This window comes from Nicotiana tabacum, chromosome 17 (genome assembly GCF_000715075.1).
Source record: "Nicotiana tabacum cultivar K326 chromosome 17, ASM71507v2, whole genome shotgun sequence".
Classification (NCBI taxonomy): domain Eukaryota; kingdom Viridiplantae; phylum Streptophyta; class Magnoliopsida; order Solanales; family Solanaceae; genus Nicotiana; species Nicotiana tabacum.
This window is the reverse complement of record NC_134096.1, coordinates 117,800,701-117,872,789: the sequence shown is the minus strand read 5'-3', so window position 1 is coordinate 117,872,789 and position 72,089 is coordinate 117,800,701. Positions and strand designations below refer to the sequence as shown.

At 36.4% G+C, this 72,089-nt stretch overlaps 1 protein-coding gene across 2 annotated transcripts; it reads left to right on the top strand.

Annotated features, from left to right (window-relative positions):
• The first annotated feature begins 47,375 nt into the window (after nt 1-47,375).
• LOC107803745 (auxin response factor 3) lies at nt 47,376-54,064 on the top strand. 2 transcript variants are annotated; one of them, XM_075234939.1, is made up of 12 exons: nt 47,376-47,762; nt 47,902-48,228; nt 48,396-48,452; nt 48,849-49,028; nt 49,136-49,220; nt 49,303-49,393; nt 49,467-49,631; nt 50,367-50,486; nt 50,601-50,676; nt 51,787-51,949; nt 52,117-53,291; nt 53,711-54,064. In XM_075234939.1, exons 2-11 carry the CDS (start codon nt 47,911-47,913, stop codon nt 53,079-53,081), a joined length of 2,220 nt encoding a protein of 739 aa, XP_075091040.1. In that variant the 5' UTR covers nt 47,376-47,762; nt 47,902-47,910; the 3' UTR covers nt 53,082-53,291; nt 53,711-54,064. The 2 variants fall into 2 exon arrangements, with proteins under 2 accessions (XP_075091040.1, XP_075091039.1); XM_075234938.1 differs by having other exon boundaries at nt 48,846-49,028.
• The last annotated feature ends 18,025 nt before the right edge of the window (nt 54,065-72,089 follow it).

Sequence of the window (72,089 nt, the reverse complement as noted above, 5' to 3'; positions counted from 1 at the left end):
GAAGCTCGTGCACTTGTGACTCCAGTTCTAGGATGGTATTTAGACATCACGATTATTATGGATTATTCACTTTATTTTAGACTTTATTTCTGCATTTTTTGCTTTGTTATTAATTAATTTAAAATTTTGTTAAAATGACAAATTATATTCTAACGTTGGCTTGCCTAGCTTGTGAAATGTTAGGCGTCATCACGGTCCCGAAGGTGGGAATTTCGAGTCGTGACAGCTACGCACGTTGAGACAAACTTTGTGGTGGAGATTTAGAGATGCGGTATGTTGAAGATTACGTGATAAAGGTGGATCAAGTTTATTTTGTTAGAAAATTCAGGCCGGGGGAAGGGGGAAATTGTTGGGTGTTTGTCCTTATTTTATCACCATATTTGGCTTTCCTGAAACAACAACATATTTACCACAATTAGATTTTTCTTCTATTAGAAGAAAATTATAAATCTCTCATATTTGGCTAGTCCCTTTTCTTGGATGAAAAGTTTTGTACCTCTATAAATTGAGGATCTGTCTTTTTATTCAGCAACATCAACTATGTAGCCATATGGGGTTTGAGAGTTTTGTTTAGAGGGAGAACTTTTCGGGACAAGTGTTAGTGGATTGCTCATTTACACCCGTAGATGTAGGTCAATTGACTGAACCATGTTAAATATTCGTGTCCCTTTTGGTATATTTTTCTTTTATTGTCTAATTTATCATTGTTAAAAGTTTGTTTTACTAGCTTTCAAATGACACGTGATTATTTCGATCCTAACAAAAAAGGGATAGAATAGACCTAAAATCACATGCACGAAGTTGTCTTGAAATACCTATAAATTCTTGGAAACGAATCTTATTTGAAATGGGAAGATCTAGGATATACGTAGTTGTCTATCTAGGGCTCTTAAGCATGGTGCACATCCGGTCTGACTATTCTGTCTTTGTATAGTACATAACCTCTACCTCTTGGTTTGGGAAAAAGGAATACACTTGATTTTAACACTTTTTTGGTGACAAGTATATTTACATTATTAACTATTAGGTGTGCCTATTGTTATACGTGCGAGGCACGTATATAGAAACTAACACTATATTAAAAGCATGAAGGCCTTAACGAAATGTTGTTCGTCTTTTTTATCCTTTAAAAATATATTTTACATTGGATAAAATTATAAACTTCAAAAAAAATTTCCACTATTTAGGAGTTCGAAATCAAATAAGTTTTGTTCAAATAAAATTTTTGATATCTTTTCCTAATAAGAAACAAAATATCAAGATAATAAAAAGAATACAAAAAGTAGGAGAAAAGTTTCCTTTTCCAACCAGGGAAGTCTACGATTTGTGAATTTTTTTTTATTCTTTGTCCTTTAATCATACAACACCAATTTTGCCTTTTTATTTTCCTTTCTTATAAATTATTTGCTGTTTTTAAAATTTAAATCATATATATTTCTTTAGCATCTTTGTTGTTGAATCCGTTATTTTCTATTCTCATTAAAATACTAAGGCAAGTATTGATATGAACTAATATCTACCATTAGATTTTGAAATAGTAATTATTTTTAGAATAATAATAATCAGTGTTTTAAAAGGCGAGGTCATGAGGCGAGGCGTTTTACGTAATACTAAATTACCGTAATGCACAATAGCGTTAAATAGATGGACAAATGTTTTGGCAAAAAAGAAACTAATATTATTACTAAGATAGTTTATTACATAATTTGACTAAAACAAATAAGAATTATCTATGAAATTCATCTTATAGCTAATAGGATTTTTTAAACTATTTGTCTCGAATGGATTAGCAATAAATTTTTATTAACTACATAATTTGTCTGTTGCTATTTTTTTTAAAACAAAATTTATAGTTGACATGTCTCTAAGACTGTAATACATGGTGCGTAGTTGATCATTTTGATACGAAATTAAATCCAAAGAAGGGGACACATAAAAATTCACCGAGCCTTTAAAATTATCTTGATTGTTTTCATGCTTAGCTAGGCCATCCGCTACTTTATCAACTGAATATGATAAATATTCGTCATTTTCAAGAATTTTATTTTCAAGAGCTTATATTTTTTAAAAAATTATACACATTGTATATGTGTGTGTGTGTGTATATATATATATATATATATATATATATACAATCATGACAGAAAGGGAAACCTCTCTCTGCTATTAACTATATAATAAGTTCATATTCTTGTTAAATTTAAACGTATGTTTTGTTTTAAGATTTCAACATTTCCCTATTTATGTTATCCTGTATTTCTTAAAACTTTCTAATTATGTAACTATATATTTGTTAAAACCTGAACATATCACTCTAAGTACATGGTTAGCTTTTTAATTTATTAATAACTACAATGGATTAACCTGTAAATTTTAAAAAAAAAATCAGTCGTAATTGTAACCTTTTAAATTATTGAAAATTTATTGTATTGTGGCCAGGTCAAAGAAGCAAGTGCTATGAGTTATATTGAAAAGAAGAAGCGAAAGGAGTAATATAACAAAAACAATTTAAAATAACTCCCTCACTTGAATAATCTAAACTCTCGGTACAACCATGACTGAGAGTTTAATAATTTAATCATGTAAGAAGTAATAATTATTTTTTACTTTCACTTTGTATTTATGATGATTATATGAGTTGAGTTTAAAGAAAAATATATATATATATATATATAATAAAAGGAGCCAAGTGGCATAGCCATAAGATGACAAATGTAGATTTTTTGGACAAAACTCCAAAAAATTTGTAGTTTTAAAATTATTCTATAATTAAAAAAATAATCAGGTCTAAATATACCCCTGTACTTTCGAAAATAGTTGAAGAATACTCCTCGTTATACTATTGGGTTATCTATACCCCTGCAGTCATACTTTGGGTTCAAATATACCCCTCATTTAAACGGAGGGACACGTGTCATCGCCTTGTTGGCCAATTCTAAATATCTCCTAATTAATTAAAAAGACACATTATTTGGTACCCGAAAAGTAATTTTCTAAAGCAATTCTTTTTTGTAAAAACTGCAAAAAAAAATGAATTTTTTTAAATAAAAACTGAAAAAAAAGAAAATATATTTTTTCCAATTTTTACAAAAAAACTGCTTTAAAACAAACTCAAAAAATATTTTCAAAAATAATATTTTTCTAAAAACTGAAAAAGAAATGAAAAGCAAATTTCTAAAGCAATTAAAAACTAGAAAAAACTAAAAAACATTAACTAAAACTAAAGAAAAAAAAAAGAAAATATTTATTTTTTCAGTTTTTACAAAAATATTGCTTTTCAGTTTTTTTTTAGTTTTTACAAAAATAATTGCTTTAGAAATTATTTTTCAGTTTTTTTAAAGCAATATTTTTCTAAAAACTGGAAATAAATATTTTTGATTTTTTCAGTTTTTAGTAAAAGAATATTCAGTTTTTTCAGTTTTTAATTACTTTAGAAAATTACTTTTTATTTTTTACAAAAATATTATTTTAGAAAATATTTTTCAGTTTTTTTAAAGCGTTTTTTTGTAAAAACTGAAGAAAAAAAAATATTTTCGTTTTTCTCAGTTTTTAGTAAAAAGAAATCAGTTTTTTTCTAGTTTTTACAAAAAATAATTGCTTTAGAAAATTACTTTTCGGGTACCAAATAATGGGTCTTTTTAATTAATTAGGAGATATATAAAATTGGCCAACAGGACGATGACACGTGTCCCTCTGTTTAAATTAGGGGTATATTTGAACTCAAAGTATGACTGCAGGGGTATAGATAACCCAATAATATAACAAGGGGTATTCTTAGACTATTTTCGAAAGTACAGGGGTATATTTGGACATTTGCCGTATAAGCATTGTCTTGAGCAATGCCAAGTGGCTTACTATTAGCTAACACGTGGCTACTATGGATACGTTTTGAAATAATTTTTTAAAAATAAAATAAAATAAGTAAATATTATTTATAAATTTACGCAATTGAAAATTGAGACAATAGAATAAAATTTAAAATTAAATTTTGTAAGAGTAACAAAATATATATCTTTTATTTTGTATAAAATGAGAGTAGCGGAAAGAATATTAAACAAAATAATACGCTTTTATAAATTTATATTAACAATGTAATAATACTAAATATTATATAATATAATAAAAAATAATAAAAAGTTATTCGATTACTATATAAGTCTTCTTTTTTAATTTAATATATAATTTGATGTTGTTATATTGTATTGACAAATGATATGACAATTGAAATATATTAATGCAATACGGTCTAATATGTTCACACAATTTCGATCACATTTAATATTGACCATGTATTGTGCGGGTACGGCTACTAGTAAGGATTTATATCATCGATCCCAACTTATTTGAGATCGAAGCATAATTATTATTATCGATTTAAAATTACTAAGCATCATTTAGAAGAAATAAGCTCCTAGTTGCATAAAATTATCATATTTTGGTTTCTTTGTTTTTTGCTTGAGTGAGCCTTTGAAGATCAAGACATCTATCAACCAGAGAATCCAACATACCTTGGCTCAGTGGCTGTTGATTTTGTCCGGTCTCTGCTTAATTATATTTATGACTCTTTATTTTCGCTAGTTTTGACCCAATTTTTCTATCACATAAGTATTGATATAAATATAAGGAATTTTCATAAACCAATATTGTTTAGAGTCTAGTTACTATAGTTTGCCTATTACTATTCGTAACTACTATTTAACTGTTATTAACTTGTATCACTTGTATTCAAACGCGCAACGAATATAGCATGTGTTAACTGTAATACGTATCAACTTATATACAGGGGTGTATACAAACGATACATGATTGTATTTGTTCGTGCTACGAATACAACTAAGGCGAAATACATAAATACAAGAAAATAAAATATTCATATTGAGAGACGAACTCAAAACCTCCGCTAACTAAACGAACTCTAACCAACTGAGCTACGAAAGCTTGTTGCTCTCTTGTTTCAGTTCAAAAACATTATCTATTATTTTATGGATTAACTATAAAATTTAAATATAACTACAAATGGTAAACATAGTGTAAATATTTGATGTGTAGTATAATTTACCTTATAAATATTGGGCAAAGATAAATTTTACCCGCCAAGAGGACTGCCCTATTCCGTACTCAGCAGAGCAGCGATGTGATCGAGTCAGTAGCTCACACCCACTGGTTCAGACAAGGACCGGTCTAGTTCCTTTTGGCAAACCGTACTACGGTTTATTATTAACCAATCATCTGTTGCCACCTTATTCTGACGCCTAGGGATAAGAGTTGCAATGTATCATCTCTTCTTCTTCAACTTTGTTTTTTCCTTTTCCCCCTCAAAATAATAAATTCATTTCCTATACATTTTTCTACGGCTCGTCTTTTTTTTCTTCTCAAAAACTCACTTTATTTATGTGTATTAAACTTCTTAAGTTTGATCGTCAATTCGAATATGAAATATTCATATTTTACAAAATATAATTTATATTTAAAAAATATATAAAAATGTATCATAAATAACAATAATTGAAAATTTAAGATATTCAAAAGACATAAACAAATACAAAAGAATTCATTAAACTCTAAAAATTCGAACAACAAGAATCTTTGTTAAAAAATTCGTTAAACTCTAAAAATTCAAAGAAGTTCGCTGGCGAAAAACAACTAGTGGCGTTTAGTTGAAAAATAATACTATATTTTTTAACCAAAATATAAAAAATAAGAAAGACTTATTTAGGACCTATTTTTATTTCTATTTCATACAGACCAATTTTTGTCCCAAGAAAGAGAATATTTTTACCGCTTAAGCCAGAGCTCTTTTGCTCTCGTACGATCCTATTTTTGTTCATCCAAAAAGAATCTTGTGTCCATTTATGATTTGAATATAAAAATATGAACCCGAAATATCTCGTATGTTATAAAATAAAAACTGTAAAGTAAAGATAAGTATAGAGAGAAACTGATATATTATTTAATTTCAAACTAATATACATAAAGAACTGAAGTTTCCTTTATTTATAGAAGAAAGGAAGTTGCTTGTAAGGTGCTAATGCAAGATGTTGTGTAAGCTGTTACTGCAAGTTGTTGTGTAAGCTGCTTGTAAGTTGCTACTACAAGCTACTTGTTAGTTGCTATTGTATCAAATATAGATAATCTTCTACCGGGGGTAATATTAATCCATAACGGAGTACCAAAATAATAAGCTTATTGTACCAGATATAGATAATCTTCTACCGAAGGTAATATTTATCCATAACAAAGTACCGAAAGGATAAGCTTCTTCAGGAGACTTATTTCCAATAGAGTACTAAATAGATAAATATATTTACGCCGGAGTCCCATATGTATAAGCTTTTTCAGGAAGCTTATTTACAACGGAGTACTAAATGAACATTCATAATATAATATATTTATAACACTCTCCCTTAGATGTTCATTAAAAGATAATGTGCCTCATTAAAACTTTACTAGGAAAAACTCCGTGGGAAAAAAATCCTAGTGAAGGAAAAAGAGTATACATATTTAGTAATACGCATAACTAGTTGTATCGTTAAAAACCTTATAAGGAAAACCATGTGGGAAAAACCTTAGTAAGGAAAAAAGAATATAGCGCGTAGTTTACTCCCCCTGATAAAAATTTTGTTTCAAATATTTGAGTCTCTGCATTTCAATCTTGTATACCATCTTCTCAAAAGTTGAAGTTGGCAAAGATTTAGTGAATAAATCTGTCAAATTGTCACTTGAACGGATTTGTTGCACATCAATGTCACCATTTTTCTGAAGATCATATGTGTAGAATAATTTTGGTGAAATGTGCTTTGAATTATATGCTTCAAGCATTTTAAATCCTTCAGGGATCTTCATATAAATTTGATCAAATGAGTCATATATGATCGAGTACATTTCTCATCACTTTCTTTATTTCCAGGTACCTAAACTTATTCTGGAATTTCATGAAATGTTATGTCGTGGGTTCTTCTAGAGCTCATTTCTTCATCATTATGATCATTTCGATCATTTGCTCCTATAATATTTCAAGAATTGTTACCTTTGGAATTGATCGGTTTACTACTCTTCATGCGTACAGTAAACTTTATCCTTTAGAGACTTTAATTTTAATAGGAGCATTTGCACCTGAAATATGATATTTAATTTGAATCATCAAATATTTCTCGCATTTGACTTGAATTATATTCTAATTTAGTAGAAACTTCTAGTTTATCATGGTATGTGCTATCTCCTAGTAAGCTTCTGATTTACTATGACATAAACTTTTGCATTTGTAAACTTCTGATTTATTGTGGCTACTTTTGTATCAGCGAATTTCTGATTTACTGTAGCTACTTTTGTCTCAGTAAAACTTCTAATTTACTGTGACTGCTTTTGCATAGTAAACTTCTGATTTACTGTGATACATGATATAGTACAAATTGAAGAATAAGTCGGGTCACTTCTCACATATATATTATTTTACCCCCAATAATTGTGGAAACATAAAGATTTTTAATCTTTCAATCATTTGTAGTCTCAATATGATAGCCATTTGTATTAGTAAACTTCAAGTTTACTACAACATATGTTTTGACCATAATCATATAATATGAATGACATATTTCTATATAAGCTCTTCGAGAGCCTTCGTTTACTATCCACAATCTAATATTTATCGGACACTACTGGTGCCATGTGTCTTCTAGACAAACAACTAGCTCTTGAGAAGTTGTTGATATATTTTGTACTATCAAATATTTCTCAGACACTTCTGGTATCATAAGAGAAAATTATAATCAAATAAACAATATAAAACAATTGTTTAAGCACAAAAAAATACCTCTTCATAATATTTTCCTACTTCATGAGGAAATTTAAATTGTGTTACTTCTTCAGGAGCAAGTTTAAAATACGAAATATTGAGTATATATTCTCTCAATAATATTAACTCTTCTGGAGGTGAATTGTAATATATTTACATCAAGAGTGCGTTTCTATTTACGGCTTTATTAATATTATCACATTCACTTCAGGGAATGGATTAATATTTATCAAAAATTCTCATCCTTTAGAAAATCAAACATAATTATCTGAACGTGCATTAATCACATCAAATTGTGATGCTTCAACCTCTTTAAAAATATTTACTAGTTCAAAAGCAAATCGAGGCGTGCATGTAATATAGAGAATATTTCTCTAGCTTATCTTTAATTGTACTATAGAATACCTAAATTATCACTTCTGGTGGTCATAGGTATAAAATATTTCTGGTGGTTAATAAAATTTAGTTACAATGATAGCACTAGTATGTATAACTAAACATCCTCTCAATAGAATGACAAATAATACAAACAAGACTATCATAATATCAATGAAAGCCTTAATCAACATCAAACCTCAATTTAGGATCAAGACAGTGTTCAAATTAATTTTCATATCTCACATTGGGAGATTTTTAGTATCGATATACCATTGTCCACAATACCAGTACCATTATTTACCATACCAATACCAATATTCACAATACCATTATTCACAAAACCAGTACCACCGCACTCTTAGCACGGAGTCCGATCACGACCCGATCGGCTAGGCTATCTCAGTAGAGACATCAACCGCAATTTTTCTCAATATCAATACCACCGTCTTTAACACAGAGTCTGATCACGACCCGATCGGCTAGGCTATCCATTAGGGACATCGACCACAATCACAATTTCAATTACAATTTCCAGCACAATCACCACCATGTGTACGGCATGGTGTTCGATCACGACTCGACCGACCAGGCTGTCTTATTTGAGACATCAACCTTTTTATATCAATCATCGCATTTCATATTACTTTCACATCTTTTCCTTTCATTGGCACTAATGGCTATAATTATAAGGTCATTCTTGACACGCTAGCCATATTCAGTATTTCATGCTCACCTTATCAATTTCATTATCATTATCATCATCAACAACAAATACAATTCAAATCAAGGTGTGTAGTACACATGTGAGCAATTTAGAGTCTAAGGCACATAGAGATATTTCACAAAATTTGGCATAATAGCCTTCATTTGAACTTGACATAAAGTCGAAACATTATTAATGCACAACCCGTATTTTAACACATCCTTAATTGGTAACATAACATGAATAAAGCATTTAGGATGCTTGTTGAATATATATCTTTCAACCCAATCTTACTCGGAATGGCCAGTCTCATAACGAATCACTCGGGACTTACATATTTTACATGAATATCGTGGGATTCAATTCTAAGAGAAGAGTTTAGCCAACATACCTCACTTGAGCTTTCTTACACTCTAAATGTTCCGAAATTCTTAGCAACTTAAATCTATTGTAGAAATATAACAAATTGAATCAAAATTAGGAAGGTGATCATGGTTTGAGCTCATTTGAGCATTTAATCAAACACTAAGTGTGCATTAAGGTTCCAAGGTCCCTTTTATGGAGAATTCCATCATCCCACAACCCAATCTTTACCATTTTTAGCTCAACAATCTTCCTACACCCTTTGATAACACATGCATATAAAATAAATAACTCTCATGCCCAAAAATTATCTTGTTAGTTATCCATTTTCAGAAAATTTCAAAATTAGGGTTTAGGGTGTAGAATCTTACGTCTAGGATGAAGACCTAGTGAACTTCCCTTCTTAATCTTCCAAAACTTGAGCAAGAATTGAAGAAAAATTATTCAAAAATACCTTCTCACTCTAAGGCACTCTCTCTCACTCTAAAATATCAGATTATGTCTCAAAAATGGCCCAAAGAGTGTATTTAACGAAATAGGGTCGGGTTTTAAAAACTCAAAAATGGAGCTCCGGAACAAGATATGCGATCGCATAACCAATATCGTATAATTGGTTACAAAAGTGGCAAAAGAACTGTCTGTGTATGCGGTCACAATGCAGTCCGCATAACCGTTATGCGGTCGCATAATGCACCGCATAACAGTTATGCGGTCGCATAGTCGATCGCATAGTTGCTTCTAACTGACCCAATTAACTGCCTCACTCTGCGGCCATTATGCGGTCCGCAGAGTGGTTCTGCGGTCGCATAATGGACCAGAGAAATGCACTTTTTCGCCAAAAACTTTTCTTTACTTTCTGGTGCATTGTTCAACCCAAAAAGTCTGAGCCGCGGCTCGCGAACTCACCGCGGAGAATTTCTAAAATCCTCAAACATGTAAGCCTAGTCCGGTACAATGAAACATTATTTTCTTTGTAAACTTTACCGGGGTTTACACTTAAGTACTTCAAAATTTTCCTGGGTGTTACATATTTCTTGCAAACTCTGCTGGAGTTTAAGTGGATCTAACAATGTTATCCACTTTGTAATCCTTTATTAAGATAATTACGATGAAAACAAAATACCAAAATAGGTATTATATACGTAACATATAACCAACAAAGTGATGTGATGTTTTATACTTTAATGCCACATAAGAGGGGGTGATTTGTGTGGTGTCCAATTTTCGCTTGCATTGATTATAAAAGGACCTACTTCTTCTAAGTGTTCCTTATACTACTGTTGCGGAAATAGTAAATACAGAAAGTAAAGAACACAAGTATTTTTACGTGGAAACACCTAGCTCAAAAGGTAAAAAAACCACGACCTACTACTTAGTAGGACTTTCCCAATACTTCACTAAATCACTGAGCCAAAACAACATTTACAAAACTCTTTATAAACCTAAGGATTAACTCTAATCTCGTTGTGGCAGCCAGCCTCTAGCTATTACGACAACTTCAAGTTAACTCTAACTTGAATACTCAGAGTACCTAATACAATTTCTTCTAGATAAAGCTGAAAGGTGCAAATTGAAAATACCTACTACAATTGAACTAGAATAAAAGACAGACGCTTGGAACTGGTTCTTCTATCTGGTTCATATAGCTTCAGGTTCGCACACTTAAATCAGACAAGAATTATTTGCGAAATGCCTTGCTATTTGCTCTCAACTCACGTTTAACTTTAGCGTTTGTGCATCCCAATAGAATGAGAACATCCTGCAATATATAAAATTAGTAGAATAAGAAATAACTAGAGTTCTAATGCTACTATTCCTTGGTAGAAGATTTCTAGTTATCTTCAACTTCTAACTCCTCCCTTATCTTGGATAAAGTTCTATTCTAGTAAGGAGTCCTTCTCCTTATTATTTATGCAATATTTTTTATCAGAAGATATCAGATATAACAACTTATGCTTATCTCCTTCGCGTGCATCCCTTATTCTCGAATCTATCTGTGTCTGTGTACACTGTGTATGGACATGATTCATGCTAAAGTACCTTTATCAATCATCAAAACAAACTTCACTTGGGTCAACAAATTCCCCCTTTTTGATGATGACAAACTATGTGCTTTTCTTATGCATAGGCCCTGTGTCAACTTAGCTCAACATCAACACAATGTTAGAACACTTTCCATTTTAAGGTCACAAGTCATCAAGGACCAGGTTCATTAGGTTATAAACATCATAGTCCAAAGTAAAAGCACAACCTATCTTCCCCTTTTTGATATCATCGAAAAGATACCTAAAAATTATGTTAGATAACCAGATTTTAATGCAAATCACTCATGGCCACTGGGGCTACTTTAAATTCAATCATGGAATCAAGTATCATTTATCAATCTAATGATATTATCCATTTAAGAAGCATCAACAAACAATTAGAGCAAAAAAGCAGTTGATTATCATTGATACTTAGTCATGCACAAAGCATAAAGAGAAATAAAGCACTGGATCATGAGCAAAAGAAACAAAAAAATCCCATCCGGGTCACTGGTTGGTCTAACTAGGCTAGGAAGGCTTAAGGCTGGGAGGGACCAGGTTCTTGGCTCTTGGTTCTTGGCTTGAAGCAGTTTCAGCATGTCATGAAGAATGCTATCATTCTTCTCCTTCTCCTTTGCCAGCTCAGCTCTGAGAGCATCTCTCTCAGTCTCCACTTCTGCCAACCTCTTCTTCAGCCTTTCAATTTTAGCATCCTTAACCCCACTTTCTTGCACCAAGGCTTGCACTTTGCTGTTCACATATACCTTTTTGGATGAACCAGGCTCTTTGGGAGTGGTTTGAACTTCATAATCACAAGCAATCAGAGTGTTTACCCCAAACTGATCCTTACTTGTACCAACTTCCCATTTCTTGATGGGTACCTTGAAGTGTGCAAGTACAACCATGAGAATAAAACCATATGGTATGGCATGAGTTTGTATGCCAGTTAGAACCCTATCAAGAAGCTGAATAATAAATCCAGGCCAAATGATTTGCCTCTCACTGTCCAAACATTCCATAAGCACCAGGTCCATGAATGTGGCAATGTGCCTCCTTTCCTGCCTAGATAGGAGAACTTTGTTAACAAATTCTAATAACACTTTGTGGGGTTGCTTCATCTCACTTTTATACACAGCCTTGGGCTCAAGCTCTTCATCATTGTCACCATACTTTCTTGTAATGACAAAGACAGTTGGGAGATTCTCTAGACTTGGCCATTTGAGTTTCTTATAATCATTGTACCTTTCAATGGGTACACCTAAGATCTCTCCTAGTTCTTTATCATCAAAATTCACTGTCACCCCCTTTACCACACTGGTCACCTTACCATCTTTGATCTCACAATTTGCCATGAACTCCAAAATCTCAGTTCTGGACAGCTTTCCATCTAGAGGTTTATCCAGAATTTTATGAGGATGGGTGCACTATTAATTGATTTTATTCTTTAAAATTTTGCCATAATATTATCTTAATAAGTAAACTACAATCAATATTATTATTACAAAAACGCATTATTCCGTTGACAAATATCAATGATAGTTTCCCTACCTTGGAGAATAACATCATAGCGATATAGTTTTAAATACTTAGCTCTATATAATAAAACTAAACAGCTATTTGAAAAGAGAATTAAAAATGAAGAAAGAGAGAATTTGAAATTGAAAAAATTCAAACTAACTTAGAATTTCACCTTTTTAAAGTTTTGAAACTCAAAGATTGAACCAAAAAAATGAAGAAAAAATAAAAGAAGAAAAAGGAAAGGAAAACCAACAAAAAAAACAAAAAAATAAGAATTTAATCCAAAGATAGATAAAAGAGTGAACCAAAATACAGAAAGAACTAAGGGAAGAAAAAACAAAACGGAAAAGAAAGATAGGGCATAGAAAAGAAAGAAGAAAAAAAGAAGAAATAGAAAACTGGCTTTCAATTAAAAGATAGGGTGTGGATTTGATCCCTAGACCTGAGGGTCAAAGGGGCATTATGCAACCACTACACCAAATGCTCTTTTAAGTATGGGTTTCCACATGAAAATATAAGTATTTTATCAGAAAAATACTAGTGCAACACACAACTTAGGGAGGGGTGCATGGGTTCACGTGCCCCATACCCCTCCACGTGGATCCGCCCCTATTTTTGTCCATCTAAAGGACCATGTCCTTCCATCCTTGCACTTGTAACTTCTCCAGCAGTATTAACATACATTCCTCCTCAAAGTCCCTGAGGATTCTACCTTTCAAGATGGTTCTCTTCCCAAACTTAACCATCTTGTCCTTCTCAGTATCATATTCTTCTTCTTCTTCTCCACTCCATTCTTCTTCCTCCACTATTTTCACTTTTCTTGATTTCAATGTATACCTAGTTCTTTTAGTCAAAGTAGATGGCTCCGCAGACTTTGTTTTTGAAACAGACTTCTTTGTGGAAGTATTGGCTTTCTTCACCTTTGGAGTCATAACCTCCATTTCTTCTGTCTCCTCTTCATCCCGAAGGACCAAGTTCATCTCGTCAATTTCAACAGGCTTAACCACCTTCTTTTTTTCCTTAGCAACTACTTTTCTCTTACTTTCTTCTAAGGCCTTTTCTAGTTCAGCCTCACTCTACTTCTTCTGACTCCTTGTAGCTCTTCCTCTTGTAGGAGGAGTCTCTACAGGGATAGAAGGGACAGTCTTTCTCTTCTTGTTTGCCCTAGCAGTGCGAGGGATTTTAACTCCTGAACTTCCTTTCTTTTTGGGATTGTAACTGTCAGTCACTCTTTTCAGTAGGTCTACGAGGGTTTCCTGTTCAGATGGAACATGTTCTTGAACATCCTTCCCTAATCGAACCAACCCCTCAGCAACTTCTCTATACCCACTTCCCTTTTTTTCTTTTACACCTTCTTCTTCTCCAGCAGATTCCTCTCTCCACACTACTATTGCTCATGTTTCTTCAGTTAGACTAGCAAGAGTGGGTGACCCTTCAGCCACTACTTTTCACATACCCCTCACAACATCTTGAACACCCTCACTCTCTTTTTCTTTTCTCTTTTTACCTTTACCACCTATTCTCCCAGACTTAGTAGTCTCAACCCCAGCAGCAGTTCCTACGAGAATGATCCTATTCTCCAAATTTGCAGCAACCTCAAAGATGATTTCAATAGTAGTTTTGGGGTCAGATGTTACCTATTCTATTTCAAAAGAAACAGTTTCTTCCCCCTCAGTAGCAGATTTAAATGATTCATTAGATTTTTGGGGTTCTTCCTCTCGACTTGCTTTTAATTTTTCATTAATTTTCTTAATTTGTTCTCTTCCCGCAACAACCTTGCGAGCAAGCATCTTGACCCTACTTTTCTTATAGGTTGGCGTGGTTGAATGTATGATAGATGGTGTGGGTGTGATTTTCTTGGGTGGTGATGAAGGATTCTCAGAAGGATTCGCCATTTCTGTGTTTGGGTATGAGAGAGGATGATTTTGTGTGTGTTTGGAAGATGAGAGAAGAGAAAAATCTTTGACGGCTTAAAAATTGAGAAGTGAGGAAGCAACTAAGGCCTAATAAATTTAAAGTGGAAGTGTTTAATTGGGTAACGACAGCCTTTTCAGAAGTCTAAATAAAACTGGAATTCAGTTTGAAAAGATGTTGAAGAGTGTCCCTAGAATCTAGGCACTTAATATGGTTTGGACTCTGTTTGAATGAAACCGGTTCATTTCATAACTGATAAGATCAAGGAGTTTAGGATTGAATGGGACTCTCCTCTTGATCATAATCCAATTATAATTATTTCAAAATATGCAGAGTGGAGAGTACGTACCAAGTAATCTTGATGAACCATGTTCTTTACTGAGAAATCTCTTGTGTAAGTCTGAATTTTCCAAGAAAGTAGAGATAATATCATTAGAGATTAATGAGTCATTTTAGCACATGGCACAAGAGTATACTGATGGAAGTATGAAACTGAGCAAAATCTAATCTAATTATTTACAAGAATTCACAATTTCTCTAACTAATTTTTGAGTTAGAACTAATTCCTTTTAGTTGATCTTAATCATCCCTAATTCTAACTTGTTCCTTTCAAAGTGATCTCTACTTAGAGCTTTTGTGAAGATGCCAGCTATTTGCTTGTCAGCAGCACAAAATTCCACAGTGATCAAATATTTTTCATAGTTATCCCTCAAAAAGTGATGCCTAAAATCTATGTGCTAAGTTCTTTTGTGATGAACCAGGTTCTTGGTCATACTAATGGCACTAGTGTTGTCACAAAAGATGGGAATACAACCTACGCCAATTTCAAAGTCCATTAATTGTTGTTTGATCCATAGCAATTGAGCACAACATGAGGCGACAACAACATACTCAAATTCAGCAGTAGATAAGGCCATAGAACTTTGCTTTTTGGTGGCCCAAGACACAAGACATGATCCAAGAAAGTGTGCCATACCTGAGGTGCTCTTTCTATCCACAAGAAAACCTGCCTAATCAACATCATCATATCCCACTAAGTTGAAATTACTACCTTTTGGATACCATAGATAAAGGTCAGTGGTGCCTTTTAGGTATCTCAGGATCCTCTTGATAGCAGTCAAGTGAGACTCCTTTGGACTTGCCTGAAATCTAGCACAAATGCCTACACTGAAAATAATGTCAGGTCTGCTAGCAGTGAGATACAACAAAGAGCCAATCATTCCCATATACAACTTCCGATCAACAGATGAACCAGGTTCATCTACATCCAATTTTGTGGTTGTTGCTATAGGAGTGTCAATTTCTTTGGAATCATCCATTTTAAACCTTTTAAGCAACTCTTTCACATACTTCTACTGATGGATCATAGTTTCATTTGAATTTTGTTTAATTTGTAAGCCTAAAAAGAAATTAAGCTCACCCATCATACTCATTTCAAATTCACTCCCTATTAGTTTAGCAAATTCTTTACTTAACTTATCAGTAGTTACTCCAAAGATTATATCATCAACATATATTTGAACTACCAAAAGATCTTTATTTTTTTCTTTCAAGAATAAATTATTGTCAATTTTACCTCTCGTGTAGCCATGCTCAAGCAAAAATATTGATAATCTTTCATACCATGCTCTTGGAGCCTACTTAAGCCCATAAAGTGCCTTGTCAAGCTTGTACACATGATCAGGACATTCCTTGCTTTCAAAACCCGGAGGTTGCTTGACAAACACTTCTTCCTTTAGATAGCCATTGAGGAAGGCACTCTTGACATCCATCTGATGGTGAGTGAATTCCATATAAGCAACAAAGGCTATAAGGAGTATAAGTGCTTCCAATCTTTCAACTGGAGCAAAATTCTCATCATAGTCTATGCCCTCCTCTTGACTATATTCTTGAACCATCAATATTGCCTTGTTCCTTGTAATTGTTCCATCTTCAACAAATTTGTTTCTGAAGACCCACTTTGTGCCAATTACTGATCTGTCCTTGGGTCTTGGTACCAGATGCCAAACTTGACTTCTCTCAAATTGGTTGAGTTCATCTTGCATTGAATTCACCCAGTCTGCATCATGCAAAGCCTCAACAATATTTTTAGGTTCAATCAGAGATAAAAAAGCATCAAAAGCACAAATATTCTTCAAAGAAGATCTAGTTTTGATTTCAGAGGTTGGATCAGTGATTATGTTCTCAATGGGATGAGAACTCTAATACTTGTAAGGTTTCATAACTAGCTGGTTTCCCCTAGATGTTCCTTCAATATTTTGTTGCTGAGGAACAGGTTCATGGACAAGTTCCCTTGAGGTTTGAGGATCACTTCCTCTTTGTTCAGTTCCCCCTGTCAAGTTGACCTGGGTGGAAGGACATGTTCCACCACTTGTTCCTGCTTCTGGTGTAGCTTCAGTCTGCGTTGTGGTTTCATTTGAGTTTCTCACTAGCCCAATTGCTTCATCATCATGTACCTGTCTATCAAAAGGAATGTTAGTTTCATCAAAAATCATATGTACACTTTTTTCTACACACATAGTTCTTTTGTTATAAATCTTATAAGCTTTACTATGTGAAGAATACTCCCTCATCACTTCTAGGATCAAACTTAGCTAGGGAGTCTTTACCACTATTGTGTATAAAGCACTTGCATCCAAATGCCCTAAGATGGGATATGGTTGGCTATCTCCCTTTAAGTAACTCATAGGGAGTCTTCTCTACAAGAGGTCTAGTCATGCTCCTATTTATGATGTAACATGCAGTGTTCACAACTTCTGCCCAGAAACTATGAGGCAGTTTACTACAAAGAAACATAATCCTAGCCATATCTTCAAGTGTCCTATTCTTTTTTTCAACTACTCCATTTTGTTGTAGGGTCCTAGGAGCAGAAAAATTATGATCTATACCATGCTCATCACAAAATTCAAGAAATTTAGCATTCTCAAATTCAGTACCATGATCAAACCTAACTGATGCAAGTTGATTACCTAGTTGTTTCTGAGTTTTTTCTAACAAAAGAAGTAAACATGTCAAACGCTTCATCTTTAGATGTTAAAAACAATGTCCAAGTAAACTTAGAATAATCATCAATAAGCACCATCACATATCTCTTACCACCTCTACTTAATGTTCTCATTGGTCTACAAAGATCCATATGGTCCAGTTCCATCGTCCTGGTGGTGCTTACCACTTTCTTGCTTTTAAAAAAAGATCTTACTTGCTTCCCCCTTGCACAAGCCTCACAAACTTTATCTTTATTGAACTTAATGTTAGGCAGTCCTATCACCAAATCCTTGGAGACAAGTTTGTTTAGTTGACTTAGACTGGCATGTCCAAGTCTCTTGTGCCAAAGGAGAGGATCATTATCCAACACACTTAAGCAAGTGAGTTCATTTTTTGAAAGAGTGGACAGATCTACAACATACATGTTGTTCACTCTTTTTCCCTGCAAAATTATCTTGTCAGTGATAAGATTAATCACAAAGCATTTGGTAGATGTGAATGCTACCTTGTTACCTCTATCACACAGTTGTGATACACTTATTAGACTGTACTTCAGTCCATCTATCAAGTAGACGTTCTCAATAGAGTGAGAATCAGTCTTACCTACCTTTCCAACCCCAATGATCTCACCTTTCTTCCCATTTCCAAAGGAGACATTACCTATTTTAAGGTCCTCAAGTGAAAGGAACTGGTTCTTGTTTCCTGTCATGTGCTTTGACCAGCCACTATCCATGTACCATATTTGGCTGCTCCCCTTCACTTGGACCTGCAAAAAAAATCAGGGGTTAGTCTTAGGAACCCAAACTAGTTTGGGTCCCTTTCTATAGGCAAAAGGATGAATCAAATTCTTTTTAGCCCAACTTGGTAGCCTATTCTTCCCTTGAACAAATTTTTTGTTCTTTTGACTAGCCTTTTCTTTTGCAGTGCATTCACTTTTATAGTGACCTGTTTTATCACAGTGTGTGCAAATCTTGTTCTCAAGAAGTGTGAGGTACTTGCTTTTGGGATCCCATTTAGGTGCGAGGTTCCCAAAGCCAAGTCCTCTTCTATTGCTACTATGGTGCTCCTATGGCCATGAAAGTGCATCGGAGGACCTGTTCCATTTACAAGTTCTGTCTAGCTCATGATTGACCTTGCTTAGATCCTCATTTAGGATTCTCACCTGCTCATACCTTTTATACAACTCATCTTTTATTTTTCCTACATTTTCTTCTAAAGTGAGTTGTGTGTGATCAGCTGTCTTTTTACCTGTTCCTAATTTTAGTTTTAAATTTTCAAATCTATGTTCTAGAATAGTTGAATCAAGTGCATGAACCTGGTTCTTTAATATAATATTTTCACTTACAATCTCACTAACCCTAAGTTCCAGGTTTTTACACTTAGCCTTCAAAATCACACATTCTTTAGACAATTATTCCTTTTCAATGTTTACATCCTCAGATTCATCAATTAGTTCTAGAAGTAACTTAGTTAACCTTTCTTTAGACAATAATTTAATCTTGTCTTTGAGATGAATTACACTTACCTCAGTTTTTTCATCAGATTCTCCAATCGCCATAAGTGCTTGTTCATCCCCATCATCATCATCTGAGCTATCATCTGAGCTTTCTCCCCAAGCAGCGACCATAACCTTTGTTGATCCTTTGCTTTTCTTGGGTTGAACCTGTTCCTTCTTCATGTTCATTCATTCATCTCTTTCCTTCTTCCATTCAATTTCCCATTGAGGATAATTCTTGATGTGGTGATCAGTCTTTCCACATTTGTAGCATCCATCATTGGTTTGCTTCTCAGGAACTTTTGACTTACTATAGCTTCCACTTCATGAAGGACACTTTCCTCTCCTCGGGTACTTCTTGAATTCCTTGGTGATCATAGCCATTTCATCATCTTCTAGATTAGCACCTTCAGTGATTCTGAGTGCCAGGCTCCTTTCCTTTTTAGGTACATTCATTTTCATGGTTTGTCTCCTAAGTTCATAGGCAGTAAAATTTCCAATTAATTCTTCCAGTGGGAGAGTGGCAATGTTCTTTGATTCCTAAATGGCAGTGATTTTGCTCTCCCAAGTAATAGGTAGAACCCTTGTCAATATCTTCTCAAGTCTATCTTCTTCAGGAATAATCCTTACAAGTGACTTTAGTTCATTTGTCAATGTAGTGAACTTTGTGTACATCTCTTGAATGGTTTCTCCTTCCTTCATAGTAAAGTTCTCATATTGAGAATACAGTAGAGTTCTTATGGATCTCTTCACCTGAGGTGTTCCTTCATGAGCCACTTGTATAGTGTCCCAGATTTTCGTAGCAGTGGTACAGCTTTGGATTATGTTGTACTCATCTGGACCAAGTCCATAAACAAGCCATTTCTTGGCTTTAGCTGTTACACCGTGTGCGTCCCAAGGTGATGTAATGAATATGAGACTTCTAAATTATGATTTAAATGAGTTTAAAGTCATAATATGTCTATATATGATGTTTGGATAGAAAATATAAAGTTTGGGAAAAAATCGAATTAAAGTTGCGAAAAAACCGACTAAGGATTTGCCTTGTAACGGAGCTTTTTGAGAAATATATTTTGTGTGCTATATTGGGTCTTTTTGGGATATATTATATACAAAATTTAATACCTACGAGTCTAGTTTCTAACGCATTAAACTGTTAGTCGATATGACATCGGAGTAAAACAGATATCCGCGTTTTCGCGAGACTGTGCAAGCAGCTCGATTGGGACCCACTTGGGATGGCCACCAACCTTACGTCTTTTAAAAGTTGTTTCAGCCTCATTTCGGGTCATTTCTCACCCAAATTTCATCCAAAACCCTTCCTAACATATCTCAAGATCCCAAGAACCAAACTCAAGAAAAAGCAACTCAAATTATAGTCAAAGGTGTTAAATACTACAAGAGAATACTTCTATGATGTTGTGGTGTGATTGGGGGATATTATGAGCTAAGTTGAGATAGGGTTTTGAGTTGTATCTGCTGTCCAATGTATTTATAACATCTTTTTTATTGTGCCTAAGGTTAATCTTGTGTTGGTTGTGTTGTTTGAGTGAAAAACCATAAGATAGCACTTGAAAGAACATGGGATATGGTTGTCTCTTTAGTTGGACTGTTTTATGGCTAAATATATGGTTTGTGGTGGCTGGAAATTGTGAGAAATAATTTTATAATGTTGTGTCTGCTGTTGTTAAGTTTTTCTAAGTGTTAATTAAGGTGATTGAAGGAGAAAAGATGAAAAACAAGTGATTGACGATAAAAATTAAGGTGCTAGACGTATGGGGCTATTTTGGAAGGTATTTTGTGGATGTTTTGAACTATAAATAATATAGTACATACAAGTATGATATTCTAAAGGTTGTAAACTAATTTATGGAATAAGAGTTGGATTCAATTTATATCTTGTTATGACTAAAAACAAGCTTGTCGCACAATATAATTGTTAAGATAATCGGAAAAATTCATATTGGATTATATTGTTGTTGTTAATATTATTGGTTATAGTTGTTGTTGTTGTTGGGATGTTGATGACCCTTAGTGGTCTTTGGGATGTATTATAAATAGGTGAGTTGCTACCCGATTTTTCTTAAGCCATACGACTAGCCAAATACGATGGTACGACATTATATGTTAACAACAATATCATTTCACTTGTTGTAGATGCAAGAAGTTGTGTTGAGCTTGGTTGAGTAATAAGGATGAGATCATATAGGTATGTTAAGACTATACCTTATTTCCTTTTGGTATGATCCATATGATACAATGAAACGAGCAAGCACGCCACTTTCACGAATGATTTTATTCCTAGAAGTACTAGGGTTACATATGTTCTTGATTCCCCATATGTCGTATTATCATATCGTCTGTTCATGGGTCTCATGACATTCCAAGAGATCTTATTGACTTATTTTATTATGCATTGTATTCATTTATACATGTATATTGACTCATGATCAGATGGTGTTATATACGCGTATAGTATATGTATATGGGGTATGCGGGAAAGGTTATGGAGTTATATACTCACCACCACCTGATCAGCTGGTATACATTTATGATTTCGCCCACAGAGGCTGAGATGATATGATGGGATGCCCTCAGGGGATTGATGATGTTATATACGCATATACCTATGCATGATATGACATTTATATGCATACGCATGATATTATAAATATTTTCATGATTCACAGAGCTATTCAGACTTACAGGTTGAGTTCTTTACTCCATGTTTTTTCATGCCTTTTATATATTGATTTTTATGCCTTACATACTCTATACATTATTCGTATTGACTCTCGTATTGCCTGGGGGCCTGCGTTTCATGCCCGAAGGTGCAGATAGACAATCTTACGATCCCCCTCCTTAGGATCCTAGCTCAACGAGAGTTGGTGTGCTCCATTTGATCCGGAGCTGCTATTGGGTTTTGGTACGATACTTTTGTATACATATAAAGGTATGACGGCGCCCAATCCCATCATTTATATAGTTTTACACTCTATTAGAGGTCTGTAGATAGTCATCTATAGTTGGATAGTATGTGGCCTTGTCTGCTCGCCCTACTGTATTCCACATGAATATGTATATATGTCTTTTGAGTATGTATCCTCACGTACGTTTTTCACATGATTCAGTAGTTTAGGGGAAGATGTTATGCATGGCCTACACTTATTTCATGTTTATATCTTATACGTATGTTTAGGGGTGTTCGGTAGGTAGAACTCGGGCACTCGTCAAAGTCCATCGGTTTGGGTCGTGACAAAAGTGGTATCTGAGCAGACCGTGTCTACAGACAGTGTCTAGTAGAGTCTTGTTTATGAGTGTGTTGTGCACCACACTTATAAATAGGAGGCTACAAGACATATAGGATGTTACCCTCCCTTCTTATCTTAGATCGTGCGATATAAGAATTCATTTTCCTAACGTTATGTTATGTTTTCAACAATGCCCAAGAAGGCTACTGCCGCCTAGAAGGTCAAGTCCGTGGATGATCAGACTACAAGTCGAGTGCCACGAGTTACCAGGGCTCAGGGAGAGTCACATAGTGAGACTCCATCTCAGACTTCACATACTCTACCCTCTCCGGAGGAGATTCGAGAGGCACCAGCTCCAGCGCCAGCCCAGTACCCCCAGTTCCTCAGCTAGATACACAAGGTCTGGAGATAAGAGATGCTATTCAGCTATTGACTCGATTAGTGGCCGCACAGGCTCGACGCCATGAGGTAGGTATCGGTCATGCAGATAGGGCCATCATTGCGAGGGTTCGCGATTTCATTAATTTGGACCCTCCCGTATTCACTGGAGCATATATAAATGAGGACCCTCAGGTATTTATTGATAGGATGCAGAGAACTTTGAGGGTAATAAAGGCCACTGTGACTGAGTCTGTTGATCTAGCTTCCTATAGACTTCGGGATGTTCCAGTTAATTAGTACGAGTCTTGGGAGTTGTCCAGGGGTGAGGATGCCCCTTCAGCAGTATGGTAAGAGTTTATAGAGGCTTTTCATCATCATTATTTTCCATCATAGCTTAGACGGGCCAGAGTTGATAGGCTTTTGACCCTTCGGCAGGGTAATATAAGTATTCGGGAGTACAACCTTCAGTTTGATTCCTTGGCTAGGTATGCTCCCACTATTATAGCTAAGATGGAGGATCAGGTTCACCAGTTCGTGATGGGGTTAAAGTCGTACCTGCTTAATGACTGTATGTCGGTCTCACTTCTGCCAGGCATAAATATTTCTCGTATTCAGGCATACGCTCAGGGTGTAAAGGAGCGTAAGAAGAAGTAGAGGGCTGATGGTGAGCATGATAGGGACCATAGTAAGAGAGCGAGATCTTCAAGTCCTTCTAGTGAGTTTTGAGGTGGTTAGTGACAACAATACCCGAGGTATCCAGCCCAGCCATCGGCTAGTGCACCCCCTCAGTTTACCGGTAGGAGATTTGATCGTTCTACATATTTAGGGCCCAGTCAGAGTTAGCGGGCCTCTAGTTCTTAGTATATGGGTGAGTCAAGTCAGATGAGGCCACCCTTGCCATGATGTGCTCAGTGTGGTAAGTAGCATATCGGGCAGTGTCTTATAGGGTTGGGTGTTTGTTATACTTGTGGTTATCCAGGCCACGTTATGAGAGATTGTCCGACGAGAGATGGTGCAGGTATAGTTTAGTCAGTGAGATATGTAGCTAGTTCGTCATCATCAGTACGCCCCCCTGGGCAAGGTTCATAGGCACCAGTTAGTTGTGGTAGAGGCATAAGTGGAGCATCTAGCTCGAGCGGTCCTCAGAACCGTATTTATGCACTAGCGGGTCGATAGGATCAGGAGTCATCACCTGATGTTGTTATAGGTATATTATCAGTCTTCTCATATTATGTATATGCATTGATTGATCCAGGTTCCACCTTATCGTACGTTACTCTATTGGTTGCTAGTAAGCTTGGGATAGAACCTGAGTTGATTGAACCTTTTGAGGTGTCTACACCTGTTGGAGATTTGGTGATAGCTAGACGGGTATATAAAGACTGTATAGTAGTAGTTCATAGTCATTCTACAGTAGCAAACCTGATTGAGTTAGATATGGTGGAATTTAATGTTATAATGGGTATGGATTGGTTGGCTTCTTGTTATGCTAACGTTGATTGTAGATCAAAGATGGTTTGGTTCCAGTTTCCAGGGGAGCCAATTTTTGAGTGGAAAGGTAATACTACATCGCCAAGAGGTAGGTTTATTTCCTATCTCAAGGAAAGGAATATAATAAAAAAGGGATATATTTATCACTTAGTTCGGGTACAGGATATGAAAGCAGAGTCACCGACCCTTCAATCTATCCCGGTGGTTAATGCGTTTCCCGATATTTTTTCCGATGAGCTTCTAGGCCTTCCGCCATAGCGGGAGATTGAGTTTGCTATTAACACATTACCAGATACTCAGCCGATATATATTTCTCCATATAGAATGGTACCTGCAGAGCTGAGAGAGTTGAAAGAACAACTGAGGGATTTGCTTGAAAAGGGCATTAACAGACCTAATACATCACCGTGGGGAGCACCTGTGTATTTGTTAGAAAGAAAGATGGTTCCTTGCGGATGTGTATTGATTACAGGCAGTTGAATAAGGCCACGATTATGAATAAGTACCCGCTCCCGAGAATTGATGATTTATTTGATTAGTTGCAGGGTGCCAGGTGTTTCTCAATGATAGACTTGAGGTCCGGTACCATCAGGTAAGGGTTAAAGAGAAAGATATTTCGAAGACAACATTCAGGACTAGATATGAGCACTTTGAGTTTCGAGTTATGTCGTTCGGGTTGACCAATACCCCAGCAATATTCATAGACTTGATGAACCGTGTGTTCCGACCCTTTCTAGATCAGTTCATGATTGTATTTATAGATGATATTTTGGTTTATTCGTGTTTAGAGGCTGAGCATGTAGATCATTCACGTACGGTGCTCAGAGTTCTACAAAAAGGGAATTTGTACGCAAAACTCTCTAAATGTGAATTCTGTAGCTTTCCTTGGGCATATTATTTCAGGCGAGGGTATCTGGGTTGATACACAGAAGATTGAGGCAGTGAAGACTTGGCCTAGACCCACGACACCGACGGAGGTTTGTAGCTTCATGGGTTTGGCAGGTTATTACAGGAGATTTGTAGAGGGTTTTTCTTCTCTTTCAGCACTATTGACAAAGTTGACTCAGAAGGCAACTAAGTTTCAGTGGACTGATGCTTGTGAGCGGAGTTTCCAGGCATTGATGGACAGATTGACTTCAGTACCGGTTCTGACACTTCCAGAAGGGACTGATGGTTATGCTATCTATTGTGACGCTTCAGGCGTTGGATTAGGTCGTGTATTGATGCAGCATGTTAAGGTTGTCGCTTACACTTCTAGACAACTAAGAAACCATGAGAAGAATTACCCGACCCACGATTTAGATTTAGCCACAGTGATTCATACACTAAAGATGTGGAGGCACTATTTGTATGGTATTCATTTTGATATCTATATAGACCATAAGAGCCTTCAGTATATATTCAAGCAAAAGGAATTGAATTTATGTCAGAGGCGATGGTTGGAGCTACTGAAAGACTATGATGTTGATATTTTATACCATCCGGGGAAGGCGAATGTAGCAACCAATGCCCTCAGCCGTAGATCTATAGGTAGCCTATCATATTTACAGCCAGAGAAGAGTGAGATAGCTCGTGATATTCATCATCTAGCTAATCTTGGAGTTCGATTACTAGATTCAGGTGGTACCGGAGTTACTATTCAGGACACGGCAATATCCTCTCTAGTAACTGAAGAGAAGGAACGCCAGTATGAAGATCCTGTGTTAGCTCACTACAGAGATACAACCCCTCAAAATAAGAAGATACCATTTGAGATTACTTGAGATGGAGTCCTCATATATCGAGGTCGATTATGTGTTCCTAATGTGGCAGGGTTGCGCCAGCAGGTTATGGGAGAAGCTCACTATTCTCGTTATTCAATTCATCCAGGAGCGACGAAGATGTATCATGATATCAGGGTAATATACTGGTGGGACGGAATGAAGAAGGATATAGCAGAGTTTGTTGCTCAGTGCCCTAATTGTCAGCATGTTAAGATTGAGCATTAGAAACCCGGTGGATTATTACAAGCTATAGAGATTCCGACTTGGAAATGGGAAGTGATTAATATGGATTTCATCATAGGCTTACCTTGTACCCAGTGTAATTTCGATTCTATATGGGTTATTGTTGATAGACTTACAAAATCAGCCCATTTTCTACATGTCAGGACTACGTATTCAGCAGAGGATTATGCAAGGCTTTACATTAAGGAGATAGTGCGACTTCATGGTGTCCCTATATCTATTATCTCAGATAGAGGTGCTTAGTTTATAGCTAATTTCTGGAGGTCCTTCCAAAAAGGATTGGGGACTCATGTAAGTCTTAGTATAACATTCCATCCCCAGACATACGGTCAGGCTGAGCACACTATTCAGACACTAAAGGATATGCTACGGTCTTGTGTGATGGACTTCAGGGGTAGCTGGGATGATCATATTCCACTTATTGAGTTCGCATATAATAATATTTATCATTCCAGCATTCAGATGGCTCCATAAGAAGCTTTTTACGGACGGAACCGTAGGTCTCATATCGGATGGTTCGAGATTAGGGAAACTGAGTTAGTAGGGCCAGAGTTGGTAAAGCATGCAGTTGAGAAGATTAAGCTTATAAGGGAAAGGCTATTAGCAGCTCAGAGTCGTCAGAAGTCCTTTGCAAATAATCGACGACGAGACTTGGAGTTTCAGGTAGATGATTGGGTATTCCTAAAGGTATCACCGGTGAAAGGCGTTATGAGATTCGGTAAGAAAGGAAATCTTAGCCCTCGGGACATTGGACCTTATAAGATCTAATATAGGCTTAGTAGCATATAAGTTAGACTTGCCTTCCAACTTGGAGTCTGTGCATCCAGTCTTTTATGTGTCTATGCTCCATAAGTGTATTGGAGATCACTCTAAAGTCATTCCAGTTGATGATGTTCATGTTACAGAGTATTGGCCTAAGTGAAGGTTAGTTTTGAAGATTGACAAAGGAAGCTCAGGCATGAACCAGGTCCATCCCTTGTGTGCATAGACACGAGCAAATTCGAGCATGTGAGATGCACGTGAAGTAGATAAGCTTAACTTGGTAAAATTAATATCTCCTGATCGAAAAGGTTGCATAATTGATAAGGAGAAAGAATCCTTAATCAAAGAGAACATTATCCAAGATAAGGGAGGAGTTAGAAGTTAAGATCAACTAGAACTCTTCCACCGAGAAAGAGTAGCATTAGAACTCTGATTATTTTCTACTCTACTATGAGACTCCCTATGAGTTACTTAAAGGGAGAAAACCAAACATATCCCATTTTAGGGCATTTGGATGCAAGTGCTTTGTGTACAATAATGGTAAAGACTCCCTAGGTAAGTTTGATCCCATAAATGATGAGGGAGTATTCTTGGGATATTCTTCACATAGCAAAGCTTATAAGGTCTATAACAAAAGAACTATGTGTGTAGAAGAAAGTGTTCATGTGGTTTTTGATGAAACTAACATTCTTTCTGAGAGGTAGGAACATGATGATCAAGAAATTGGGCTGGTAAGAAACTCAAATGAAATAATAGCCCAGACCGAAGCTGCACTAGAGGAAGGAACAGGTGATAGAATAGATTCTTCCACCCAGGGCAACATGACAGGGGAAATAGAACAAAGAGGAAATAATTCTCAAACCTTAAGGGAACCTATCCATGAACCTGTTCCATAACAACAAAGCATTGAAGGAACATCAAGGGGAAACCAGTTGGTTGTAAAATCTTACAAGTATCAAAGTTCTCATCCCATTGAGAACATAGTCACTGATCCAACCTATGGAATCAAAACCAGATCTTCATTAAAAAATATTTGTGCTTTTGATACCTTCTTATCTCTTATTGAACCTAAAAATATTATTGAGGCTTTGCAGGATGCAGACTTGGTAAATGCAATGCAAGATGAACTCAACCAATTTGAAAGGAGTCAAGTTTGGAATCTGGTACCAAGACCCAAGGATAGATCAGTAATTAGCACAAAATGGGTCTTCAAAAACAAACTTGATGAAGATGGAACAGTTACAAGGAACAAGGCAAGATTGGTGGTTCAAGGATATAGCCAAGAGGAGGGCATAGACTATGATGAAACCTTTACTCCAGTTGCAAGGTTGAAAGCAATAAGACTCCTCATAGTCTTTGCTGCTTACATGGAATTCACCCTTCACCAGATGGATGTCAAGAGTGCCTTCCTCAATGGCTATCTAAAGGAAGAAGTGTTTGTCAAGCAACCTCCGGGGTTTGAAAGCAAGGAAAGTCCTGATCATGTGTACAAATTTGATAAATCATTTTATGGGCTCAAGCAGGCTCCAAGAGCATGGTATGTGATGTCCCATAGCTCATAGTCCTCTCATGTAATGTGATCTCTCATCCTATTTTTCCACCAAGAGTAATACTGGCCATTAAAGAGTGGTGGCCTAGCAGTGGGTTGCCCTTCCCAGTTTTCAAGTGGTGCACTCATCTTGATCTTCTCCTAAGGTGTTAGCCTCTTTAAGGATAACCTGCTCTGATACCAATTGGTGTTTTATACTGCAATGCCACACAAAAAGGGAGGTGATTTGTGTGGTGTCCAATTTTCGCGTGCATTGATTATAGAAGGACATGGTTCTTCTAAGTGTTCCTTATACTACTATTGCGGAAGTAGTAAATGCGGAAAGTAAAGAACACAAGTATTTTTACGTAAAAAATACTCGGCTCAAAAGGTGAAAAAATCACGACCTACTACTTAATAGGATTTTTTCCAATACTTCACTAAATCAGTTAGCCAAAATAGCATTTACAAAACTCTTTGTAAACCTAAGGATTAACTCCAATCCCGTTGTGGCAGCCAGCCTCTAACTGTTGCGATAACTTCAAGTTAATTCTAACTTGAATACTTAGAGTACCCAATACAATTGCTTCTAGATAAAACTGAAAGGTACAAATTAAAAATACCTACTACAATTGAACTAGAATAAAAGACAGACGTTTGGAACTGATTTTTTTATCTGGTTCATGTAGCTTTAGGTTCGTACACTTGAATCATACAAGAATTGTTTGCAAAATGCCTTGCTATTTTGCTCTCAACTCACGTTTACTTCAGCGTTTGTGCATCCCAGTAGAATGAGAAAATCCTGCAATATATATAGTTAGTAGAATAAGAAATAACTAGAGTTCTAATGCTACTTTTCCTTAGTGGAAGAGTTCTAGATATTTTCAACTTCTAACTTCTCCCTTATCTTGGATAAAGTTCTCTTCGAGTAAGGAGTCCTTCTCCTTATCATTTATGCAACCTTTTCGATAAGGAGATATCAGATATAACAACTTAAGCTTATCTCTTTCACGTGCATCCCTTATTCACGAATCTTCCCGTGTTTGTGTACACTGTGTATGGACTTGGTTCATGCTGGAGTTCCTTAGTCAATCATCAAAATAAACTTCACTTGGGCCAACACGATGATAAAGATATTAAAATATAAGCAAAAGGCTCAAATTAATTTACGCAAATTTGGCCACTCCAGATATAAGTGATATCTACATCACTACTGACAAGAAGAAAGACTCACCACCTCAAGGATATAATCTGCCTTATGATACTCAGAATGAACAAGATCTAACCACGGACATAAGAGTGTCGCCTTACATCGTTAATGAACACCGAAATAGAAATTAAATTCGAAGTAAGTACTCAAAATGGCGGAGTCTCGTGCTGATAACGTGTTATAAAATAAAGATTGTAAAGTAAAGACAAGTATAGAGAGAAACTGATATACTATTCAATTTCAAATTGATGTACATAATGAACTGAAATCTCCTTTATTTATAAAAGAAAGAAAGTTATTGTGTAAGTTGCTACTGCAAGCTGATGTGTAAGTTGCTACTGCAAGCTGATGTGTAAGCTGCTACTGCAAGCTGCTATTGTACCAGATATAGATAATCTTCTACCAGGAGTAATATTTATCCATAAGGGAGTACCGAAAGGATAAGCTTATTATACCATATATAGATAATCTACTACCGGGGATAATATTTATCCATAACGGAGTACCGAAAGGATAAGCTTCTTCATAAAGCTTATTTCCAATAGAGTACTAAATAAATAAAAATATTTACGGTGGAGTCACATATGGATAAGCTTCTTCAAGAAGCTTATTTACAACGGAGTACTAAATGAACATCCATAATATAATATATTTGTAACCTCCTATAATTTATTTATGAATTTTCTATGATACTTTTTAGTGATCTCTTATCAAAAAGATCAAATAACTAATGTAATATATCTAAAGATTTGTAAAACCAAATCTCCCTATGTTGTTTGTCGATAAATTCTATTAGTTTGTGACAAAAGAATAATAGTATTGAATTATTCCTTCTCTATATTAGTATCTATTAGCTCCTTTGTTTTTCTGACTCAACATGTAGTTTGATAACCGTAATTACACTTAGTACAGAATTTTCAGTATTAATATGTTGGAGTTATCTTTTAGTTAAGTTTAACATAACTTAATAATTTTGTTTTATAATCGAAAAAGAAACAAATATATTTGTCGTGATGAGCACTGAGATTTACTAGAAACTAAATCTGAATTACTTTGTACTCCCTCTTTCATTTCTACTTATTTATTATTGATTTTGCACGCAACTTAAGAATTAATAAATAAAGTAGATAACTTATCGATATTAATTGATATAGAATGTTAGTAATTTGAAATAAGTAATTCATAACCGCTCAAAGTGAACTGAGGGAGTACATGTTTATGCAAAAGTGAAAACTGTCATCTTTCTTGTTATGATCTATGAACCTATGAATCCGTGACATGACCCATTGGACCATTACTTTTGGAATTACATCATTCAAGTTTTCGCCAACGTGTCAACTTTGTCTTAAATATTTGAAATAAAATTTGTAAATTATTTAATGTAATTTTTTTAATACACATCTTATCTTAATTTAGTTGAGATTGGTATACACCTAAATTAAAATTTTCAGGTTTAGCCTTAAGAGTGAAGAATTTTTCAGTAGATAACGCGCTTTTTACTTTCCTTAACAAACATAGCCTAGAATCAAAATTAATTGAATCAGCAAATCATAATATGGAGGGTTAAAAATAAGTTGTAATATGGGACGGTTAAAAAAGAAAAAGAAATTGTCTGTGTGTATTAGAAAGAAAAGGAAGAAAAAGATGGGAGAAACACGTGAAGGGTGAGAAAGGAGACAAGGCAGATGACCTATTAAGCTTGTGTGGATTAGAATTTAGAGCTGTGGTGGTAATAAAGAGTAGTAAACCATGAAAAAGCGTGTAAAAACTTCAATGATATGACTAAAGTACGAAGAAAGGCTGAGAGTATTTGATACTCTTGTTAGGGTCAGCAGGTAAAACAGATCAGTGAGAGACAAATTAATACACAGAAGCCAAACCTCAGAAGAAGAAGAAGAGAGAGTGGACTGAAATCAGTAAAAGCCCTCCCCCGCGAAAAAGTCGAGGGGTTTCTGTCAGTAAAAGCTTTATCTGCAGTTTGCAGCGAAGCAATAAGCAGCTCTGACCTGCTTTGCTTTTTTAGCAGAAGTCGCTTTCTCTTTCGACCCGTTTGCCCATAAATTTTGTCAAAATAAACTTTAGTTTTATTTATCAAATACATATTTGGCCATAGATTTTACTTATATTTTGGCCAAATTTCAGCTGGTTTTGGACCAAAATATCACTATTATATTTTTTAAAAATTGACCCAAACTTTTGTATTATAAAAGAACCCACCATTTATTATTTTGTAACGATGTTGCTTCGTCTTCTCGGTCATCTGATAGTGTATCATGTAATTCATTATAAAAATAATAATTTTGTATCAAATTTATTTATGTTTAGGATTATGATTTGCGATAATATAATGAATGTTATTGATAATGGTATTGTTGGATATTTGTGATAGTTTTTAGAATTTGTGGGTATAAGTCATGTTTCATATTTTTTCAAACCAAACTTCACCCAAAACAGATGTCCAAACACTTTTTTCATCTTCAAACCAAGCTTCATCCAAATCAGATTTTTCAAAATAAATTTGGCGAAACGCTAGCTTTATTTTTACCCTTTTTTTGTGGAGCATCTTTCACAATACATTTTTCTCTTTTGTTCTTTTCTTCCGGATAATTTTAACGTCTTTCTTCTTTTACTCATCTCATTATCCTGTTCATCCTTTGGCATTTTTGGGGGGTTAAAGTCAAAAAGTTTTGTAATTACCTGATAATTTTATATTATTATAGATTCTGTTGCTTTAGTAATCATGGAATTGCAACAAATGACAGAAATATAATGGATTATATTGTTCAATGTAACAAAATAAGTAAATCAATTCTTCACACGTGTCAACATTCAAAAGTAGTACTTTAAGGGTCGTTTGGATAGTTATGGGATTATAATCGGAATTAAATTCATGAGATTATTTAGCGAATATATTTTTTTATTGGAAGATATTTGGTTCATTGGACTAAAAATAGGATATACGGGATATAATATAAATATGTATTTAGTATATAGTACTTAATAAGTTGGGACAAACTTTTATTTTTTATTTTAGGCAAAATACCGTAAAACCCCCTAAACTTGGCACGTATTATTTGTTACATCCTTGAACTATTCGTGGTCTTAGTTACCCCTATACTTGGTTATTCGATAACTGTTACCCCCTTGGACAATCTCATCCTAGGAAAGTGGCATGCACTCGTCTGCCACGTGAATTTTCCTGTCCATGTGGCATTTTTTAAAAAATCAAATATATTTTATACCTTTTTAAATGTGTTACTTTTTTAGATAATCTTTTTCGAATGATATTTATAATAAAACTTGGCTAGAACTACATTATTTAGGCTAACTTTTTTTGGTTAAAAATAATAAAGTTTTAGTTATTGTTTTTTGAATTTGACTTGAAAATAAAGATTTATACAGTTGAAATAAATAGTCAAGGCATCTAAAAAGATATAAAAAAAAATATATAGTTTAATTTTTATTATTGGCTATAATTTTTTATATTGCTCTAAATTATGGAGCTCTAAAATTTTTTTTTTTACAGATATTATCGAAAAAAGTAAAAATATACAGTTGAAATAAATAGTCAACGCATCAAAAGAAGAAATAAAAAGAGTGTACAATTGCAAGTTTATTATTTTGGCTATACCTTTTTATTTGGTAAACAATAATGGAGTTGTAGTCATTTTTTTTTACTGATTTGACTCGAAAATAGAAATACACAATTAATTTAAATAGACATTATATCTAAAGAAAAAAATGACAGAAAATACACAACTAGTACTCTATTATTTTTCCCTAAAAGTTTTCTATTTGGCTAAAATGACGGAGTTCCAACCAAACTTTTACAAATTTGACCCAAAAAAAAGAGAAGAAATACGCAGTCGGAATAAATAGACATTATATCTATAGAAGAAATTAAAAAGAATAAAAGTTAGAGTAAAGACCACATTATATGTTAAGATGAATCAAGAAGAAATAAATAGTTGTAACAAATAAATCATTATATATAATTATATGACAATTAAAAGAAGAAAAAAAAATAACTTACTTGGAAGCTGATTTTTTTTTCACTCCCACGCGCTTAAAAGAGAGTGCACCCACACTCTTCACAACATCAGTGTACGGGGAGGTAATGGCTCTCAAAAAGTCAAGTTTAGGGGAGTAATTAAAACCATGAATAGTTTAGGGGTTTAACTAATAATTCGTGTCAAGTTTAAGGTGGTTTTTAAGTATTCCGCCTTTATTTTAACCTTGGATTGTTTAAAAGACTCTAGGGGAAGAGCCTTGGAGAAGGTCATCTTTGTCATTTTAGTATTTATCCCGGGATTAATTAATCCTCGAATTATTATTTCACCCTCAATATGGGATAGAATAATACCCAATTGTGAGATTAATTAATCTCGAGGCTACTAATTCCAAATTCAAAAACTCAGTCAAACATAGAATAAAATAATCTCGCATCTACTCTCAAATTTATTATTCATTATCCCACGTACAAAATAACCTTTTCGCTTGGTAAGCGGACTAAGTTATCTCGGGATTATAATCCCTGGACTATTTTATCTCACCTGTGAAGTAGGATAAAATAATCCCAAATTTGATGGGATAAGGTGGGATATCCAGTATTAAGTCTGTGATTAAATTTATACCATGTTTGGTTGATAGTATAAATTTATCCCATCATAAATTTATACAATCAACCAAACATAATATAAATTTAATCACTTACTTTATCTCACCTTATCCCGCGTACCAAACGACCTCTAGTGTCTCCCCATAATCCAAGATATCGATCTCGTATATTTCTTCTTTTTCTTGTTACAAAAGCAAAAGTGACAATACTTAGGAACGTTTGTCGATAGATTTGCTCCTTTTTTAGATTTTTTTTTCTTTTCAAAAAAGTGTTTATCCATGAAATTTTGCAAGTTTTTTAAAAATTTTCGAAAATGAGTTTTTCAAAAACCAAAAAATTATTTTGACCACCTTTTCAAAATTTTCAGAAATTTTTGTTTCCCTACTCACAAAACTGCAATATTTTTTCAAGTGAAATGCATGTCCAAACATAATTTCAAATTCCAAATACCATTTTTCAACTTAACTCCAAATATTACTTTTTTTCAAAAATTATAATTTCAAACGCCTACTTAGTAAATTTTAGATTTTGCGACTGATTAATTGACAAAATTAAACTAACATACAAGAATGAAGTGACGAATTAATTACAATGTGGATTTTGCAACCATATTTATTCTTGAGGAATTAATGACATTCCTTACTAAGCTGAAACTAAAGTAATTTTTCAATTGTTTTCTTAAGTGCTCTACAACCAATGGTGTTATTTGTCATGCTTGCTATGATAACTCAATAAGTAATGTCATCAATTAAGTTAGCTTCTTTGTATTGGGGAGTTGAAATTAGTTAGAGTTAGTTACAACTTTTGCCACCAAAATTGTCGAGTGATCATGAGTGGCATGACAATAATTATACCACCGTCACGCTTTTATATAACTGTATTGATTGTTTGATTCATTGGTAAAACATGCTCATTTTAATTTTAAATATTAATTAGTGGGGTACTAATTAACTGAGACATATAAGAAAGAAAGAAATAAAATTTTAAGACATATATTCTCATGATTAAGGCCAAATATTATTATAAAAATAATAATATAAATATTCCGAACATTCAAGACATTTTATTATGATGCCTGATCAAGAGATTAGTGCGATATAATGATTACAATTATTATAGTCCTGCATCTTTAGGATAAGGTTTTGTGAATGGCTATTTCCATATAACAAATCTTAATGGACCAAATCTAATCATTAGAGTCAAAATCCGGTCTGTATACCCTTAAAGCAAGACTAAAGAAATTAGCCAGCTTGATTGACTCAAAAAAGAGATTAGGCTTTATCTTTGATCTTTGATCTTTATATTTGATTTGATCTCTAGAAATTCTTTTAGATCTATATTATTAAAAGATAATTTGACAGGACAAAAAGTCATATCGGGGTTTAAGATTTAAATAGCTAAATTAATATATCTAAAAACATTTTTGTTACATTCTAAAGTGAAAAAAAAGTCTTATAAATTAGGATAGATAAAATATTTTAAAAAATAACAATTAAGGGTAAGTTACTGAGACGTCTCAAAGAATATGGACCTAATATCTATGACGCTTTAAATCTATATACATAAATATATTACTGTTTTTGTTCCATATTATGTGACATACTTTTTAAATTTTTTTATTTTATTTCAAAAATAATTTTAATTTACACAGTTTTATGGTCATATAAAATGTCTATGACATATTTTAGAACATAAGTTTTAAAAATCTAAAAAATATTAATGTAAAAATGCATTACTTTTAGGTGTTAGGTACTTAAATTTACGCTTGTGTGAGAACACAGAGAAACTCTTGAAACTTAGGCAATGAAAGAAGAGCGGGTATTCTCAAGAATACCCCCATTGTTGCTTTTAGCTTTTCTTGGCTTCATTTAGCAAAGTGCACTTTCTTCAGACAGAGAACTGTTATAAGAAAATTCAAATTACGATGGATGTCTGCTCTTCCTCCATTATCTTCTCAAATACTTAATGATATATTCAATGACATATTTTTCTTAACTCTTCATGCATATATAAAGGTCTTGTAATAGATAGGAAAATACACATAATTGAAGAAGAAATAAGAATCTCTCCTCTCTTTCTCTCTAGATCTCTTAGCTTATTTTTCATTGTTCTATATTATTACTTTGAGCTATATTTTATAACACGTTATCAACACGAAGTCTCTAACCTCAAGGTTGAATTCCACTTCTAGTAAGGTATATCTCGATGATCTATTGTCAAAATTATCCAGATTTTATTTAGAAAGGTATATAGTATTACAGACACGTCTTTCTGCTGCAGCAACAAGTCCAAGCTTTAAATGAGATAAGTTTGTACCACTATTTAGAATAAGCAATTGTCTGATTATTAGAAAATTAGTATTTATGTGGCTGCTAAGGATGTCACCTTGTTAAATTTTCATGAACTAAATAATAGGTGGCATACGGTATACTAAATAATCTATAAAATTAAAATTATACTTTATTATGTATACGTATGATTAATTTTACCTTATAATATGATTTTAGTATGCCTAGTATAATGATTATATATTAGTTTACTGTCAAATATAATAATAATAATAATATTAATAACTATTTTATTTTGATAAGATAAAATATTAGTACAAGAAGTATGTACTACACCAGATTTTTCATTAATGATAGCTCTTATCAAATTAACATATTGAATCATTTCTATATGGAAAGCATATAGTAGTAGATAGTAGACAGAGATTTATCCACTATTTTTTTTATTCCCTGATTGACTTAAAGATTCTACTATATCCTTTTATTTTTCTAGAGAGCATAATACTTAGTTTCCACAAAAGTGTATGGTAACTAGTAGTACTATTATTCTGTTTGATACATAATTTTTCCTTAATGTTCTGGTCATATCACTTTCATCTTGAAGTAAGCTTATTGCACCAAAGACTACATGTGAATTTTTAATATTATTTTGTATTTTCATATATCTGTTTGTCACTAATTACTTAGCTGATTTGAGTAAGCGAAAGTCTATTATTGAGAATTATATCCAAATGACATTATAAAGAGTTTAACTCAAGAGATGAGTATTTCCTTCGTATTTGAAATTATTTTTGTCCTTTGCTATTAATGATATCAACTTCAATGAGTTCAAGTCGCAATGCACTATGAGGGTAAGACATCATGATCAAGTCATGATACTCCGTGATGATAAGAGTTGGGTTTGAGTCCCAATTCATTATGGTCTAACATGCCTTTATATTCGTAAGACATTGGGTTTGAGTCCCACCATACCATATTGATGATATAATGATAACTAAAGAAAAATAATATATTTTTCATAAAAAAGCATGAATATTGTCCCATTTGATTTGCTCCATTCTTGAAGCGAATGTGGTAGCTGCGCATAATAAGTTTAATTGAAGACAAGTGGTTGAACAATGAACGTGGGCGTTCCAAAGATCAAAATAATAATAATCATCACTATGATTATAAAAGTAGAACAATACGGGTTCTCAAAATAGTCCTTAAAAATGTGAAGGCAGTGTTTATCATCAAATTATTATGAAAAATAATAAAGCACGCCGCTGATTATGATCCATTCCTTGAAGAGAATGTGACTTGTGATAAGTACTGAGAATGCAGTCCCATTCCTAAAGGTGAATGTGGTAATATGTGATAAAAGTAATGAATAAAGACATGCAATGCATGATTAGATGAATACCACACAACTCACCTCTAAGGGAGGTTTGAGTGAAATAAAGAGAATAAATATCATTGTGTGGTTACATGAATATGTCATTGGTCGCGTACAAGCGATACGCAAAAAAACAAAATTTGTTGTGCCTTATAAAAGGTTGTTAAAGGCAAAATTAAAGCAAGATATGATTTTGCTTATGATGAATTTGACCATGACAATTTATTATGATATAATTTTCTTCGTAAGGAGACATTTACCATATGAATGGTATGATAAAAGATCTTGTAGTACAAAAGTTATTAAGAACTCCGAAAAAATTAATTTTCTACTACCCAAATGAATAACATTATTCACGACATTGATATTGTAAAGTCTCAAAAGAAACTTTTTAAGTTTCAAATGTATAAATCAAAGTGGTTGGCATATTGAGACTGTAAATGAAAGGAATATTGAATATCTTCATATTTCTATAATCATAACGGGTAAATATGAAAGATTACCCGATTTTCTTTCTATTTGTACTACACAAATATAAGCATGATGATGGAATTATAATGTCACAAGTAAACTAGAGGTTTACTGAAACAAATATTAGTTGGCATGACCGGTTGACCATCCCGGTTCAATTATGATGCGAAAAATTAATTGAGAATTACATTGGCATACATTAAAGAAATAGAAGATTTTTCAAGAATTTTCTTGTGCTGCTTAGTCTCGTGATATACCAGTTAAGGTTGGGATTGAATCCCTTGATTTCTGGAACAAATAAAAGGTGATAAATATATGGGGCCGGTCACCTACCATGTGGACCGTTTACTATTATATGATTTTAATAGATGCATTTATTCTATGATCGCATGTGCATTTGTTATCAACTTGCAGTTTGGCTTTTGCAAGATTGATTGCTCAAATTATTAGAGCACAGTTTTAGAATATAAATTATGATGATTTATCTTGATAATACTAGTTTAAATCCAAGTCGGTTTAGTAGAAATTATATGCCTTCAATTATATATAAACCATTGGTTATGAGAACAAAACTGCCAAAATAAAATTTGGTATGTGATGTATTATTTAATATATAACAGAACTTGTACACATTTAGCCGAGCTGTGATAAGTTCTCCCTATCACAATCGGTTCAGGGTCAGGAACCAAATAATTTTCATCTAGAAATATGAATGTGCTATATGATTTAATTGTTCCACCACAATACAAAAATATGGATCCCCAACTAAGGCTAGGGATATATATTGGTGATCTCAACAATAGAGGGAGAAAAATGGACAGCTGAAAAAGTAATGCATGTAATGAATTATTATGAGTACATCTAGATCCTCGTACGAGAAAAAGTGAACTTGAAGTTCAAGTGATAATTCATTTGTAAAATATTGCTAGACGTATTTGCTGACCCAAAGCTAAATGTCATATTCAGCTGCTAATGCTCCAAATAAAATAAAGTTCACAATGAATAGAGTCTATGGCATACATGAAACATAATAGACTAATCGGTTCCAAAGATAAAACTCCTTGAAGAAGGAGATGAGCAAATGTTCAGGATGGTCATAATAAGGAGGCAAGTGCTCTAGAAGAGCACCACGACATAACACTTCATAAGATCTCATGAGAGAGGCTCAGGTACCTGAAAATAATAAGATAAAGAGATCTCAATAAGTTATATCTTTATTGGGTAATAGTAAAACCGATTTAAATCATCGTCGACTATATTGTTTATATAATGTAGCGCTCAATATTATTAATATTGACGAGGATCTTGATCTCAAATCTGTCATTAAATTTAGACAGATATATGATTGGCCAAATAAAAAATACGCAATGAAAATTGATTTCACCTGAAAAATATGAAGTTGGACGTATAGTCCCAACACCTGAAAGTATAAAGCCAGTCGAGGTATAAATGTGTTATTGTGCGGAAAAAAAAAGTCAAGTCGATAGACATAAAGACGACTTGTGCCACAAGAAGATTTGTAAATATTCTGGCATTAATTATATAGAGACTTGTTCTCCAGTGATGGATGTCGTCATTTCAGGTTTTAATCTGGCAATACAAAAAAAATGTGATATGCGTATAATGGAAATCATTGAAGGATTTAAATTGTTCTGAAGCATATTAAGGTTTCCAAAAAAATTTATTAAATAAAGCTTCAAAGATTCTTATACGGATTGAAACAATCAAGGCGCATGTGGTATAATCGCCTGAGTGAGTACCTGTTGAAAGAAGGGTACAAGAATGATTCAATTTGTCTTTGTGTCGTTATAAAAAGATCTAGATCTAAATTTGTTATAATCGTTGATGATTTAAATATCATTAGAACTAGTAGGGAGCTTCCTAAAGCAGTAGACTATTTAAAGAAAGAATTTGAAATAAAAAATCTTGGAAAGACAAAATTTTCTCTTGGTCTACAAATTGAGTATATGAAAGATGGAATTTTCGTCCATCAATCAGCATACACTAAAAATATTTTAAAGCGATTCTATATGGATAAAGCACATCCATTGAGTATTCTGATAGTTGTTAGATCACTCGATATAAATAATGATCAATTTCGACCTCATGAATATAATGAAGAGTTTTTTGGTCCCGAAGTACCTTATCTTAGTGAAATTGGTGCACTAATGTATCTTTCTAACATTACAAGGTCTGACATAACTTTTTCAGTTAATGTCGTAACAAGATATAGCCCTACTCCTACAAAGAGACATTGGAATGGAATCAAACACATATTGTGGTATTTAAAAGGGACTATTGATATGCGATTATTTTATGGCAATGATTGCAGTCCCGATCTTGTTGGTTATGCCGATGCTGGGTATTTATCTGACCCGCATAAGGCTCGATCTCAAACAGGCTATGTGTTTATATATGGAGGTACTGCCATATCTTAGCGATCAACTAAGCAATCAATCGTGGCTACTTCATCTAATCATGCTGAGATAATTACTATTCATGAAGCAAGCCGAGAATCTGTATGGTTGAGGTCTATAATACACTTTATTCGAGACAAATATGGTTTAAAGTATGACAAACTACCCACAATTTTGTATGAAGATAATGCAACATGCCCAATTGAAGGGAGGATTCATAAAATGGGATAGGACAAAGCACATTTCACCAAAGTTATTTTTTACACATGATCTTCAAAGGAACGGTGATATCAATGTGCAACAGATCTGTTCAAGTGATAATATGGCTGATTTGTTCACTAAATCTCTACCGACATCAACCTTAAAGAAACTAATGTACATGATTGGGATGCGAAGGCTCAATGATGTGAATTGATGCTCTTATCAGGGGAGAGTTAATACGCGTTGTACTCTTTTTCCCTTAAAAGATTTTGTCCCACTGGGTTTTCCTTGCAATGTTTTTAACGAGGCAACCAAAAGGCGTATTTCTAAATATGTGTACTCTTTTTCCTTCACTGAAATTTTTTTTCCCATAGGATTTTTTCCTAATAAGGTTTTAACGAGACACATTATCTATGGACATCCAATGGGGAGTGTTATAAGAAAAATCAAATTATGGCGGATGTCTACTATTACTCCATGATCTTCTCAAATGCTTAATGACATATTCAATGACATATTTTACTTTACTTTTCATGCCTATATAAAGGCCTTGTAATAGATAGAAAAATACACACAATTGAAGAAGAAATAAGGATCTCTCATCTCTTTCTTTCTATATCTTTTAGCTTGTTTTTCCTTATTCTATATTATTACTTTGAGCTATATTTTATAACAACAACAACATTCTACATATTTTATTACTACATTTGGATTATTTAACAAGCTAGTTAGATGGTGCATAAGTAATGATTTTCATTTTCATAGTAAAAATCATCATCTCCTATTAGACTTAGAGAGAAAAGAATTCGAAAAGATAAAACACTTAAATAGACCATTACCGCAAGCGACAAAGTTAAACAACATTATCAACATTGGTCAAGGGCAACATAATGATGACGTTAAGATAAGATTTACGCTAAATTGTGATAAGTGTAACAAAATGATGGCACCAGCATTGGCAATTTTTTTTTAACCTCAGGAAAACCCCGAACACTACGACCTCTGCTCTTCGGGTGAGCACTATATGCGTACTGGGTAAAACCTTTACTGTATAATAGCATACAAATTACACAAAGAATATAAACCGCTCAAGACAAGCCCCGTGCAACAGACTCGAACTAAAAGTCATTGATTTCATTTGGTTGATTTCCAAAATGGCACACGTGAGCCCTACACTTGCATTTTTTCTCATGATTTATTTATCGGTAAAAGGAGATCAACTTTTTGCATCCCATAATGATTTATTTATTTCCTTTTGCTTTTTCTTTGAGTAGATTGTCGTATGTTTAGATTCTAATATTAATGCTAATTTGCTGTTAGATTATTCATCTCGTACAGATTGGCCGGTCAGGAACCCGATTGACAAATTAGAAGGCAATATGCGTTGTAATGAAATGGATCAGGCCAACTAATAAAGAGTGTAGTGATATGAATGAAATACTTTCATTCATAATCAGCGGCCTCGGTTCAGATGTCGGGGATGAAATTGTTTTGATTAAATATGAAAAGTGTTTAGTCGAAAAACGGATAGAGTTGAATTTATATGTAGTTTTAAGAATATGTTGTATAACTTGGCACAAATCGAAAATGTAAGTAGTAATATATTGAGTATTAGCTGTATAAAGAATGAAATACAAACCAAACCGAGTGGAAAACGGTTTATGAACAAGCAAGACGAATCAATATACAAAACCCAAAAAAGAATAATCTCTTTATGAATATCAATATATTTTTCTCTATGAATATCAATAATATGAGGGTGTATGAATGCCTTGATGATGCATGCCTTACAAAAATAATAGTCATCTATCTTATAGTGGAGGGATCCTACTTTGGATATAATTAAAAATATATAGTGGGGAACCTATGATAAAATAGTTTTCCCCTAATTTCCCCAAAGAGTCTCTCTCCTTAGTGCGATTGTAACGGCTCTTGTCCCTTGACTCGATCTTGATCGGACTTGGTATTGGTTGGTTTCCAAATTTAGAGCCCGATGTTGACTCGGGGCCCGGTATTGACTCGGGCTCGATGTTGGCTTGGGGCTCGATATTGACTTAGGCTCGGTATTGGTCGGTCTCTGGCTCTCAAGCTCGACAATGCCGTTTCGCATCATAGTTCGATTTGGATTCGAGCTTGGTAATGACTTCGAGTTCGGTATTTGATCGGTCCCAGAAATTTGAGCTCGTTAACTTGGCTTCGGCTCTCATACCTGATATTATGAAAATGACTTTCGGTCCATTATGCTCCAATCTTGACTAATCATACGAAGGTCGAAACCGGTTTTGACCGTATACAAAACACATAAAAAAAAATATGGCGCCAATCTATAAAATAACGTCTCATGGTGGACTATTTTATCAGTGTTGACTAAAATGGCTTTATTAAACTAGGAAATTTAAAGTCCTTACTATTAAATGCATTCTAGATTTTCTCGATATATTTTTACCTTTGCCAAATTGTGTTGAAAATTCCTTTTTGGTTCGATCAATATATTTCAGCAAATAAAATATGTAGTTTTATACTCTGTTCACATTAGACAAAAAAAAATGTTGGAAATATAATAACAATAACGATAGCAATGACAATCGTAATGATGATAATGAATAAAACTAATAACAGAACGAAAACAACAACAACATGAAGTTATAAAAATAAGACTACTTTTTCATAACATTCCAATGTTTATCTATAATAAAATAATTATTCTGTGATAATTAGATAACTAATATATTTTCGACCTTTGTAGATCATCGATTAGCTTTTTTTTTTTCCCTCTAATTTTTTATTTATCCTGTTGCGCCTTCCTTCTGAAAGCATTTTAACCAACGATCGGAATGCAGTTGTTTAAAGCTTAACTAACTAATTGCAGCGTTGGAAATTCTTTTCTATGAGGACTAGGTATGAAGCCATTTAGTAACTAAAGTTGGTATATATATGGAATTGATTATGAACTAATTTGTAGTGTTTCCTTATAACTTAGTTGTCTTTGGCCATTATTTAAAAAAAATAAATATCTTATACTACTATTTAGCGTTACAATATGGAAGTCCATTTTTAACCTTTTTGATATAATTAAGCAAATTAGTGTGATACCTTCGAATTTACCATCAACTTCTAATGAGGTGAGGCAAAATCACCTTAATTTTGGGTAAATTTCACAAATGATCGTATAACTTTGACTTATTTTCCTCAAAGTCATATAACTGTATTTTCTCATATAAAAATCATAAAACTTTCACTAACTCACACAAAAATCATAATGATCGAAAAACACAATTTTTTTGTAATAATTTTGTATTCCACATTTAAAAAAAATCAATCTAATAAATAATAACCCAACACAACATGACCCCATCCGACCCAATACACACATATATAAATTAAAATAATTTTGAAAGTAAATCTTCCAAAACACGATACTTCTATCTTTTATTTTTATCTTAAGATTTTTCATTCAAATTGATAGCATTATTGTTTCAAAAGCTCTCTAGTTATCCATATTTTTTATCGGAATCTCATGCATCCAAACTAAGTTTTTTTGGTGAAGGATTCACTTTTAAAACTATTTTACTTTATCTATATGGGTATTGAGTTGGGTCGGGTTGGGTAATTTCTATTTTAAATACAAAAAATTGGTTGGTCGGTCGAAACTAATTGCATTCGCTAACCTAATATTTATAAAAGAGGTATATTATGTATATAATACAAATATATACAAAATATATATTTTATTAACTATTATTTTTGGAGCTGCTAAATACATATATATTTCTATTTTAATTGATTTATTAAAAATAAATAATAAAAATAAGAAATAAGAAAATACTACTGAAAAGTTATATTTTTTCTGTCACTATAATATTTTTGTGAGTTAGTAAAAATCTTATGATTTTTATGTGAGAAAATATAGTTATATGACTTTGGTAAAAAAAAGTGAGTCATATAACCCTTTGTGAAATTTAGCCCCTTAATTTTTATCTTCCTATTTTTATTAACTCAAAAAATAAAGGTATAATAGTAAATTATTATACCACTATATATCTCATTTTAAATATAATTAACCAAATAATTTCTGCAAAAAATATATGCGTTAATATATTTTAATATGTAATTATTAATCTCTGTATTAAAATCTTTTATATCATGGGAGTAATTTGTATGGAGTACTGTATGATATTTTCGCGAATCAAACTGCAAGACCTATATACTTGAGGAGGTAAAAGTAATTTGAAAACCAATATAAACGCGCGTGGTATAGAAAATATATCCAAAAATAGGATAAAACCGGAATAATGGATTTTATACGGTTAACCCGTTTTTGTCCGGGTTGGTATTATATCAGGCGTACTAAAGCCAAACAGCAATTTGCTGGCTGTGGCCCCCTTCCTTCAGATAGCTCCTATGGGCTATGGTTGGGTTCTTAGCAATTCAATGACACTGATGAAAGTCACTGCCTTTCTTTTTCTCTCTCTATATTACTGTGAGACAACTTTGTCCAGACTAGGGACTACCCTTTTGGTATCAGTAATTATCAAAGTTTGTACAAATATATATTAATATTTGTTGGAGTAAACTCTTTGTATCAAAATTGCTATTGTCCTTTTCCCTTATTCTTTGCCAATTTTAAATTCATGTTGGACCACTCTTATGCTATTCTTCTACACCTAAAAACACTTCCTTTATTTCTTGTGCAATTTCATATACATGCACTCCCCTTTGTTGCATCACTATTAAGTTCGATACTAATTTGATTGATTAGCTGGTTTAATACAATCTTGTTATTTAATGCACAATTTGTGATTCAGTTAACTTTGCTCCTTATCAATCTATATTTTAACATGCTGTATATGAAACTAGAAATAATATATGAAACATTGAGAGTTTAGACACATATCAGTCATACCTAGTAGCATAGAGGCACCCTCATATTTGTGCTTAGAGACATGTTAGCCACTATAGCTCACCAAAAAAATAAGAGTACCACACATCCATTATTTATTAGTTACCAAATTAGGGTCGACAAGTTGTTATTGAGTGGTCGAAAATAGTAATTAACCCCTTCGGCAAAATTTACAATCTAGACTATGACAAATTGACAACTAATAAAGGGTTCTCCTAACTTGCAACTTTATAGTCCATAAGTATTTTTATTGAAGTCCCTCGTAAAAACATGTTACTCTAGGTAATTTTACCCCACAACAAATGGTAGCGAGGCATAATTTTTAATAAGAGAATTAAAAAATAAAAAATAAATATGCAAATAAGTCAAAGAGATTAAAGATCTAATATAGACATAATTTTTTTAATCTAACATACACAATATAATTTTTTGATGAAGAACTCTTCTACCCCGACAGGCCCCAAACAACAACGATATATCTTTTTAATATTTAATTATAGATTTACAACATTACAGTTTGAGTCCGTTAGAAATGTATTATAATACACAGACACTTTTTTTTTTTGGGTCTTTGTCAAGTTAATATTTAAATAAGTACTATAACTTTTCTCACTATTTTTTTTATCAAGCCAGTATTTTTACAGGTCTATAATTTAGGGATGGATGTAGACACAGAGAAAATTGAACTCATTGTTACAAAAAATAGTAGTGGTTGCATAATACCTTACATGTGCTGGTTTAAAATCTTAAATTTGCATCTCGTATTAAACTAAAACCTCTGTTTTGACACGTTAATCACTAAAACCTTCGTTGTCATGCATTTTAACCCTGTTGCAAAACATACTTATAGTTTAATACGAGATGCACATCGAACAAGGAACATTCTGCTTGGGAAGTTTCTAAATCTTACATAAGTAACTCATTCTATTTGTCTTGAGTCACAATAAAATATCCAATTGACTTAATTTATTGCTCTTACTCTTTCAAAATATAAAAGCACCAAAATTATTGCTTCTTTTGTTAAAACCAAAAAAGAAAAGATTAAATATTTGTGTCTGGAGACGTAGAGTCAAATTTGTAACTAAAAATTTAATAATGCAAAGGGACATGGTAGAGATTTGTAGATTAAGAAGGGGACAGAATAGACATCCCCCGAAAATACAGGGAGTCTTTCATACATTCCACCCGTCATTTTGTACTATTCCCTTTACCCCACACCCCCCTCAGAGTGACCAGTCACTATCTCTATGATTATTATTATATACATACAATATAAATATATACCTACAAATCATACTGTATCTAGAGGATATACATACATATGGACATATCTAATTATAGACTTCTACTGTTCGTCCATTCCCCCACCCAACCCCCTCACCTGGTTATTGCCCCCTCTACCCAGCAGTTGCAGCGCTGCTCTCACAGCTGCTGCAATTTGCAGGTTCATCTATACGTACAACTTTTTCTGTATCTATATATATTTATGTTATGTTGTTTATTTGTATCTAGGAGATATACACTTCGATATACTGTAAGCTGTGTAAGGACACTCACATAAAGTGTGATTTGATATGTAGAAAAAAGCATTTTACTTTTTAGAGAGAGAAAGTAAATAAAGAGATAGAAAGAGAAAGACAGAGTCATCTTCTTTATGCAATGCGGTGAGTGCGCAGTTGAACTAGCAAAAGGTACTCTCTCTGTGTTAATTACTCTGTTTATATATTCATTTATTAACACACACACACATACACATACACATATGTTTATGTGATATATATGTTTGGTAGTTGTGTGGAATTTCACGAATTTCTGTGTGTTTAATCTTAGGGTTTGAAGATGATGTGTGGACTTATTGATCTAAATACTGTGGACAACGATGACGTCGGAGAAGAAACGACGGTGCCGGTGTCACCAGCGTCATCGTCGACCGCGTCTGGAAGTTCGGATTTGACGTCGTCATCTCTGCCGGCAGTGGCATCGGTGTGTATGCAGCTGTGGCATGCGTGTGCTGGACCGTTGATTTCTCTGCCAAAGAAAGGAAGTGCTGTTGTGTACCTACCTCAAGGTCACTTGGAACATCTCTCTGAGTACCCGCCCATAGCCTATAACCTCCCTCCTCACGTTTTTTGTCGCGTCGTAGACGTGAAGCTACGAGTTAGTTTACTTTCCCTATGCTTACTGTCAATTTTGTTGAAATTTTTTAATGTATTGTTATATATTTGCTTGTATATTTACTCTTCATACTGTTAATTGTATAAAGTTTTGAATATTTGTTAGTTATCTGGCATTTGATTCCCATTTGTGTGCTCAATTAATTACAGGCTGATGCGGCGAGTGATGAGGTCTATGCACAAGTCTCACTGGTTCCAGACAATCAGGTATAATGCTCTTCAATTGTTTTCTGATTTGAATGTGTTATACTAGCTGCTTGAATTTAGTTCCTTTCGGTAAAGCTTGGTTAATATAGGCATTGTCTGGGTTATTTTACTCTGTTTTTTAACATTGTTGTTTGATAGCCAAAATTGGAGCTTTATTCAACCAGAAAAAGAAGAGAATGAGGTGGTAAATATGTGGTTTTTCAGAAGTTGATATTATCATTAACTTGGATGTTTCAATCTTCTTGAGAGTTAGGTAGAGTTCTTCTTCATAAAGTAAGGGTTTATTGAAGATGCTTGTATATGATAGTATTAAACATGAATACAATAATCTGAAACTCTAGTTTTTTTTTTTTTTTTTCAATCGAGTTCATTGTAGCATTTTCATTTCATTAGCAGATTGAGCAGAAATGGAGGGATGGAGACATTGATGCAGATACTGAAGAGGAGGAAATAGAAGGTGCTGGAAAATCAACAACACCACACATGTTCTGCAAGACTCTCACTGCTTCGGATACCAGCACTCATGGCGGTTTTTCTGTCCCTCGCCGGGCTGCAGAAGATTGCTTTCCTCCATTGGTAAAGCTTTCTTTAAACTAACTTCATTTGTAAACAGTAGATGAGAGTGTTTTGATGTATTTGTGTGAGTTTATCTGACTTACATGAGCACATTGTTATTACTACAGGATTACAGACAACAGAGGCCCTCACAGGAGCTGGTAGCCAAAGATCTACATGGTATCGAGTGGAAATTTCGGCATATCTATCGCGGTACAACAGACTGCTATTCTTTGGATTCTTATTGATTGAAAAAATGCTCTGGGTGGCTTTATTGAACTTCTTCAAATTGCAGGTCAGCCACGAAGGCATCTGCTCACTACAGGATGGAGTGCGTTTGTAAACAAGAAGAAGCTTGTTTCTGGTGACGCTGTGCTTTTCTTAAGGTGCGAACTGCTAAATCTGGAAGGTATTCTGCATTATGTTGTTTTCTTTCTCATGTTCCCATCATTTTTGCAGGACTGCTGATGGAGAACTTAGGCTAGGAGTGAGACGAGCTGCCCAAGCTAAAACATGTTCAAATTATCTAGCTGCCTATAGCCAACTGTTGAATGTCAGTGGTATTGTAGATGTGGTTAATGCCATATCTAGCACAAATGCCTTCAGCATCTGTTATAACCCGAGGTATTCAATATCTGAAAGAAAATCCTAGCAATGTTATTCCAACACTATCTTATTTCAGAAGTTTTATTAATTTTAGGTATGCATGTGATGACTTCATATCCTGTTCCTTTCAGCTGCTTGTGTATACGTATTTACTGAAAATTAAAACCTTGATTTTCAAATGCAATATTTTCCATTATCTTCCGTTTTACTTTCTCTTTCATACCATGTAAATTTTCTTTATTTAGTAAGCTAGAGTGCAGTTTGTAAGCAATGCAAATCCAGGTTTTCGTCTGGAGACAAATGATTTGAGTGGAATAGTAAAGTGTAACAATACGGACATGATATTTTTATATGATGAAAGTGCTGTCTTAGCTGTGGGAGCTCATCTACTGCTATTTGAGTGCACTTGATTCTGCTCGTTTACAACTTCGGTAATAATGGAAGTTGTCTCTAAAATGCAAAGCAGTGGCTTAGCTGGCCAATGTACAAAAGATTTCTGTTAACACAACATTAAAGATTGAGCTGTTTATACTTATAAAAATAGTTCGAGCTAGTTATTAACTTAATTTTAAGTCCTATGAAACCAATGTAGCATTCCGCTTAAATAGTAAATTGGTTAGATTTCCGAATAAAGTACGTTTCTAACAGGGTAGACTTTGGGTTTACACTTAATAAATATTAATTTTCTATCCTAGAATCTACTTGTCCGTCTCTGCCATTTTTCCTTAGTACCTGTGAATCTGTATATTTCAGGGCTAGCTCATCAGGCTTCATTATACCTTACCACAAATTCTCAAAGACTCTTGCACATCCCTTTTCAGCTGGAATGAGATTTAAGATGCGTGTCGAAACAGAAGATGCAGCTGAACAAAGGTTAGTCTATACTTTTATTCTTCTTTTTGCGCTTTTGACTTGGATCAAAAGGAGGTTGTTTACACTTTCATTGGTCAAAACTTGTTATTTCAATATCTGATGAGCATGTATCAGGTTCACTGGACTTGTTGTAGGAGTCAGCGATGTAGATCCAGTTCGCTGGCCTGGTTCTAAATGGAGGTGCCTATTGGTATGCTACATGTCCTGCACTTCTTGTGTTCTGATGGCATAAAGCTTAACCTATATACTCCACTTAACATATGGTTTATTAATCGAAAATATAGGAGGAAATTTTTTTCCCACTCAGGTTTAATGGTCCTAGGGATGGGGGCCGATACTGCATTTTGCACACTGTTCCTTGGTTTTAACTAAATAGGCACCCTTGCATGTGTTACATGTTTCTGCTTAATCACATATCTATAAAGCTTTAAATGGAAATAAGAATATTCAGCATATATTTTTTTGTATTCTAGGCTCCCTGGGTCAGGAACATTGAGTTGTATAGGAACAATAATATCCCAAGAGGCAACATGTGCAGTCCATTCTTTCCTTTGATGACATGCTTAACTTGTTTTTTTTTGCTGTTTGACTCTAGTTCTTTTTTTTGTGTGTGTGCGTGTGTGTTTTTGAGGTGAATCGAGATTACATCATTAATAACGCAGCACGGCAGTGTTAAAAGTATGCAAACAGTATGTGAATTACTAACCCTAGTCATTTATCGTGTTTGCACAGTAATTTTTCTCTTTATACCTAAAGATTAAATGAATGCTTGACACCATCTTGGTATATGATCAATGAATACTCAGATTTATCAAAATTAATGAAAATAATAAATGAAGGGGAAGATATGTTTATGACTCTGGAATTTGTTGTGATTGTCTGGAGACTAGAGTTAGCAATTTGTAAGTAAATATATTCACTAGTGTTAGCAATTTCTGCAACTTAATAATTTCCTTACCATTTGAAGTGTTTGGTGGAATGATTATGAATAAATCACGAAACCTTATTAAGACTACCAAAAAAAATTATTACATATTCGGGCAAACAGTAAACCGCAATAGTTTTTGTAAGTTCGGTCTTCAATTTATGGAGGTCCCTCATATGTGTGTATATTTCTCCCCTGGGAATCTAATGTGTCTGTTCTAGCTTTCTTTTTCCTTCTTAAGTTAGCTAATGATACCTCCATCTGTTTTTGACCAAACAAATTGTTGAATTAGTGGACATGTGCACAGTTCTCTTTCTCATGTCCCTGGGAGTATTGTTTTGCTGCTGACTAAATGTGTTACAATGGCTATCTCAGGTCAGGTGGGATGATCTTGATGTTTCTCGGCATAATAGGGTTTCACCGTGGGAAATTGAGCCATCTGGTTCGGCTCCTGTATCCAGCAGCTTGGTGATGCCTTCTGCGAAGAGGACCAGGGTTGGCTTTCCAATTACGAAGGCCGATTTTCCAATTCCTAGAGGTTTCGCTTTCCTAGAGGTTTCCCTTCACACCCCTTCCCTCTCACCCACGTGCAAACACAACATATATGTATATTGAGTCACACACGCACATCTCATTCCCGCTTTTATCTAGTAGCATGATGCTTCTCCATCGGTAGTAAGTAGTCTTTACCTTCACGTCTTACAGATGGGATTGCAGTATCAGACTTTGGGGAATCTTCTAGGTTCCAGAAGGTCTTGCAAGGTCAAGAAATTTTGGGGATTAATTCTCCTTATGGCGGTTTTGATGCTCACAGTCCTCGTACAGCGGGGATAAGATGCTTTCCTGGTTTTCCTAGTTCTGGGGCATCTAGATTGGGAAACAGCATCAGAACCCTGCTTGGTGACACTGACAAGTCCCCTGAAAGCATTGGCTTTAGTGATTCTTCTCGATTCAATAAGGTCTTGCAAGGTCAAGAAACTTTTTCAACCCCTCCTTATGGGAGAGGTCATGCTGGTAGCCTAATGCAGGAAAAAAGTAGAACTGGTATTATCGTCGGTATTCAGGTTCCAAACCACGTGAGCAGGTGGTCTGCTCCAAATCAGGGTAATCGCAGTCATTGCAATCCAAGTACTCTTGTCCCGGCATCATCACCACCTTCTGTGCTCAGCTTTCAGCATCCCAGGTCTCCAGCGTCAAAGTTCCAGGCTATGTTCAATCATAAACATGGGAAGCTTGAGACTGCTACCCAGGCTTTTGATATGTCTGAGAGCTGTAGTAGGCATCTTGCATCTGGCTCACATGCTGAGGACATCAGTAGGAAGGGAGACACTCAAGGAATCAGTTCTTTTAGTTTCTTAAAGGAGCAAAAGCAAACAGGAATGTCATATCTTTCTCTTGGGACTCAGTCGTCTCAAAACTTAGTTTCCATGTGTAAAACCAGTTGCAGGATCTTTGGATTCCCCTTGACTGAGAGTAAAATAAATGCAACTAGAGCGGAGAATCCTGCTGAAGCTGTATATTCACATGGTCTAGAAAAAACATTTCTGCCTTCCAGTGATGGAAAGTTGCAGCCAGGGCCACCATTGGTGACTAATGTTGTGGGAACAAACTTTACTAAAGTAAATGACCTCTATGCCGCAAGAGATGTGCTTCTTGATATTGCTCTGTAGCAAGTATTTGTTGTGACGTCATGAGCATATGTAAACTGAAGGATGTGTGAGCAGTATTATTGATTCTTAGATTTTAGTTGGCTGATTAGTTTTGCCAACGAACGCAAGCATGCAGTTGCCAGTAGAAATGCTTATCCAGAGATGAGTATTGAGAGTTTTTGTTGCAAGGAACACAGTGAAGATTAGTATTGTCGAGGGAAGTATGTGCTTGTAAGTGCCTGCACTACAAATTTTACTATTCTGCTCTCATAGGTTACCATGCATTATTTCGATAAAGTTTCAATAAAGAATAAACTTTAATCCAATGTGGGAGCTATGCATTGCTGGTCTAAATTCAAATATTGAATAATCAAGGTTCCTCTAGGAGAAGTTCCACAGGATTATCAACTATCTTCTTAATAAGATTCTGTTTGGATACTTTCTCAAAACATGGTGCAATGTACCATGACCCAGTTTGTGTCTGTGCTAGAGCTGTGTCCTTGTTTTTTTTTCCAGCACTCTTTAGCACTCATTTGGTTTTGGTTCCTAATTTGGCTTTTCATAACATAGGATGATTGTCTTCTTTTACCTGATTGTTGGGTCATGCGTCTCAATTTTTTGTGTTGACCTAACGTCCTCTCACTTTGCAGGAATTTGCATAAATGTTCCTGTAATGTTGATGTACAATGTAACAATCGGAAGGTGTGTTGCTTCATCATGATGTCTGTACGATACTTGTGCTATGCTTGAAATTACCTAGTGATCTATATCTTTTAGGTTTGAGATAAATTGTATTTATAAATTCACCTACTTAGTTTCGCTACGAACTAACTCACATTCCTATGAAAGACGAAAGCTTGTCGTAGCAGTTCTTGTTTCAGAGCACATTGTAATCTTTAAGGAATTGCGCATAGTCCTGTAATTTAACAGGCTGATTATGGTTTCCTGTTTGTTATTTGATAATCTTGTATTCCAGAATTTCCGTTATTATTAGCTTTGGATTACCTCTTGTGCTGTATCTATTTTTGGGAACAAATAATCGCAGATTATTTCTGTTATGCTTAAGAAAAGCTTTAACTAAGATTTTGTTGAGTAAATGTTCTTGCAACATGCTCGATCAATTTCAGTTTCTGGAATTCCTTAAGTCGTTTCAACTCTGCCCTCCAACATGTGCATTATGGTGGTTTGTGCATTGCCTTTCTTGCTTGTGTGTCATAATGATATTCTCACACGATTTTTTCCAGACCGTGGAGCAGGGGGTTTTGTAAACTCATTCATCATCTTTTCGTTTGAGCCATGTTACAAAAAATTTGCGTGGCACAATGTATACGGTCGAAATGGATTTCAGCCTTGGCATGACCGGTACGGTTCGGAGGGTGGTATATCGAAGTTAGATCCCGAAGGGGGGCACGAACTAACCTAGAGTCCGGGGAGGCCGGTCCGTGTTGAGATCGATATCATAATCAAACTCGAACAAGAATCGAACCATGGCGCGGGTAGATCTATCGTGCTGATAATCCAAAAACCAACCTACATCGACCTGGAATCCATCCGAGGGCTCGAACCGGGATCGGGCTCGAACCAAGATCACGAGTTCGAGCCGAAATCAAGCTCGAACCAAAATCGAGGATTCTAAGCAAGATCGAGCTCGCAGACAAAAGCCGTTGTAATCCCACTAGAGGAAATCTTGGCCGAAATTATGGAAAAGCTGATTTATCATGGGTCTCCCACTGAATGTTTATTTTATTATACTTGTAGCCAAACCCCTTCACTATAAAAGGGCTTGTTTATCATTCTTAGAGGGCATCCTTTTTTGGAGACTTAGACTGTCACAAACTGTATTATTTTCTCTATGAGAAAAGAGTGATCTTTCTAGTTTCGGACATTGATTCTATTTTGTAAAATCCTAAATTCACTGTTCATAATTGACTTGCCTGGATTACGTTTTCTCCAACCTATATTCATCCTTTTATTTTATCTTAGCGTTCTGTATTAAGTCGTACCACATATCTTCGGAACCGCGTATAAATTCAACTCTATCCATTTATTGGGTAAACAGTTTGGCGCCCACCGTGGGGCCGAGGATAACAGTGGTCACTTATTTCTGAAAATACCTTCAATTCAGGTTCGGCTACGAATAGCCACCGACCGAATGGCTTCACCGACCGATTACGAAGCTGGCCTTCAAGATGAAACCAACAACTTGGCACTACCCGAGATTCGAGCCGAAATACCACTAGATGTCAATTCACAAATTGCTTTGGAAGCAAACCAGCGTTCCGAACCGGAAAGAAGCATTCAGGGCGGTGCTCGATCCGTAGCCCAAGACACCCAAAACCCAGAGGAGATCGGGGCCAGCTTACGCATGATCTTCGAGATGTTGCAATCCCAGCAATTAGCGATAGCTCAGCTACAGAGCCAAACTCGCGCACAAAGCAGGCCGGTTTCCAATCCACTTCGAGAGGTCCGGCAGGGGTTACTTCGAGAGGTCACCCCCAGAACAGAGCCTGCCATAGTAAAATCTAACGAGCAGGAATCGGGGACTACTCCCGGAATTACTAAATTGCTCGAGGAACTCACAAAACGAGTCGAAGCTAACGACAAGAGGGTGGAAACGTATAATGCCAGGGTCGATCAAATCCCGGGGGCTCCACCAATGGTAAAAGGGCTTGATTCAAAAAAATTCACACAAAAGCCTTTTCCATCGAGTGCGGCACCGAAGCCAATCCCCAAAAAGTTTCGTATGCCCGAAATTCCCAAATATAACGGTACGACCGATCCTAACGAACATGTCACCTCTTACACGTGTGCCATAAAAGGCAACGATTTGGAAGATGATGAGATCGAATCCGTGCTATTGAAAAGGTTCGGGGAGATCCTCTCGAAAGGAGCTGTGATTTGGTACCACAATTTACCACCAAATTCCATCGATTCTTTTGCCATGTTAGCAGATTCGTTCGTAAAAGCGCATGCTGGAGCCATAAAGGTTGCAACGAGAAAATCAGACCTCTTCAAAGAAAAGCAAAGGCAGGGAGAGATGCTAAGGGAATTCGTATCCCAATTTCAAATGAAACGCATGAAATTACCCCCGGTCACCGACGACTGGGCCGTACAAGCTTTCACCCAAGGGTTGAACGAGCTAAGTTCGACAACATCACATCGGCTGAAGCAAAATTTGATCGAGTATCTGGCGGTAACTTGGGCAGATGTGCACAACCGATATCAATCGAAAATTAGGGTCGAGGATGATCAGTCGAGGACCCCGTACGGACCTGTTCATCAAAACAGGGCAGTTATTAATCAAAAGCAGATCGACAGAGAGCAAAGGTCAAACAAAGACAGAGACCGATATCGACCGTACGTCACCGATCGAGTAAATAATGGTTCAACACGCAGCGCAGTTCGGAACAGTCAAAGAATTGATCGGGCACAAAATTCTCGTGGGCTTATGAGTAAGAACGGCTTCGAAAAATATGCCGAGCCTATAGAAGCACCTCGATTATCAGAATATAACTTTAGCGTTGGCGCATCCGCTCTCGTGTCGGCCATCGGACGCATCGAAGACACTAAATGGCCTCGACCAATGCAAACCAATCCTGCCCGGAGAAATCCCAACCAAACGTGCGAATATCATGGTACCCATGGCCACAGAACGGAAGATTGCAAGCAACTAAGAGAGGAAATAGCTCGCCTATTTAACAAAGGGCATTTTCGGGAGTTTCTGAGTGATAGGGCAAAAAGCCATTTTAGAAGTAGGGATTTCAGCAAGCAGAACGAGCAAGAAGAACCACAACACGTTATCCACATAATCATCGGCGGCACCGATACCCCCCGAGGACCGATGCTTAAGCGCACAAAAACATCGATGGTGAGGGAAAAGCGATCTCGGACTCAAGATTACGCACCCATGGGGACTTTGTCCTTCGGTGATGAAGATGCAGAGGGGGTCATCCAACCTCACAACGACGCACTGGTAATATCCGTACTAGTAAATAAAACTAAAATTAAGCGTGTGTTGATCGATCCAGGTAGCTCGGCCAATATCATCCGATTGAAGGTAGTAGAGCAGCTCGGCCTGCAGGATCGGATCGTACCTGCAACTCTGGTCCTGAACGGGTTCAATATGGCATGCGAAACCACCAAAGGGGAGATAGCCTTACCAATAAACGTGGCCGGAACTGTCCAAGAAACAAAGTTTCACGTGATCGAAGGCAATATGAGGTATAATTCGGAAGGCCATGGATCCACAACATGAGAGCCGTGACTTCGACCCTACACCAGGTCCTCAAATTTCCAACATCGGGAGATGTCAAAACGGTATACGGAGAGCAACCAGCCGCAAAAGAAATGTTCGCCGTCGACGAAGCCAAACCAATGTCCTCACTTTCGCCTATAAAAGGATCGAGCCCGGAAGAAGAACAGGACACCAAATAACGATCATAGACAGCGACTTCAACCCAGCCAGACAATCAGAAAGTCGAAGAGGAGGGGGACCAAAGGGTCCCTCGATCTTTCGTAATTCCCGATGACTACGATGCCACAAAATCGACGATCGAGGAGCTAGAGCAAGTCATATTAATCGAGCGCCGACCCGAGAAAAAGGTATACTTGGGGACGGGGTTGAGCCCTGAACTCAGGAAGAAACTCGTTCAATTTCTTATCAATAACTTCGATTGTTTCGCCTGGTCCCATTTAGATATAACAGGGATCCCGCCGGACATAACGACGCATCAGCTAAGTTTGGATCATAGGTTCAGACCGGTGAAGCAAAAAAGAAGACCCCTGTCCGATAGAAAGAACGCCTTCATAAAGGACGAGGTAACCAAACTTCTCAAAATAGGGTCCATTCGGGAGGTAAAATACCCCGAATGGTTAGCCAACGTAGTTGTAGTCCCTAAAAAAGGGGACAAACTTAGAATGTGCTTGGACTATAAGGATTTGAACAAAGCGTGCCCCAAAGATTCTTTTCCGTTGCCCAACATCGATCGCATGATCGATGCCACGGCCGGCCACGAGATCCTCACTTTTCTCGATGCCTATTCCGGGTATAATCAAATACAGATGAACCCGGAGGACCAGGAAAAAACCTCATTTGTCACCAAATATGGAACGTATTGTTATAATGTAATGCCCTTCGGGCTAAAAAACGCAGGGGCCACTTACCAACGCCTAGTGAATAAAATGTTTGAAGAACAAATAGAAAAATCAATGGAGGTTTATATTGATGACATGTTAGTCAAATCCCTGCGCGCAGAGGACTATTTAATTCATTTGCAGGAAACGTTCAAGATTCTGAGAAAATACAAAATGAAGCTCAACCTCGAAAAATGTGCCTTCGGGGTTGGTTCGGGCAAGTTCCTCGGCTTCATGGTATCACATCGGGGAATAGAGATTAACCCCGATAAAATCAGGGCTGTCAAAGACATCACCGTCGTAGACAGCGTGAAGGCCGTGCAAAGACTAACAGGTCGGATCGCCGCCTTGAGCCGATTCATATCGAGATCGTCCGATCGGAGTCATAATTTTTTTTCTCTACTCAAGAAGAAGAACGATTTTTCTTGGACCCCGGAGTGCCAACAAGCATTAGAAGGACTAAAACGATATCTATCAAGCGCACCACTGCTTCACACTCCAAAAATCGATGAGAAACTTTATTTGTACTTGGCAGTATCGGAAGTCGCCGTAAGCGGTGCCCTAGTTCGAGAAGATCAAGGTACGCAATTCCCAGTTTATTATACAAGTCGAACCTTAGGAGAGGCGAAAACTAGATATCCGCTCCTAGAAAGGTTGGCGCTTGCACTGATAAGCGCCTCAAGGAAGTTAAGGCCATACTTCCAATGTCACCCCATATGCGTATTGTCTACTTACCCGCTTCGTAATATTTTGCACAAACCTGAGTTATCAGGCCGACTGGCCAAATGGGCCGTCGAACTCAGTGGGTACGATATAGAATATCGACCCCGCACGACCATCAAGTCTCAAGTCCTAGCAGACTTCGTGGCCGATTTCACACCAGCCCTCGTACCCGAAGCCGAAAAAGAACTGTTGAAATCAGGTACATCATCGGGGGTATGGATCCTTTTTACAGATGGGGCTTCAAACGTAAAGGGGTCCGGGCTGGGCATAGTTTTGAAACCACCCACGGGCGGCATTATTAGACAATCTATTAAAACTATCAGATTGACTAACAACGAGGCCGAGTACGAAGCCATGATTGCAGGTCTCGAGCTAGCTAGAAATTTGGGAGCAGAAATGATTGAAGCCAACTGCGACTCCTTGCTGGTGGTAAGTCAAGTAAACAAAACTTTCGAAGTTCGAGAAGGTAGAATGCAGAGATATTTAGATAAACTGCTTATCACTTTGCGCCATTTCAAACAATGGACTTTACGACATGTGCCATGGGAACAGAATAATGAGGCCGACACACTGGCGAATTTGGGGTCATCAGTCGAGGTAGATAATACGGGCCCGGGGAATGTAGTTCAACTTTCGAGATCGGTAATCGAAGAAGGACATGCCGAAATAAATTCTACAAGCTTAACCTGGGATTGGAGAAACAAGTATATCGAATATTTGAAAAACGAAAAACTCCCATTGGACCCTAAAGACTCCAGAACCCTGCGGACCAAGGCTGCTCAGTTCACTCTGGCTTCAGATAGAACACTGTACCGAAGAACGTTCGACGGACCATTGGCGCTATGCTTGGGTCCGGGGGATGTCGATTATGTCCTACGGGAAGTGCATGAGGGTACTTGCGGGAATCACTCTGGAGCCGACACATTAGCCCAAAAAATAATCAGAGCAGGATATTATTGGATCGATATGGGCAAAGATACGAAGGAATTCGTTCGTAAATGTGATAAATGTCAAAGGTTCGCACCAATGATCCACCATCCCGGAGAACAACTCCACTCGGTCCTATCCCCGTGGCCTTTCATGAAATGGGGAATGGATATCGTCGGCCCTCTGCCATCGACCCCAGGTAAAGCCGAATTCATTTTGTTTATGACTGACTATTTTTCTAAATGGGTTGAAGCACAGGCGTTCGAGAAAATAAGAGAGAAAGAAGTTATAGACTTTATTTGGGATCATATCATATGCCGGTTCGGCATACCCGCCAAAATAGTATGTGACAATGGAAAGCAATTCATCGGCGGCAAAGTAACAAGATTCCTCGAAGACCACAAGATAAGAAGGATACTGTCGACGCCGTACCACCCCAGTGGGAACGGGCAGGCCGAATCAACGAATAAAACCGTCATTCAAAACTTAAAGAAGAGATTGAATGATGCTAAAGGAAATGGAGAGAAATCCTACCCGAAGTTCTTTGGGCATATCGGACAACATCAAAATCCAGTACGGGGGCGACCCCGTTCTCCTTAGTATATGGATCCGAAGCATTGATACCAGTCGAGGTTGGTGAACCCAGTGCCAGATTTCAATTCTCGACGGAAGAATCAAATAACGAGGCTATGAACACAAGCCTCGAACTATCGGATGAAAGACGAGAAACTTCCCTCGTCCGAATGGCCGCCCAAAAGCAGCGAATCGAAAGGTATTATAATCGAAGAACCAAGCTCCGCCATTTCAAGCCTGGGGACTTAGTGTTGAGAAAAATTACCATCAATACCCGGAATCTGAATGAAGGGAAGCTAGGACCGAATTGGGAAGGACCATATCAGGTACTCTAGGACATCGAAAAGGGGTCGTACAGGATCGGCGTTATAAACGACAAACAGTTATCAAGCAACTGGAATGTATCACATCTAAAACGGTACTACTGTTAAGGTACAACCTTTCCATATTCGTTTATATCTCAAAACTGAACCCCGCAGAAGTCCGAACAAGGGACGGATCTCTCATCAGAAAACACGCGTTGCACTCTTTTTTCCTTGTACCGGTTTTATCCCAAATGGATTTTTCGGCAAAGTTTTTAATGAGGCAACCACTGGTCGTGCAACATTTATAATGATATCCGAGGCCCCGTAAGAGAGTTACTTCATCGCAACAGGGTCACAATAGGAAAACTGTAAAGAGCCAAATGGTCAAAGTGAGCCATGCTCGTATAAATTGGCCCGAACCCGGGCGTGTAATAACATGCGAAGAATTAAGATATAATGCGACCATTAAGCCTACGAGCTATTTTCTCATTTCGAGTTCGAGCGAACACTCACTCGGCCAATTAAGCCTACGGGCTGCATCAATTCGAGTTCGAATCATTCACTCGACCAGGCCTATGGGCTATTTCTCATTTCGAGTTCGAGCACACACTCACTCGACCAAATAGCCTACGGGCTGCATCAATTCGAGTTCGAATCATTCATTCGACCAGGCCTATGGGCTATTTCTCATTTCGAGTTCGAGAAAAAACACTCACGCGACCAAATAGCCTACGGGCTGCATCAGTTCGAGTTCGAATCATTCACTCGACCAAGCTTACGGGCTATTTTTCATTTCGAGTTCGAGCAAATACTCACTCAACCAAATAGCCTACGGGCTGCATCAATTCGAGTTCGAATCATTCACTCGACCAGACCTACGGGCTATTTTTTCATTTCGAGTTCGAGCAAATACTCACTCCACCAAATAGCTTACGGGCTGCATTAATTCAAGTTCGAATCATTCACTCGATCAAGCCTACGGTCTATTTTTTATTTTGAGTTTGAGCAAACTCTCATTTCGACCAAATAGCCTACGGGCCACATCAATTCGAGCACAAGCAAACACTCGCTCGACCGTCACGCCCACGGGCTATATTCTCTTCAAAATCGAATCGTTGACAATTAATAAGTCTAAAGGGCTATATCGCCCCAAGTTTGAATAAACGCTCGCTCGGTTGCAGAGACCACGAGTTTCAAGTTTGATTAGGTGGTTTAATACATAGAGATATTCCTATACACAAAATTTATCTACATAGGTGGCTACAACAAAAAAAAAAAAAATTTACGGGAACGGTCTCTTCTTTATCAGGTTCCCCCCGTTCTCGGATCCGCTTTTACTCCCATCGTCGTCGTCATCATCATTGGAAACCAGAGCTTCAGCATCAGCTTCGAGTTCTTTTGCCCTTTTTATCTCTTCCGTGAGATCGAAGCCACGAGCATGAATCTCCTCGAGAGTTTCTCTCCTGGATCGGTACTTAGCAAGTTCGGCGACCAAATGAGCCCGACCATTGGCAGATTCGGCTGCCTCTCTTGCCTGAACTTGGGCAGCTTCAGAATTAGCCCGATAGACCGCCACGAGCGCATCGAATTCGGCCTTGGCGAGTACTGAGGCCAACCGAGCCTCGAGCTCCTCAATTTTTCTTGCTTGAACCAGGCCTTTTTCCTTCATTTTCTGAAGTTGGGTTTCAGACGATGATAACTGGGCTCGAGCAGTCTCTTTTTCTGCAGCAAAGCGGTCCATACCTTCTTTCCACCGCAAGGATTCCATCCTTATCACATCGACCTCCTCACGCAGCTTCCCTATCATCTCGATTTTTTGCTGCAGCTGTGAGACCAAAATGTTAGCTACCGTTCTGGTATCAAACCCATAGGTTTTCAAAAGCATCATTACCTGCTCAGACAAATCATCCTGGTCTCGATAAGCCTTGGCCAGCTCGGCCCGGGGATCTTTTATTTCCTCCTTTCTCTGCCCTAAGGAAAGTTTGAGAGAGTTCCTCTCATCGGTAGCACGTTTCAGGTCGGCCGCGTATCGATGCAGCTCATTCTGGGAACGAGAACATTGTTCTCGATGGACCGCCGCAGCCTACGAAGGAACAAGAAGCAAAGTTAACGAAAGACGAACATAAAGCCTGCCGCAAACCGTGAAAAAGATCCGAATCATCACCGGCATCGGCAACATCCTCGATACCAGTAAACAGGTCACGAAACGGATCCTCTTCATCGTGAGGCCTACCTAGATCGAGGGCCCCCAGACCTTGAGCTTCCCGAATCACCCCTGCGGAAAAAGCGGGAAAGGTAGGTGAGTCCTCGATCGCTGCTGCCCCGAGTGACTCGCTCGGAGCATTCCCCTCGGCTTGGAGGGGTTCGAAGGGCTCTTCGAGTGTAACACCTGCCGGCTGATTCTGATGAGAGGCATCTTCGACATCCGATAGTTCAGGGACTCTACCAGAACCTCTCTCCGGTATATTTTCAGTTCGAGACGGAGCCCCATGGGGAATCATCGATCCAGCCGGCATTGAAGCATCGGTGGCTCTCTTCGTCCGGACCGCCATCGTGGACTCATTATCCTCTTCCTCTTCTTCTTCTTCATCCCTAAGGCGCAAAAACGATTCTATGGTCAAAGGAATAACATTCTTGTTTGGCTTACGAGCCGTCCTTTTCTTCGATTTTGGATAGTCGGGCAACGAAGCTCTCTTCCTTTTATTTTCCTTCACCGGCTTGGGAACGAAGGTCGAGACATCCTCCTCATTAGACAGAGGTCTCAAGACCGCGTCCTTAACCAAACCTGCATATGGGAAACCTTATAAAAAATATCGAGAAATGCCTCATCAGAGTCCGAGAAATGAGCTTACCGTGATTTTTGGCCTCCTACCGACCCTTAGACAAATCACGCCATGAGCGTTCTACGTATGTGAAAGTCGAAACAAGATCCCGTACCCAATTCTTGAGGTCGGGAACCGCTTCGGGCATCAAGGGAATCGCTACATCACGAAAAGATAAGTGTCGATAAGAGAACAAATGAAAGAACAAAATAGAAGCAACAGCAAAATCACACTTACGTTTCAAATTCCACTCCTCGGGAAAGGGCATCTTTTCAGTCAAGATCAGGTCCGAAGTCCTTACTCGAACGAACCTGCTCATCCAACCCCGGTCCCTGTCCTCGTCAATACTTGAGAACAAAGTCTTGGTAGCTCGACGCTGGAGTTTTATTAACCCTCCCCGAAAAGGTCGGGGACGGTACAACCGAATAAGATGATCGAGGGTGAACGACATCCCCTCGATTTTGCTCACGAAATATCGAATCAGAATAACGATCCACCATAAAGAAGGATGGACCTGGCCCAAGGTTACCTGATACTGTCGACAGAAGTCGATAACGACGGAATCGAGGGGACCCAAAGTGAAAGGGTAATTATATATGTTCAAAAACCCTTTCACGTGAGAAGTGATGTCTTCGTCAGGGGTAGGTATTATCACTTCTTTTTCCCCCAATTACAGTCCTTCTTTAACAAATCTAGGTGCTTCTCAGTGATCGAACACATGTATCTCGATACCGGCTCACACCGGCCAGGGACCGATGAACCTTTATCAACTTTAAAATCTGAAGTAAGGACGCACGCCTCGGGGACACACTCCTCTGGCCGTGGCTCCGCCGGTGTCTCATCGGCGACACAATGTGAAGATGAAGGTTTCTCTTTCTGAGGAACAGTTTGCGATGTTTTCGCCATTTTTGAATTCAAAAATAAGGAGTAGAAGAAAGTGATAGAGATTTGGTAGAATTGAGGGGTCTTTTCGGAAAGAAATCACAGCTTTTTTGGTAGGCTGGAGAGTATAAAGAAGAAATTGAGAAATTTTAGAAGATAGAAGATGCAAAATGGTAAAAGGTAAAGGTGAGAATTATTTATAGGTTCAAAGCGACGGCGGTTCATTATCAGCAGTGGCCGACCACCGCCTGACATGCATTAAATGCCTTGAAAGACTAAACCGACAGGACAACCATCATGTGCGTCATGGTCGAACTTGATGGAATCAACAAGATATAATCCGATCGAGCCGTTGAAAATCATATCGTTTCTCGTCATATTTCTTTCTCAGAAACGAGGGGACTATCTGTATACGGTCGAAATAGATTTCAGCCTTGGCATGACCGGTACGGTTCGGAGGGTGGTATATCGAAGTAAGATCCTGAAGGGGGGCACGAACTAACCTAGAGCCCGGGGAGGCCGGTCTGTGTTGAGATCGATATCATAATCAAACTCGAACAAGAATCGAACCATGGCACGGGTAGATCTATCGTGCTGATAATCCAAAAACCAACTTACATCGACCTGGAATCCATCCGAGGGTTTGAACCGGGATAGGGCTCGAACCAAGATCACGAGTTCGAGCTGAAATCAAGCTCGAACCAAAATCGAGGATTCTAAGCAAGATCGAGCTCGCAGACAAAAGCCGTTGTAATCCCACTAGAGGGAATCTTGGCCGAATTTATGAAAAAGCTGATTTATCATGGGTCTCCCACTGAATGTTTATTTTATTATACTTGTAGCCAAACCCCTTCACTATAAAAGGGCTTGTTTATCATTCTTAGAGGACATCCTTTTTTGGGGACTTAGACTGTCACAAACTGTATTATTTCCTCTATGAGAAAAGAGTGATCTTTCTAGTTTCGGACATTGATTCTATATTGTAAAATCCTAAATTCACTGTTCATAATTGACTTGCCTGGATTACGTTTTCTCCAACCTATATTCATCCTTTTATTTTATCTTAGCGTTCTGTATTAAGTCGTACCACATATCTTCGGAACCGCGTATAAATTCAACTCTATCCATTTATTTGGTAAACACTTTGTTACACAAAATTTGTGTGGCACAAAAATATTTGACCACAGACAACCTCTTCTCATCGAATTCTTCTTTCATGGCTGATCAATGATTGAGATATGGAATTATGGTGACAACTAGATTATTTGTTCTTTTATGATTTCTTATTTCTAATTTTGTTTTGGTGAAATAGCGCCCTTTTTAATGAATTTTTTTCTATATAAAAATTCGTCCATATGCACATGGTCGTAATGTCTTTTATTCGACTCTAAGCTAACTGTTAGTTTGAGTGTCCATATGAATTATGGTTCTTTACCGTGTTCCTTAAGCGTAAAGTAAACAAGCAATAAAATGAACACATCGATTTTTATGTGGAAAATCACCCGACTCAAAAGGTGCAAAAATCACGATCTACCATGTAGGATTTTCAGTTCCAACTCCACTAAAACACTGAGCCAAAATGTATCAATTATAGGACTCTAATTAAATACTCTTCAATACTTCAACTACTCCTATTTGATTCACAAGTTACTCTAACTTGTAAAGCAAAATACTAACTCTAACTCACTGATTGTTTATGACACTTGATTACAATTCAATTACCTAAAACACATTCACTAGACTGACTTGGGAAGAATACAATGCAAGTACTCAACACAAGTGAACAACTTATGACTCTTAAATGATGTGCAAAAGGATAGTTTAGAAGTCCAAAGTCAATCCTATTTAAACACGACTCGAGATCTTCTAGGAGTCCTATTCAAAGTCAGCTTCCTCTTTGATAGGACTCCTACCGTTCCAAGGATTCCACAAGCTTTGGGACTTTAATCTTTGACTGAATTATCCATATCTATTTGAGCAACGACTTTTATCACTTATAGTAGCCATCGTCCACCAAACTCGGACCTGGGTAACTTTGAGATAAACTTATTGTCTTGTGGAGACATACAAGTATCACTAGCTGATTCTTTCTCCCGAGGAGCAGGTTCTTTAGAACAGTTAAGCAGCTACGTTGAGGACCTGGTTCTTTGAACATTTAGTCATACTTTGTCAATCATCAAAACTTTAATATTCAACAAATTCTCTTTTTTTAATGATGCCAAACTTTGTGCACAACAGAACCACATAATCACCTCAAAGAACCAGATAATTACAACATGCACTATTGATAGACATATATGTTCACAACAACTTCCAACCAACTTCCAACCTTATCTTATCCCTTTTGGCATCATTAAAAACACACAAAAAAAATGTTAGACACTAAGTACAGATAATGTAAGATTCAAGGCCAAACAGGCGACAACACAAGCATAAGAAACGGCAAATAAATGAGGCGGCTGATCCAATAGAGTACAAATCAGTAAAGCAGAGCAATATGAGACATTAAGTAGTTCCAAAAGAAGCCCAGGGCCTTCTCTTTATCATTAAAACAAAATAAACTAAGCATACTGCAAAGTACTCAGACTAAGACAAAAGGAACAAAAGATAAGGCATCACTAGAATAGCAAAAGAACTAAGGACACTAGGAAGGACCATGTTCAAGGGTGAGAAGCAGAGGGGGTCAAAGCTTTCACAAGGGTAGCAATCTGTTGAGCATGGGACTCCCTGACTCTTCTTAGCTCTTCCATGAGTTGCTTTGTTTCCTTTCTCAGCTCATTATTGTCTTCACGAAGCTTGGCATTCTATTTAACAGTCAACTTCAACCTCTTGCTGATCCCATGGGTCCTCTAGCCTTGATCTCCTCATAGCCACACTGCTTGAGGGTAACACCATCCAAAATATCATTGTGGTTTCAAAATTAAGCTCAAGTAAGGCAATGTTGATCTTGTCAAATAACTCAGTCAACATGAAACCATATGGCATAACATGCTTTGGTTTGGAAGTATCTGCAGCTCTTGCCATGTGCTGAATCATCAGGCTAGGAAGATTGATAAGTCGACCCGTGTCAAGCAGTTCCATCACAGCTATGTCTAGCAGAGTAGCTTCATGCCTTCTTTTAGACCACTGAAGAATGCAGGAGTTGACAAACTGAAATAGTAGCTTGTGAAAGGGAGTCATATCTGTCTTGTAAACTTTCTGGGGAACATCTAGTTCAAACTTTTGGAAGAACTTCCTGGTGACCACAATGCCAATGTCAGCATCATTGTCTATGGCTGGCCACTTCTTCTTCAAGTAATTATCAAATCCCAAAGAAGGGATATTCAGAAGCAGCCCCAACTCCTCAGTATCAAACTCCATGTCAAAGCCCCCTACATTACTCTTGACTACCTTCCCATAAAATGTGAAATTTGTATAGAACTCCACGACATCAGGAACACATACTGGGTGGAAAGTTTTGACAAACATATTCTTTTACCCCTGTAGCTCATGTTTTTTACTAGTTGAGCCATCCCCTTCTCATCAGTGTTCACAAGAATCTTCCCATTTAGCACTTTTCTATTCCTAAACTCTATGAGTCGATCAACTATAGTTGGCACATTCTTTCTTGTCTTACCCCTACTGGCCCTTGCAGAAGAGGTAGCAGGTTTGGTGACTTTGGCACCCTTTTTCTTTAGTGTAGCAGACTTTGCTGGCAAGGCAGAGTCGGATTCATCTTCTCCATCCACCTCAACAACAGGTTCCACAATTGAAATCTTCTTCTTTGGCTTCTTTGCACTTCTGGACTCCTTCATGATTTGTGCATCAACAACCTTTCTTTTACTCCTTGTGAGGGAGTTCTAGTAGGAGGAACCACTCCTTTCCTTGTTGAGACTGCTGACTTTGCAGCTTTCACAGTGGTCTTCCTGGACTTCTTCCCTACCTCAGATAGTGGCATATCATCTTTATCACTGCTAACTTCTTCATCTCCAGTGAAAAAAGTTAACAGAGACCCAGGTTCTTGAGCCCTTGTCTCTTCACCAATTTTTTCTGAAGGGTCTATGACAGTGTTTCTAATTGTCATGGAACCTTGAGATTCCTCACTCACATTCCCCTCTTCTTCCTCACTCTCGTCATCAACTCCTTCACTCTCACTTACCTTTTCTTGATCCTCACCCTCACTTTTAGAAACCTCCTTTTCTTCACTCTGATTTTCTTCTTCTGTAGAATTATTAACTTGTTCACCTGTCTTATCCTCTGTATCACTCTCCTTCTCATCTCCATACTCCCTTATTCTCACTCTTTTCTTCTTCATTGGCTATATTTTGAGTATCATGTTCCTCATGACTGTTCACAACTTCTTCTTCTTTTTTACCTTCATCATCTTCCTCATCCTTAGTCCAACTAAAATCAAGGCCATTAGAAGCCTCCTTTTGCACCTTGAAGGCTTGGCATTTTTCTTCGATTTGGGCTTCAAGATTTTGGGTTTTGCTTCAGCCTTGGTTGATGATTTAGCCTTAGAGGGTGTTTGATTGGCGTTAGGCATGGCGATAAGATGAGAGACTTGAAGAAGAGAAAGAGAGGGTTAGTTCTTGATAATTGCTTTCGATTCTTGCTTAGGGTTTGAGCGAAACAGTGAGGTTAGGAAAGATGATCATAAAAGCCTTTTAAAGGCATTACTCCTGATTTGACTAGAAGAGAGAAGGTGACTGAATTTGAGTTCTAATTGGACTCTTATAATAATTACTTTGACTGTGAGGTTTTCAGGAGTAATTGGTCTCTAATTGCATAATGATTCCCCCTTACTCTTTGACTAGAAGACGATTAGAAGTGATGCCAACGAAATTAAAAGTCTGAGTATAGCAGTAATTTTATAATATAAAGTCCTAGAGACTTAAGACAATATGGCACATACCTGAGTCAAAGAACTAACTCATTAGCAACTCCTTATTCGTTTTTGCAATAAAGTTCAGTACTTCATATTAGTATCATGCAACATAGTTATCGGCCATATTTTCTAAGTAAGTATGTGAGCTTAATACAAGCACAAAGCTGAATCAAACACATTGTACTTAATTATGTACATCTTATTATGTATTTTCTAACCAATCACTGGGAGTCAACTTAGTGGGATGAGTTGATTAGACCTAGTTCTAGTCTATTCCTTTAAAAGTGATCCCTACTTAGAGTTTTAGTTAAAATATCAGCAATTTGATCTTCAGTTTTACAAAAGTTAATTGAGATATTCCCTTTTTCAACACTGTCTCTGAGAAAGTGATGTCTAATATCAATGTGCTTGGTTTTCTTGTGCTGACATGGATTTTTAGCAATGTTTATGGAACTGGTGTTATCACAGAAAATGAGAACACAATCAACAAATATACCATAGTCCCTTAGCTGTTGTCTTATCCATAGTAGCTGAGCATAGCAGGATGTTGCTTCCACATATTCTGCTCAGCTATAGATAAGGCCACTGAGTTTTGCTTCTTGGTTCCCCAAGACACCAGACAGGAACCTAGAAAATGATCTGTTCCTGAGGTGCTTTTCCTGCAAACATGAAAACCTGCACAGTCAGCATCAGCATAACCAACTAGATCAAAGTTGTACCCTTTGGGATACCATAGATAGAGGTCAGGGGTCCCCTTGAGATATCTTAGTATCCTTTTGACAACCTACATGTGAGATTCCTTGGGATTTTTCTTAAATCTTGCACACAATCCCACACTAAACACTATATCAGACCTGCTTGCTATGAGGTACAACAATGACCCAATCATTCCTCTATATAGCTTATGTTCCACACTTTTCCCTTCTTCATCAAGGTCCAGCTTTGTTGCAATGGAAATAGGGGTATCAACAGACTTAGAGGAGTCCATGTTGAACTTTTTCAGTAATTCTTTAATATATTTCTGCTGATGTATCATGATTCCAATAGGTGTTTGCTTGATTTTCAGTCCCAAATTCACCCATCATGCTCATTTCGAACTCATTTCCCATCATCTCAGCAAATTCCTTGCACATTGCTTTATTGGTGGCCCCAAAGATAATGTCATCCACATACACTTGCACAATCAGAATATTCTTCCATCTGCTCCTTAGAAATAGAGTGTTGTCTACCTTTCCTCTTACAAAGTTGTTGGCTAAGAGGAGTTTTGAGAGCCTTTCATACCAAGCTCTTGGAGCATGTTTCAGTCCATAAAGAGCTTTATCCAGTTTGAACATATAGTCAGGAAATTCTTCACTTTCAAATCCAGGAGGTTGTTTGACAAACACTTCCTCCTTCAGGTAACCATTCAAAAAGGCACTCTTTACATTCATCTGGTATAAAGTGAACTCCATGTGGGTAGCAAAGGTTATCAGCATTCTTATAGCCTCCATTCTAGCTAAAGGTGCAAATGTCTCATCATAGCCAATGCCTTTCTCTTGATTGTATCCCTGAACCACCACTCCAGCCTTGTTCTTTGTGATATTTATTTATTCATCCAACTTGTTTATGAACACCCATCTGGTACCTATGACAGTTATGTTCTTGGGTTTCTACACCAGATGCCAGACCTTGCTTCTCTCAAACTGATTTAGCTCCTCTTGCGTGGCTATGATCCAGTCTGGATCCTTTAGAGCTTCTTTGATGGTCTTAGGTTCAACTTGTGAGAGGAATGCTATGAGAGCACATAGATTTCTTAGAGAAGACCTGGTTTGCACCCCTACATTTGGATCAGAGATGATATTCTCAAGAGTATGTGAGCTTTGATGCTTCCATGGTATGATCTATATACCTAGAGAAGATTCACCCCAGGAGTGACCCATATGATCATGTTCAGTAGGTGTGGCTTCATTAGTCTAGTCAAAATTTAGAGTAGTTCTTTCTTCTTCTTGTTCCTCATGATCATTGTCAATTTCCTTGTGTTTTTCAGATCCATCTTCATCAGATTCCTTTGTATCTCCATCACCAGTGAATCGTATGTCATAATCTTTATCCTGCAGACCTTTCTCAGCCAAATTGTTAGATTCATCAAAAATAATATGAATATTTTATTCCACACACATATTTCTTTTATTAAAAACCTTATAGGCCTTACTATGTGGAGAGTAACCAAAGAAAATTCCCTCATCACTTATGTCATCAAACTTACCTAGAGATCCTTTCCCATTATTATGTACAAAACATTTACACCCAAAGGCTCTCAGGTGAGTGATGTTGGGTTTTCTTCCTCGAAGTAACTCATAGGGAGTTTTCCCAAGAATGAGTCTGACCATACATCTATTTAGTAGGTAACAAGCAGAATTGATTGCCTCTGCCTAGAAATTCTTAGGGAGTCTACTGGCAATCAACATGGTCCTTCCCATGTCTTTTAAGGATATATTCTTTCTTTCTACAATCCCATTTTGTTGTGGAGTTCTAGGTGCAGAGAGATTATGGTCAATGCCATGTGAGCCACAGAACTCAAGGAATTTTGAGTTTTCAAATTCAGTTCCATGGCCAGTTCTTATACTTAAAACATTACATCCTAGCTTTTGTTGAATCATTCTTATAAATACACAGAAAACATAAAAGGTTTCATCTTTGGATCCCAAAAACAAAGTCCAGGTATACCTGGAGAAGTCATCAACAATCACAAACACATACCTCTTACCTCCTCTGCCCTTTATTCTCATTGGTCTACATAGGTCCATGTGAAGGAGTT

Coding starts and splice junctions, on each gene's coding strand:
- LOC107803745 (XM_075234938.1), top strand. CDS start 47,911: ATGATGTGTGGACTTATTGATCTAAATACTGTGGACAACGATGACGTC. Junction 49,394..49,466: donor GACGCTGTGCTTTTCTTAAG/GTGCGAACTGCT, acceptor TCATTTTTGCAG/GACTGCTGATGGAGAACTTA. Junction 50,487..50,600: donor GAAGATGCAGCTGAACAAAG/GTTAGTCTATAC, acceptor AGCATGTATCAG/GTTCACTGGACTTGTTGTAG.